The sequence below is a fragment of the Cibotium barometz genome, chromosome 58 (assembly GCF_041138505.1).
Source record: "Cibotium barometz isolate CiBa-2024 chromosome 58, ASM4113850v1, whole genome shotgun sequence".
NCBI lineage: Eukaryota > Viridiplantae > Streptophyta > Polypodiopsida > Cyatheales > Cibotiaceae > Cibotium > Cibotium barometz.
Genome location: NC_141103.1, coordinates 13,549,193 through 13,621,281, shown reverse-complemented (window position 1 = coordinate 13,621,281; position 72,089 = coordinate 13,549,193). Strand labels below are relative to the sequence as shown.

The following is a 72,089-nucleotide window of genomic DNA, read 5'->3' as shown; positions in this document are numbered from 1 at the left end:
GTAATATTAAAAATATGAGATATTTTGGGTATCCAAAAATCAGTAAATGCTCACATAAGATGAAGAGTTGAAAATGTACAAGGTTTATTAGTAAAAAAACTATGAGCAATATTAAAAATATGAGATATTTTGGGTATAATGATTCCATTTTGACACATATGTAAGGAAGGAGAGTCCATTAAAGGAGGTGCATATTTCACATGCTTGAATGAGTTTTAAACTCATAAATAATGTGATATTTTATCTCTCCTCTCTCCTAATTCAAGTCTAGTTGCAAAAAGTTAGCTCAACTGACCCAAAGATGGTCAAAAATTGACCAAATTGAATTGGAAAATTCTAGAATCAGTTTGTTTGGTTAGGAGCTCAATTTTTCCTATAAATAGAAGCCTCCCCTTTGTTGAAAAACAACAATGTTTAATGCATTGTTACTCTACTCCACCCAAGCCAAGAACTATGAATTTAATTAATAATTCATTAGTACTTGACATTTCCCTCTTCCAAAGATTGGTGGCCACTCTTGTTCAAACAAGAGTTGAACCCTCAAACCATCAAGCCAAAGGAAAGCTATCAAGGTCTTTAGTAAGTTGGTGATTCTCTTTTTATGATTTAAATGATTTTTATGCTTTATGTCTTCTCTAAGAATGTTACGCCTCATTACAAAAAGGCATTCCCCTCTCTTCTCTAACAAAACCAACCATTCTCTATCCTAGGTGGATGGTTAATTGATTAAAGTCAAGTTTTTTTTAATAATGATTATTTTATTATAAAAGTGTTATTTTTAGCATAATTGAATGACATGCATAGAGGTATGCATAAAAGATGATTATTTTATTTTAAAAGTGTTATTTTTAGCATAATTAAAATTCATGCATAGAGGTATGCATAAAAGATGATTATTTTATTATAAAAGTGTTATTTTTAGCATAATTGAATTTCATGCATGGAGGTATGCATAAAAGATGATTATTTTATTATAAAAGTGTTATTTTTAGCATAATTGAAATTCATGCATAGAGGTATGCATAAAAGATGATTATTTTATTATAAAAGTGTTATTTTTAGCATAATTGAATTTCATGCATAGAGGTATGCATAAAAGATGATTATTTTATTATAAAAGTGTTATTTTTAGCATAATTGAATGACATGCATAGAGGTATACATAAAAGATGATTATTTTATTATAAAAGTGTTATTTTTAGCATAATTAAATTTATGCATAGAGGTATGAATAAAAGATGATTATTTTATTATAAAAATGTTACTTTTAGCATAATTGAATTTCATGCATAGAGGTATGCATAAAAGATGAATATTTTATTCTAAAAGTGTAATTCCTACTAAATTGAATTTATGCATAGGAAGATGCATAAAAGATTGATTTTTAATTCAAAAGTATCTTTCTCATCTAAATTGAATTTATGCATAGGAAGATGCATAAAAGATTGAATTTTAATTCAAAGTGTCATTCTCATTTAAAATAAATTTATGCATAGGAAGATGCATAAAATATTTTCATATTCTTTCTCAAATTTCTCAAGTAAAATATATTCAATATTCTTCTTTTCGAGTAAAAGATTCATGGGATTTACAAAAATCAATTCTACCCATATTTTCCAATAAAATTAATAATGCTCAAAATTCCACTTTTGATAAATACTCATGATTTGAATTATTCCAAAAATCCCTCTTTTACCATTTAATTACTTGGATCTCAAATATCATGGGAATTCCTCTTTTTGCATAATTTTTTTAATACCAAAATTTCTCTTTTCTCATAATTAAATATTTATGCATAAATACTAAAAATTTATTTCCCATGAATATGATGAAAATCATTCTTTTTGCATAGGATGTCCAATCCTAGAATATGGTAGGAAGTCCTCTTTTAGCATTATGCATAAAAATAAGATATGTATTATTTTCTAAAAAATTTACCATAGCTTCGCTCTACTATTACTGATAATTCTTAATTTTTTTCTAAAAAATAAAAGCTTGAAATGAAAATATGATAGTAGTTCCTCTTTTATGCTTAAAATCAAACTATGAATTTAAATCATAATTTTAACCATAAAATTAAACATAACTATGATTATCCCACTAGATTGAGCTAATTTCAACATTCCTCTTTTCCCAAATTGTTAGGATAATCCATTTCTCATTTAGAATGAATTAGAGTAGTTTTGAACTACTCATAAACAATCTAAAAGAATTTACCATTATTTAATAGCATAAAATCATGAAAATATCATTTTCTTAATCTCTAGCTTATTAAGCCTAGAGTTTAGCTTTGAAATTAAGAGTATATCATTGATAGTAGGCATCCTTTTTCAAGGGATTTAGCCATAAAGAGTCGATGATTCCTAAGATGTATCGTGGGCTAGATCTTGATGTGAGAATCCTACCCCCTAAAATATACTATTAATTTAGCAAAAGACGTTCTTAGGGCCTCTCCCTATGATATCTTAGGCAAATATTAACCTGGTAGCTTCATGTCCTTGACTAGGAAACACCCTTGTCTAAGAAAAGAGGGGGATTCCTTCGGATTTTCACAAATCCTAGGGTTTTTTGTTTAACCTCTCTAAAGGCAATGGTTCCCCCAGAGGCTTAGCAAGAAGGATCAACCACCAACATAAACATTGAGGAAGAAATCTCTAAGACTCTTTATTAAACTATGGTCATTCTAAGATATTCTCAATTTATCTAAACTAGACAAACCTTTAATTCCCTTATCAAAAACATTTATCAGATCCAATGGCCATGTCTAGCCCCATCCAACCTACCACCCAACCACATAGACATGGGATCTAAATAAGTTTAATGATGGATTGTGCAAACGGGATTTGAATAAGTTTAAAGGTGGATTATGCAAAAGGGTTTCTCACCCTAGCCCTTGCTGGAACTTTATAGACATAGAAAGTAAAGAGAATGTGGGGGAGAGAGAGAGCTTGAGTTCTTTGCAAGCAAACACACACACACAAGAGAGTGCAAGACACAAGAGAGAGATGGATGGTTGAATTTTCTTCTATATTCTTCTCTTCTCTAAAACCATATAACTAAAAGATAAGAGTACATACATAAAGGGAAAGTAATCTCCTCCAACATACAAAATGGTCGGCCTATAGTGTGAACCCGACTATATGAGCTAGCGCTATAACTATGCCATAACTCTAGTACTCCAAAGTGGCTATCATACAACCTGACATCATCCACTGACATCATCCACCACTGGCAGCATATTGACCATAATCTCATTAACCATACCAGTGGCATAAGTGCAGGAGCTATCACCCAGACGGGTCATCAATGTTCGTCGTAGCACTAGTTGAGCTCGATATCTCAACACTCCCCCTTGAGTTCAACTTCACACACTGCACTCCAAGTAAGCTCCTAAACTTGTGGAGCTTCTCTGTGCCTAATGCCTTTGTGAAGATGTCAGCCACTTGATTCTTTGTGCTGACATATACCAGATCTATATCACCTGCTAGAACCTTCTCCCTCAATGTGCTTCGTTGTTCTAGCATGGTAAACTTGGTTCCTAGCCAGCTGTATGCTACTCATGTTGTTACAATAAATGGCAACTTCCCTATCCATGGGCTCAGCCATATCAAAAAGTAGATTTTGAAACCAAGCTACCTCACAAGATGCCATAGCAACACCCATGTACTCTACCTGCCTGCGTGCATGCCTGCCTTCAAGCCATACAAGGATTTGCGTAACCTATATGCAAAATTTGGAGGTGCATCACTCTCATAACCTAGTGGTTGCATCATCATGCAAGAAGGCATTCTTTACATTAATCTGATATAAAGACCAACCCTTTACTATAGCCATAGTGTAATGACAGCTCTCACGGTTGCCGTTCTTGCAACTGGGCTAAATGTCTCTTCATAGTCAATGCCATAAGCTTGTGCATAGCCTTTGGCCACCAATCTTTCCTTATACATGCTCACTGAACCATCAGCATTATGCTTGACTTTATACACCCACTTACATCCAATTGTCTTCTTTTCCTCAAGCAAAGGTACTAACTCCCTTGTTGCATTTGTATATCCAATGTTGCCATCTCCTCATTCATGGCATCTTTCCATTTCTTATTTCCAAGTGCCCGCTCAAAACAAGTGGGCTCTAATTCTTGTATTAGTTCAACCATGTAAGTATAATGATGGGCTGTATATCCATCATATCTCAACCTATCAACAGGGTATCTAATCCTTATAAACCTGCGTACACCTGGATCTTAGTGCCAGGCGTCCTCAAAATAGCCCTTGTTCTCCTTACATCAGGAGTAACCACAAATGGAATGCCAAGATCCTCATCAAGGCTCTGCTCAAAGCTGTTAGAGTCACCATCCACATATAAGTGACCTGCTAACAGATTAGGCACAAAAGGTTGATCTACCTTTTCCTTCCCTCTACATGATACATGTGTACCTACATTTGTCCTCAACTTGCTTGACCATGGGCTAATATTGGATCCACTGCTAGAGGACTCTCCAGGTCCATTAAGCACATGTGATTGCTGCTCTAATGTGGTGTAGCATCAACACTTCTTACATATACATCTTTTATTGCCTTCACTGCTGGTGCATACTAGCTACTCATCTCGTCAAAGACAACATCTCTCCTTACTTGTATCTCACAAGTGGTAGGGTTATAATATCTATAGCCTTTGTGCTCCAAAGCATAACCAATAAAAAGGCATTTCTCTGCCTTTGGATCCAAGTTTGTTCTCACTTCATCAAGAACATGCACATATGCAATACACCCAAACACTTTCAAGAGAGACACATCCGATCTTATGCCTATAAACTTCAGGTGTCATACCATGAACAACTGCAATGGGTTTCCTGTTCATAATGTACACAAAAGTTGCTACTAATTTTGCCCAAAAATAATGTGACATATTCTTTCCAGCCATCAAGGCACATACCACTTCTGCAATGTGCCTATTTTTCCTTTTTGCAACACCATTCTGTTGTACCTACATGTAAATTGCCTCTTGATTCCCTACTTTCTCAAGAAATCGCTCAACTCATTGGAGAAATATTCTCCCTCACCATCTAATCTTAAGCATTTTATTTACATGCCTTTTTCCTTCTCGACCAAGGCTTTAAATCTCTGAAAGTGAGCAAACACCTCACTTATCTCCTTCATGAAGTAAACCCACACTTTCTTAGTGTGGTTAATGAATGTAACATAATACTTGCAAACCTGTAATTGCTGGGGTGCTTTTTTTTGCGAGCAATTATGGGTGAGCAGTCTTGCAAAACTGGCAAGTGGTTGAAATTGTAACAGATGGGTACCTCTTGTTCCCTTCTCTCTTTCACTCTCTTTCACTCTCTCTCTCTCTCTCTCTCACACACACACACACAATTCACATGTAGACTCTCTCTCTCTCTCTCTCTCTCTCTCTCTCTCTCTCTCTCTCTCTCACACACACACACACACACACACACACACACACAATTCACATGTAGACTCTCTTTGCAAAGATATCGATAAAAGTCGCTTCCATATAGGAGACATTGAATAAAAATTCCATGGAAAACACCAATAAGTGTGCTTGGTTGAAATTGTAACACATAGGAAATCTCTCTCTCTCTCTCTCTCTCTCTCTCTCTCTCTCTCTCTCTCTCTCTCTCTCGATATTGACACATTTACACACCAACACATTTCACACTTTTGCAAGATATTTCACATGTAACACATAGGAAATTTTTCTCTCTCTTTCACTCTCTCTCTCTCTCTCTCTCTCTTGATATTGACACATTTCCACACCAAAACATTTCAAACTTCTACAAGATATTGATAAAAGTCACTTCCATACATGAGACAGTGAATATAAAATCCATGGAAAACAACAATAAATGTCTTTGGCAGCCAATGACATGGTCGTCTCTATGACTCATATTCTATGTGGTAAGACACCAGTACTACTTGTAGTTGCATGATCTTGCTGGTTTATGTTGGGTTGTGGAGGTCTTCCCCAGTTCGGATACTAATATAGGTTGGTTATGTTAGGCTCTGGTATACCATAAGGGTATGGCATCATTTCTACTCCTGGTGGTGGTGGATAGTAAGAAAGTTACTGAGATGTAGAAGTAGCACCACGTGGTACATATGAAGTATGCATTGGCAACCATTGGCTTCTCTTCTTCTATTTTGCACTTTATATCAAATAATTTTCTTAGTATTTTTCCTTGAAAACACGTGGAACCTAGGTCAATGGGCACATCATGCATTCAAGCCAACTCTTGATTATGGTACTGTAAATCATTTTCTATGCTTATACAATGTCGGCCTAGCTCCTTGCATACCTTAGCCATGACACCAGCGTATGTAAAGAAATCAAGGACTAGTTCCTCCTCGATTATGAAAGTACCAAAGGATCCACCTGCCAAAATGAAGAAAAACTTAAGATCAACGTCTATGATTGTATCGAATCATTACCAACAAAGAGTGGGTAGTGTTTATTCTTAAACAATAGTGTCTAACCCAACCCAAATCCTAACCTAACCACTCGCATTATACAACCAGATTATATGCAACTAGAACATATGCAAAATGCAACAAGGAATTAGTATCCCGGTGCACAAGCTCATGTACGATTGTAATAAAAATCATATACCCCATGTGGGCATACAAGAATAGCTAGACTTTGGCTGTATTGCTAAATATGAAAAACATCGTAAGTGCTAGAAGAGATGCATTCTAGTTGCTTAGGGGCTCTACTTCTTAGTGGAGAATTAAGATGTTTAACTTTTTGTGGGCTAGAGAGTCAAGCTAATGTAAAAAAATCTTTTTTGTGAACCTTCCTAGATTAAAAATTGGTCCCTATTCGTCCAAATTTTACTCTTTATATAGTTTTTCAATGGATAAAAAATATGTTTCATGCACGCCTTTGGTTGGGAGATGAGTGTGCCTACTGCTTTCCTTTTGTGCTTTATGCATGTATGTGTGTGAGCTCTTGACACAGGACATCATGGGGATGCCACAAATGGTATTAAAGCTTGACTTGCAACATAATCAAAGTTGTGGACCTCTCATTACATAGTTTAGGTATGATTTTTTGATTCTCATAAACGTCAACTTCTCTCCTTCTTTTTTGGGACCAATATATATATATATATTTATATACCAAAAAAGCATTTACATCTTTAACCCTAGCTTAACATCCATCAAACCCCATTTAACAAGTTACATATCAAAGTCCATCTCTCATCTTCAAATACAAAAGAGGAATTTTCCCATGATATCTAATATCTCAGCTGGATACAGGCTTCAAATACAAAAGAGGAATTTTCCCATGATATCTAATATCTCAGCTGGATACAGGCTTCAATCAAGACCTCTAATGTGCATCCTTTAGGTGACTGCTGCTCCAAGACATCCCCCTTTTTTTACCACACTTTAACCACTGGTCTGGTACCAACTGGGTTCTCATAAAGTCCACAAAAGTGTGATCCACTTGCTTAACTTTTTTATACCATCTTTCTTTCCTTCGACCAAACCTTACAGGTCTGCCCCTTGGCTTAAGCTCTGATAGTACCTGAAAATTGATTAGGCCAGCCTAGTATGCCTAAAAGTATCCCCTTCCAAAGAGGGAGTCAAGAAATGGCTTCCTGCAATGCCTGAATCATCCGCACTATCTCATATTATTCAATTTATGAACATATATAGACCAGCACATATAAACACATTTGTACATCAATTGTGTAGCATCCAGCCCTGTATCAAGTGATTTTTGAAATAAAATACAGTTTCCAGTATCCCAAAGGGAGATTTGAGACATTGCGCTTCAATCAATTATAAATAGAGACTCACCTTCGTGCAGCTTGCGACCTTGCCCATTTTCGCACGAGTGCAACCAAGGCATGGATTAAGGCCCAGTTCACAGTGAAGCGGCGGAAAACACACTAAAAAATGAGCAATTCCAGGTGGAAAAGTTAAAAAATGCACACTTCCGCCACCCGAGTGTTCACACAGAGGGCGGAAGGAAGACTGCACTAATTTTCTTCCGCCGCCCAGTGTGAACCTTTCGGGCGGCAGAAGAAAGAATAAAACAAAAACATGGAAAGTAGAGCCAAGAGTTGATTGGTGCCAACATGGCACTTTTTGCCAAGTTGGAGGGTGGAAGAAGTTTGTTCCAAGGGGGGGGGGGTTGGAACAAAACTCCCTTTTTTCTTCCACGATGTGGCACCTCTCAACCTTCTCTTCCGCCGCTCTATGTGAACACTAATGTCCATATGGCAACTTTTTGTTGGCTTCTACACTTTTTAAATTCCTTCCGCCGCCTTATGTGAACTGGGCCTAACTACCACGTCATATTGCCAAAGTTTGACAAGATGATGTGGCAGTCTCGTCAGCCACCTCAATGCTATCGTCCATCGTCGTCAACGCCACCGTCTGTCGTCCACTGTCAATGTCGTCACTAGCCACGTCAATGCCATTGTGTGTCATCCACTGTCGATGTCGTCATGTGTCATCCACCATCAATGCGGTCGCCAGCCACGTCAATGTCGTCATCACCTGTCGCCCGTCTCATCGTCCACCATCGCCAGTCATGTGCCAATTGTGGCTGCCATGTCAGGTAGCAATATGATGTGGCTGCCACATCATATTGTCGAGCTTCTGCAATATGACATGGCATTCGCTAGCCACATCATCTGCCACATCCAACTCAATATGAGCTTCTGCAATATGACATGGCATTCGCTAGCCACATCATCTGCCACATCCAACTCCACCAGCCGTTATATAGCTCCGCCTCTGGATATCTTCGTATAAGAACTAGATATTTTGCTCACCACCTTTCTGGATTGCATCACCCCTGTGTAAGATTGCACAGTGTCCTCCTCCCTAAGCCCTAGCCCCATATGTGTTTTGGTTTGTGTAGAAAGATCATCTTGTATACATGCATGTGAATTGTGGCTCAAATCCATATTGTTTTTTCTTACATTGTTTTATGAATCTACAATTTTACCTCACTTGTAAAAAAACTCCGGACCAAGGCTTATGTTTTTGAAGCTTTAAAAACATGTTTGGGCCTTTCCTCTATATCTAGATCCTTAAAATGAACAATGTTCTCTTGTCCCTTGTGGAGATAATGGTTTTTTTATTTTACACTAAGTGCATAGGTGTGCATGTGCTCGTGGCATGCACACCCATGCATGCATGTACGTCTACCAAAGGTTCTCTTTATTTGTCATCTTAATGGATGACCATAGTATAGGTATAGGCACACACACACAAATGTGACCATTTTCTCAAAATGTCGATTAACCTCTCTTTTATGTAGATTTAGAACGTTCATAATTGGTAGTTTTCTTCCTTAAAGGGTAGTTTAGATTTAGAAGCTTTAAAAAAAAGTATTTGAACTAGGAAAACCTTCACATTTGTCAACTTAATAATAATGCCTATAATAGTTTGATTCTACCAAAGACCGTGTGTGTGTGAGAGAGAGAGAGAGAGAGAGAGAGAGCTTAATAGAGAGAATGAATGACATGATCATAAAGTGATTAATCACAAGAGCATTGCAAATAAAAATTAAAAGAATAATAAAAAGTAATATTTTTTGGTAAAAATATAAATTTTAAAATTTCTACTTTTTTAACAGTGAAGTAAAACTAGTTAACATTAATCCTAACCCTAATCCTAATACAAACGATAACATAAATGATATTTGGTAATCATTTATTTAAGACCTTCTAATAAGTGATTCTCCCTCTTTAGGGGTGCTAGCAGCAGAAGTAGCACTTCTTGCATGGGGTAGGGTCCCTCACTTGGGGCCTCACCCACGGATATCCGGACAAGAGACTAATCCATCAGTTCTTCCAAAAATCGGAACCCGAGAAAAACGTCCCTCGCCCGGAAAGCACAGGCGATTCCTCTAAGATAAATTTACTCTAACGTAGTCAAGAGGCTTAACTAACTAAATTGATTTGACCGAACCCGAAGTCCCATAGTCAGATCAAGGAAAAGACTTGCACTTCGATCATAGAGACCAACGCTTTTTTCCTCATTGAGAGGCACAACCGTTGATTCTTTTCCATAGAACAATTTTTATCCGGGATTTACTTCATCTATCGTACCATAACAGAATTGAGTTTGATTTTAGGGATCCATTAGTCCAGCCTAACCCCATCCAGTCCCGTGGGTTAGCCAAGCGCTATAGTGATGGGATCCATTTAAGAATTTGGTTAGGTTTTGTCTCGGGTACCAGGGAAAAGAGTTCCTAGGCCCCCTAGCCAGATATTCATACAAACTTAAAACTAGTCACACCACTTACACACCCACTTACACACCCAATATGAAATTGCCTTTTTCACAGATTCAACTGTCTTTAAAATAATCTTTTAATGAAACTATAATATCACTCATCATAATCCTCCAAAATTATCCGCTTGAATCCTAATTTCTAATTTTTCCTTCATCGGTGTACCTATGGCATCATTGGCAACCAGAACGCTCACCACCTGTCCACTTAGGAGCCTTTTCGATAGTTCCTAGCTCATAGTACCCGGCAATATATTCACTTATAAAAATCAAAATGGAATCTCCGTTGAAGATTCAGCAAGATCAGCCAATATATCCATATAAAAGAGCCAGGGACTCATCCGTTGTTGAGGACCAGCAAGGTCAATCAACCAGATCCATGCTCGAATTCAGAAAACAACTCTTACTCCTTGTTCCAATATCTTCCACGACATACATGTGGGTATCTTCGGCCCGAGCACCGTATGGTCAACACCCTCTAGGATCCTTCGTAGGTCACCTAGCGCTTCACTCATAGGCTGCTTCCTTAGTCCCTCATCCACCGTACCGGAAGCTTACCATTTAAATCAAATCGAGGCTGGTCAAAACCTCGGACCTTGCTACGTGAGACGTCCTCTGTTGACTCTCCGTCAGCTGTTCCAACTTTATCAGATATGTCTCCACGACCTCATTCACAAGATGGTCAAAATGCTTCTCCAGCATTTTTGACATAAAATAGTCATTTAAAAACAGGTCATAAATACAGTTTCTATAACGAACTCTCGTCTTTCCACATTGTTCCACATCAATCCTCATTTATTTCATATGTATTCCTATTCTCATCACATCATTTTCTATCTCATCACATCTTTCCTCATTTATTGTATCAAATCTCATCCACTCGCATCTACTCATATCCACATCTCATCTCATCACATCATATTCATTCACATCACATATCATTCATTCACATCACATATCATCCATTCAAATCTATCCCAATTTACATCACATCTTATTCACTCACATCCCGATTCACATGACATCACATCTCATTCATTCATATCCATCGCATTCATTCACTCATATCCATCACATTCATTCTCATCACCCTCCCATCACATACATTCTATCCACATTATATCACATCACTTCTATCCACATCATATCTCATTTATACACATCTTATCTCATTCATCCATATCCATCCAATTGTTCACATGTACGACTACTCACATCTATCCATACATTCAGATTTATCCCTTCACATCCACATATATTCATGTCACATCATCACATTCTTTCACATACACATCCACATCCATTCTTTCACATACATCCACATCCATTCTTTCACATACTCATCCACATTCATTCTTCACATTCACATCCACATCCATTCTTCACATACACATCCACATCCATCCATTTATTCACATCTATCTGATTCACATCTATTCACATCACATCTCATTTCTATACAAGTTTTCAGTTTGATTTTCTTTTGAATACAAGGAGTATTTCTTGAATCAGTATCCCTAAAACTTCTTGATCGGAATTCTGAATTTCATACCAAATTCCTCGAATTCTATAACCTTGATCCACAGATCAATTCGAAGGGTCTCAAACTTAGTTTCAGATTTAGCGGGAGTTTTGAGTGTATTTTTTTAATTTGGTCACTCCTTTCCTCGAAAGTGATGAAAGAGTTTGGTCTTGGTCTCATAGACTCATTCAAGGTTCGAGTCGGATAAGATTTTTCCTGAACTATCTTTCTCGAAAAGGTTTGATAATTCAGTTACTATTTTACTGAATTTCTTTCTTTGAATATTCACTTAACTGATTTCTGAATTAGTTATGAATTCCAATGAGGAATAGATTAACCATTTATCTGAATATTTTGATCTCGATAGATTTCCTGAATTCTCTTTTTTTTACAATCCGTGTGAATATAAAACGATAGAAATTTCTCTCTTAGAGTATTTAATTATTCATTTATCAAATACTCATAGAATTTAAGAGAATTCTAATTTTGATATAAAAATTCTTTATGCATGTATTTATGCATAAAAATCAACTTCAGTGGGAATAACACTTTTATAAAAAATCCTTCTATGCATCTATTTATGCATAAAATCAAATTTAATAGGAATAACACTTTTAAAATAAAAAGAATTTCTTTATGCATCTATTTATGCATAAAAATTAATTTTTATAAGAATAACGCTTTTATAGTAAAAAATTTCCTTTATGCATCTTTCTATGGATAAAAATCAAATTTACTGAGAATAACACTTTTGTATTAAAAAAAATCCTTTATACATCTTTCCATGCATAAAATCACTTTTGAAATAAAAATAATTCCTTTATGCATCTTTCCATGCATAAAAATCAAATTTAATGAGAATAACACTTTTGAAATAAAAACAATTCCTTTATGCATCTTTTCATGCATAAAAATCAAATTTAATGAGAATAAAACTTTTGAAATAAAAATAATTCCTTTATGCATCTTTCCATGCATAAAAATCAAATTTAATGAGAATAACACTTTTGAAATAAAAATAATTCTTTTATGCATCTTTCCATGCATAAAAATCAAATTTAATAATTAATATCAGTGATATCCATGCATATTCATAGGAAAATATGTACATGGAGTAATTAGAATATTTCTTTTAGATGCAAAAATGGTGGGAATTGCTCTTTTGGAATAACATAAAAACAACTTGCTTTTTCACAAAATTCTGGAAATTTTTACCATAACCTCCTTTGTATGGCTCACCATTTCTCATTTTTATCATTCAATTTTTAACTTAAATTAACCCAAATTAGATTCATAGAACTCTAATCTACACATTTTTCTAAATTCAAGAGTAAACAATAAGAAGAGTTTAATTAATCTCTTAGTTAATCTTTCTAGGATTAAGAAAGGCTGGAATGTAAAGAAGAGAAGGGGATGGCCTTTTCCTCAAAGGCATAGCATTTGAATTTAATTCAATCAACTATAAAACATGAAAATCAAGAAACCCATAGATTTAAAATTAAACAAGTAAGAAAATTATCTTACATAGAGCTTGTAATCTCTCCTTTGGCTTGAGGGATTGAGGGTTCTACTCTTGTTTGAAGCAAGAGTGGCCACCAATTCACTTTGGAGAGGATTAGGCCAAAAACAATTAAATTATTAAAAAATTCAATGTAAATGGCTCAAGACAGGAGCAAAGTAACATTGCATAAACACCATTAAGCTTTTACAAAGGGAGAGGCTTCTATTTATAGGAAAAAGTGAGCCTCTAACCAAGCAAAATGATTCTAGAAATTTCCAGATCAGTTGGTCAATTTTTGACCATTTTTGGGTCAGTTCAGCTTACTTTTTGGATCTAGTTTTGAAATAGGAGAGAGGAGAGATGAAATATCTCATTTTATTGATTAAAAATTGGGAGTAATGATGAGAAAAAAGACGCCTCCTTCATGAGGGGAGATCCCCACTCTGAGGTGTCAAAATTCAGTTTTCTAATTCTTTTCTTTGATCCTTCGTCCACTCTTCATCTTATGTGAGCATTTACTCATTTTTGCGGGGTCTTCTTTCATGACTTCAATTTATCTCCTCCCTACATTTGGATTAATCTTATTGGTCCATAGGAACCTTAATTGGACTATAATCCAAAAATTTCTTAAAATATAGACCCTTAGGCTAAGGTCCTTTATACCTATTTTTGATTAATTCCAATTGCACATTGGAATGTTCTTTTTGAATTTCTGTTTCAGGGGAAACCATTTTAGACACTAGGAAGATTTTTATATCCAAAAATATCTCAATTTTGAATTACCTCCCTCTAGACATTTTCTCTCTCCGGGCCAAAATAGAGTAAAACAGGACTTTCTTTTATTGAGAGAGGGGAATAATTATAAGATCAGAAGGGGAGGTTCTTACACCTGCACACGTCAAAAGCTGGAGGGAGGAATCTTACATCCTACCCCACTTAAAAAACGCGAGATGTCCTCATCTCGCAACCTAGAGGACAACTCTTTCCTTTAAGAACCAACTGATTCTAGGGTTCCTTATAGTCTGGTGAACCCAACAGAATCCTGGGATAAAGATCCCTTATATAGAACTCATCATCGGATAACAATTCATTCAAATCATATCATTCATATCCTTAACACAATAATGGTCCATTAGACCGAAATTTCCATATGAACATTCCTCCATGGGAATTTCAATTATACAGATTTTTAATTTGTCATCCCTAAACTTGATCCACTGGGTCAAGTGTTAGCAGCGGTAGCAATTTTTCAGCACAATCCACTAATCTCATAGTGATTTGCTGAAGTCATTAATGTCATTCTAGTTATTATGAACATCATCACAAGGACTCGTCCCATTCATCCTCATTGTGGTTTTGCTCAGCTTATCGCTTTTCAACCAAAATGCAGGAATCATCATTTTTCAATCAAAATCCAAATTAACTCATCAGTTCTCAACCAGAATTTTAAAATCATATCAACCACATTCGAATTCATCATCTGGATAGCATTTTTGCTTATAATTTCAAGGTGTTGGATTTACTCATATATACTACCAGTGTAAAGAGTTGCAGTTATACCCTCGGTATATATGGGTAGTCACGGTCCTTATAATTTTAAGGTAAATATCATCATGTCTAGGCCTCAAGCAAGTCAAGGATTCCATACAATTACGGTACTTCCATTTGAAGACCCAATTATCTATTTATGAATCTTCATTCTGAATATCAATTTGTATGAATTTCATCACACAATTACAACCTTTTACAGCTACATCATAAATTTTTGACATTTATGGCTTCTCGGTTGATTCACTTTAGCCAATTTGCTCTGATACCAGCTGAAAGATCCCTGTCCCCTCCGCGCAACGAATTCAGGGATGCTAGCAGCGGAACTAGTACTTCTTATGCAAGGCAAGGTCCCTCACTCGGGGCCTCGCCCACGGATATCCGTACAAGAGACTAATCCATCAGTTCTTCCAAAATCGAACGAGAAAAACTTCCCTCGCCCGAAAAGCACGGGTGATTCCTCCAGGATAAATTTACTCTAACGTAGTCAAGAGCCTTAACTAACTGAACTGATCTGACCGAGCCCAAAGTCCTATAGTCAGATCAAGGAAAATACTTGCACTTAGGTCATAGAGACCAACGCTTTTTTCCTCATTGAGAGGCACAGCCATTGATTCTTTTCCACAGAAGAATTTTTATCCGGGATTTACTTCATCTATCGTACCATAACAGAATTGAATCTGATTTTAGGTATCAGCCTAACCCCATCTAGTCCCATGGGTTAGCCAACTGCCCAACCACTGTAGTGATGGGATCCATTTAAAAAATTTGGTTAGGTTTTGTCCCGGGTACCAAGGAAAAGAGTTCCCAGCCCCCCTAGCCGGATATTCATGCAAACTTAAAACTAGTCACACCACTTACACACCTAATATGAAATTGCCTTTTTCACAGATTCAACTCTTTAAAATAATCTTTTAATGAAACTATAGTATCACTCATCATAATCCTCCAAAGTTATTCGGTTGAATCCTAATTTTCAATTTTTCCATCATCGGTGTACCTATGGCATCATTGGCAACCAGAACGCTCACTACCTCTCCACTTAGGGGCCTTTTCGATAGTTCCTAGCTCATAGTACCCGGCAATATATTCACTTATAAAAATCAAAATGGAATCTCCGTTGAAGATCAGCAAGATCAACCAATAGATCCATATAAAAGAGCCATGGACTTATCCGTTGAGGACCAGCAAGGTCAACCAACCAGATCCATGCCCGAATTCAGAAAACAACTCTTACTCCTTGTTCCAATATCTTCCACGATGTACGTGTGGGTATCTTCGGTGACCTAGAGCCCGAGCACCGTATGGTTAGCACCCTCTAGAATCCTTCGTAGGTCACCTAGCGCTTCACTTATAGGCAGCTTCCTTAGTCCCTGTGCCTCATCCACCATACCGGAAGCTCACCATTTAAATCGAACCGAGGCTGGTCAAGACCTCGACTGACCTTGCTACGCGAGACGTCCTCCGTTGACTCTCCATCAGCTATTGCAACTTTATTAGATAGGTCTCCACCATGACCTCATTCACAAGACGGTCAAATTGCTTCTCCAATATTTTTGACATAAAACAGTCATTTAAAAATAGGTCATAAATATAGTTTCTATAACGAACTCTCGTCTTTCCACATTGTTCCACATCAATCCTCATTTATTTCATATGTATTCCTATTCTCATCATATCATTTTGCATCTCATCACATCTTTCCTCATTTATCACATTAGATCTCATCCACTTGCATCTACTCATATCCACATTTACATCACATCTCATTCACTCACATCCCGATTCACATGACATCACATCTCATTCATTCATATCCATCGCATTCATTCATTCATATCCATCACATTTATTCTCATCACCATCCCATCACATACATTCTATCCACATTATATCACATCACTTTTATCCACATCATATCTCATTCATACACATCTCATCTCATTCATCCACATCCATCCAATTGTTCACATGTACGACTACTCACATCTATCCATACATTCATATTTATCACTTCATATTCACATATATTCATGTCACATCACGTTCACATATATTCATTTCACATCAGATTCTTTCACATACACATCCACATCCATTCTTTCACATACATCCACATCCATTCTTTCCCATACTCATCCAGATCCATTCTTCACATACACATACACATCCACATCCATTCTTCACATACACATCCACATCCATCCATTCATTCACATCTATCTGATTCACATCGCATCTCATCACATCTATTCACATCGCATCTCATAACATCTATTCACATCTCATTTCTATACAAGTTTTTAGTTTGATTTTCTTTTGAATACAAGGAGTATTTCTTGAATCAGTATCCCCAAAACTTCTTGATCGAAATTCTGAATTTCATAACAGAATTCCTCGAATTCTATAACCTTGATCCATAGATCCATTCGAAGGGTCTCAAACTTAGTTTCAAATTTAGTGAGAGTTTTGAGTGTATTTTTCTAAACTGATCACTCCTTCTTTCCTCGAAAGTGATGAAAGAGTTTGGTCTTGGTCTCATAGACTCATTCAAGGTTCGAGTTGGATAAGATTTTTCCTGAACTATCTTTCTCAAAAAGGTTTGATAATTCAGTTACTATTTTACTGAATTTCTTTCTTTGAGTATTCACTTAACTGATTTCTGAATTAGTTACGAATTCCAATGAGGAATAGATTAACCATTTATCTGAATATTTTGATCTCGATAGATTTCCTGAATTCTCTTTTTTACAATCCGTGTGAATATAAAATGATAGAAATTTCTCTCTTAGAGTATTTAATTATTCATTTATCAAATACTCATAGAATTTAAGAGAATTCTAATTTTGATATAAAAATTCTTTATGCATGTATTTATGCATAAAAATCAACTTCAGTGGGAATAACACTTTTATAAAAAATCCTTCTATGCATCTATTTATGCATAAAATCAAATTTAATAGGAATAACACTTTTAAAATAAAAAGAATTTCTTTATGCATCTATTTATTCATAAAAATCAATTTTTATAAGAATAACGCTTTTATGATAAAAAATTTCCTTTATGCATCTTTCTATGCACAAAAATCAAATTTAATGAGAATAACACTTTTGTAATAAAAAACATTTCGTTATGCATCTTTGCATAAAAATCAAATTTAATGAGAATAAATTTTTTAAAATAAAAATAATTCCTTTATGCATCTTTCTATGCATAAAAATCAAATTTAATGAGAATAACACTTTTGTAATAAAAAACATTCCTTTATGCATCTTTCTATGCATAAAAATCAAATTTAATGAGAATAACACTTTTTAAATAAAAATAATTTCTTTATGCATCTTTCTATGCATAAAAATCAAATTTAATAAGAATAACACTTTTGAAATAAAAATAATTCCTTTATGCATCTTTCTATGCATAAAAATTAAATTTAATATTTAATAAGGATATCCATGCATATTTATGGTTGAATATGTACATGGAGTAATTAGAATATTTCTTTTAGATGCAAAAATGGAGGGAATTACTCTTTTGGAATAATATAAAAACAACTTTCTTTTCCACAAAAGTCTGGAAAATTTTGCCATAACCTCCTTTGTATGGCTCACCATTTCTCATTTTTATCATTCTATTTTTAACTTAAATTAACCCAAATTAGATTCATAGAACTCTAATCTACATAATTTTTTAAATTCAAGAGTAAATAATAAGAAGAGTTTAATTAATCCCTTAGTTAATTTTTCTAGGATTAAGAAAGGCTGGAGTGTAAAGAAGAGAAGGGGGTGGCCTTTTCCTCAAAGGCATAGCATTTGAATTTAATTCAATCAACTGTAAAACATGAAAATCAAGAAAACCATAGATTTAAAATTAAACAAGTAAGAAAATTAACTTACATAGAGCTTGTAAGCTCTCCTTTGGCTTGAGGGATTGAGGGTTCTACTCTTGTTTGAAGCAAGAGTGGCCACCAATTCACTTTGGAGAGGATTAGGCTAAAAATAATTGAATTATTAAAAAATTCAATGTAAATTGCTCAGGAGACGACAGGAGCAGAGTAACAGTGCATAAACACCATTAAGCTTTTACAAAGGTGGAGGCTTCTATTTATAGGAAAAAGTGAGCAAACTAATTCTAGAAGTTTTCAGATCAGTTTGGTCAATTTTTGACCATTTTTGGGTTAGTTCAGCTTACTTTTTGGATCTACTTTTGAAATAGGAGAGAGGAGAGATAAAATATCTCATTTTATTGATGAAAAATTGGGGGTAATGATGAGAAAAAAGGCATCTCCTTCATGAGGGGTAATGATGAGAAAAAAGGTGCCTCCTTCATGAGGGGAGATCCACTCTGAGGTGTCAAAATTCAGTTTTTTAATTCTTTTCTTTGGTCCTTAGTCCACTCTTCATCTTATGTGAGAATTTACTCATTTTTGGGGGTTTTTCTTTTATTCTTTAATTTATCTCCTCCCTACATTTGGATTAATCTTATTGGTCCATAGAAACCTTAATTGGACCATAATTCAAAAAATTCTGAAAATCTGGACCCTTAGGCTAAGGTCCTTTATACCTATTTTCCAATTGCACATTGGAAAGTTCTTTTTGAATTTTTGTTTGAGGGGAAACCATTTTAGACACTAGGAGGATTTTTATATCCAAAAATATCTCAATTTTGAATTATCTCCCTCTAGACATTTTCTCTCTCCAGGCCAAAACAGGGAAAAACAGGATCTTTCTTTTATTTCAGAGAGGGGAATAATTATAAGATCAGAAGAGGAGGTTCTTACACCTACACACCTCAAAAGTTGGAGGGAGGAATCTTACATGTAGTATCATCACCTATTTCTACATAACTTGGTTTTTCCATTTTTTACATGTCTCTAAACCACTCAGCATGACTGGTCATATGATTTGAGACACCAAAATTCACATACCATGTATCTTGAGATCCTGATGGAACTCAGCATGTGCTGCATCATAAATAGATGTTCACTTCTATCTCATCACCTCCCTCTTTACTAGATGATGCATAGTTCCCTTGCTGAGCAACTTTATGCTATTTGCATTCTGATTTCTTTGCCAACCACCTCAGCCTCTTTGGCTCCCCTGCCTCTAGACTAGCTTCTTCCACTTGTGTATGATTGTGCTGCTATTGCGAATCATTGGACTATTGTTGTCTAGAATTCTAATTTCCTTATCGTTCGTGCTAGACATAGAAATCTAGCACACCATTAATAAACATATTATTTTACTTGTGTCAAAGATGTTTATGACACCGCGGTCGACCACCACATATGTCAACATTCATTGACCTAGGCACTAGAGAATTCATATTTCTCTTTGTAATGGATTATTTTGCATGTGCAATCGCTGCTTGTATATGAAAGATGCACCATGGGATAATAAAGTTAGAGTTACTAGCTAGGACAAGGTGTTTGTACTAGTGTAGGTACCCTTGGATGTAGTAGGACCTCATTTTTAACATTGGCCTGCCAAGTGTGAACACTATGAGAGCCAAGTATAAAGGTCAAATTGTAACTATAAATCCTCATTCTTGTACGCACTCTTGTATGCTCTCAAGTGAAGATAGTGCTCTATTCTTCTCTTAAACCTTGACTATCTCTTGTCTTCAATGCTTGTGTGAGTGTGTGTGAGGAAGGGAGTGAGAGAGAGGCTACACTTGAGACATGGTGGTGGCGGCTTTGTTTAGCTACTTTGGCGTGCTTCCATTGATGTAGCTACGAGGAGTCCCTGATTCAAGCAAACGAGATAGAGGTAATTGAGAGTGGCCACACTAATACTTTGCATGTTTCCCATGGCATATTGGTTTGGGTTGGAGTTTAGGCTCCCCGAGGCATGAGAGAAGAGTCCTAGTGTGAGTGGCCGAAAGGCTTGACATAAATGGTTTCGTTGCCCTAACACCAATCTCTTGTCAATCGTCTTGCATAACTTGCTTTTTTGACGTGGGTTTCACTAATGAGGAAAGGAATGATTCAATTAACAAAAAACTCCCAAAATCATGTGTTCTTGTTGTTTTTTGCATCAATTTCATGTGTCTAATCACTTGTTGTTACTCTTAATCCTTGTAGTTTCAAGGTTGTTTAGTCAATTTTGTTTAATTTTGCACTCTTTTTTCAAGAAAATTGAAAAACAAATTTCTCAATTGAGCACAAAATCATGGGATTTTGATGAAACAAACCCCACCATTGCATCCATAGCATGCCAATTAGTTTATTTACATGTGTGTACACATGAATCGACAAAATTTGAGCTTTAATTTGATATATGTAGAGCAAAGGGGTTTGTTGCATTAAAATGTATGGTTTTTTTTTAAAGAGAGCTAAAACTCTCCTTTAGCTCTCAAATTGTCAAAATTGGGAAAAATGAATGTTGCCATCATGTCCAGAGCATGTTATTTCTAATTGGCTATGTGTGCACATGATTTGGTAAGATTTCTGCTTGATTTTAATGCTTGGATTGAAGAGGATTGTGCTTAACATTTTTTGGTTTCCCTCTTTGAAAATCACCAATTAGACATAAAATTGGAACAGTTTGGGAAAATAGATTCTGAAATTGAATTCCTGGCCATGGGTTTACCCTAATAACGATTATCTACGTGGCCAATTCGGGTGGAAAATAACAAACCCGATAGAGTTGCCAAAATTAATGGGAGGATTAGATTAAGATTAATTTTTGCCTATACTTTGTTTTTTTATTAGTGCTAATCTAAAAATTAATTAAGCTAATCCATGGTGGTCCATGTAGAGTACCCCTTTAGCAAGCTGCATTAAAAAGAAAAAATCACCCCCAATTGCTTCCCTCTAGCATTTTTTTAAAAAAGCCCCCAACTATTGTTTTTTATAGCATTAAAAAAAATCCCCCCAACTTGCTTCTCTCTATAGCATTTACATATTTTTTAAAAATAAAAAAAATAAAAAATGCAATACAATGTTGGCTCTACCAACTAGCTCTATGCTCGTGCCCAGCTCCACCACCCCCCCTGCGTGCTATACCCCCTGCCAACCGTCGCTTGGGCCCTGTTTTGCAACTTTGTCGGGTCCACCATGGTCCACATAACAAGCTGCCACCAGGATTGTGCGGCTACAAAACTAGCTAGAGCATCCCCTCCGTTTACACTGCATCGCTCTGTTGATGAGGGGCTGCTATTGATGTTCGCTCGTCTTGATCAGTGCAGAGTTCTCTCTCTCTCTCTCACTCCCTCCCTCACACAAAGAGTGACTTCGACTCTCTCTCTCTCTCTCTCTCTTAATAGAAGGTATATTACCAAATTTACTTTACAAATGGCCACATAGCTACCACGTGTGATGTACTAGCTTTCCCTCACTAATTACTCCGAACCACAAGTGTAGCTTGGAGTACCCTCATCCAATATACAGTCATGTTGTTCTCCACCAAATGAGCTGACCACAAGGAAGAGACTAGCCACAATAGTAGCCCTTTTATACGACCTATGCGAGCTGTAATACCCACTTTTGCATCAAATATGAAGGCATTCCCAGTTAACAAGATATGCCACAAACTTGTCCACTTGAAAAATGAAAGAAACTGAATGTTATGGGTTATCCAATCACAATCTTGCCAAAAATCTAGTCTGTAACCTTTACGAGCCTATTTGTCAAGGGAATCCATATGTGAGAAAGGAAATCCCACACCTTCTTTGCCACCAGACATGAAATGAAAATATGCGGGCATGTTTCCAAGCATGTAGTATAAAACACATAATTACCAGAAGCAATCCATCACTTTCGTAATGGTCCCCCAATGGTAGGCCTCCAACTAGCACATGCGCCATAGGAACACCTTCCCTTGATATGGAATCTTAGTCCACCAGCCCTATAAGATTACTTCCTTCCACCCGGCCCTACTTTTCCTGATGTTACATACCCTATAAGCCTTCTCAGTGATCCAGCTCTTATCTTCCACCATCATATGGTACACTTGATTCGTTGTACATTGGACAATGTCCTGAGGCTCTCTCTCTCTCTCTCTCTCTCTCTCTCTCTCTCTCTCTCTGTGGTCCCACACCCTTGCCTTACACACACTAAGTCTGACTTTGACTCTCAACCTCTCCAACTCTCAGGCCCACTTTCTCTACAGGCTACAACCATTAAAGGCTTATCTCACCCTGTGTGCTACTGTGTAAAAATGAATAGTGGAACACACAAAGTCTGAACTCTGGCACATAGATGTGGCATTGACAAGTCACAATAACTCCATCTACACTAGACGAACATACTGCTTAGCTGTCAGCTTGTCCCGCATGATGTGTTGCACTCTGATGCACACGTTAAGCTCCACATATCCTTAAAGATTTTTGAAAAAATAGATGGCACTTATTCCAATGACTAAGTCATTTTGGATTAAATAGGGTAAGGTCAAGTACACGCTTTCCTTCAATTTCAATTGACCATTTGAAATTTTTGACCCCAAGCAAGGATAAGGTGGGAAACACATTTCTTGCACAATCCATCTTGAGTCTCCTTTGAGATTGAGATCTCTAGATGCATACATCAACAGTATACATATACTGAATGACAAGCCATAAATTTACCAAACATAATTAGCTTCACATGGAAGATTGAAACAATGCATAGGGCTTTGCCCAAGGGAAACACAATCGTTCAAGATGATATATCAGTCATTCCTAAGTGACCATGTCATCGGCCAAGAAATGTCTAAGTAAATCGTCGATGCTCACTTTGTTAGATCTGGCCTTGATTTTCCCAAGGAAATGTCCTAGCCATTGTTTCTTTCCTCATCTCAATCATCTTTATGTTCATTGACTAACAAAGACTTTGACCATCCTAAGGTTAGAATTCAAACAAGCTCTCAAAATCCTTGACTTGCATGAATTTATTCCATAATCAATCAAGATGTGGGCAATGAATTTGGCATTGGGTGACCTAACGCAAGCCAAAATTCCTCATAGCCAAGTGTCTTTCTGCTACCAAAAGACTTACGCTCTTGACGTTGTGGACAAGTGCATAAACACTCAATTCGTAATATTTTTGTTGTCACTCTAAATCTTTGGTAATCACCTAGTAGCCGACAAGCCCCACGTAAATGCTCCTGCGTGGTAGGTGCAATTTAAAAGAAGCCTAAGAAGGTGAGGCTAGGTGGTCTAAAACCAAGAGCCAAGGAGGGAGAATAGATTTAAGGCCAATCCCAATATGGAAAACAAAACCATGCAAACAAAGAATGCAACAGCCAGATGACCACATGAGCAGATGCACCTTTAGTTGCTCAAGCCTTTAAGCAAGGGGACAATCCATTAGCCAATTCTCAAATTGCATCTAGCATGACATCCTTGGGATTTTCGACAATGCCCTCAACTACTCCACAAAAGCAAGCAAAGTTCCAAGAACCATCTAACACAAGCATGAATAGAGCTCCAAAGGAAATCCTAGCTAGTGACCCATATGTTCCTCTAGCTAGTGAAACCATGGCCATGACCACAAAAAAAATACTACAATGTTGCCACATCTTGGCACTCAAATCACATGGGTGAGATTATTCCAAAAGCTTCCACATGTGTTAAAGCACCTGTGGTTTCAGCTGCAATAGCTCTAGAACCAACAAAAAGAAAATGCATTGAACTGGGAAAGTGTTACTTAGTGCTTTAATTGATGGGGAAGCCATGCACAACTTGATCTCCTTTGCTACTTGGTGCCAACTAGGAAAACCCAAGCTTGAACCAAGTGAAGCTAGAGTGAGGGGTAGTAAGAAGAAAAATACAAAAGTGCTTGGTTTGTTAAAAATTGACACCTATTGTGATAATGAGCACCTTGTTGATGACTTCCTAGTCTTACCTAAAGGTAATTTCAAAGGGCCAATCATGCTTGGTAGAACATCCTAAATGCAAACCTTTGGTCTTTATGCAACCTTCAGTAAAGTTGCTAGCTCTGAAGGATGATCATAAGGAGGGAGCTTTGCCATCAAATGAATTCAAAGCTTGTCGCTCAAACCCCTCTACACCATTGTCAATGGAAGATTCTACAACCTCAACTTCTCCATCGACTACTCCAAAAAAGAATAATCAAAGATCTCATAAACAAAAATCAAAACATGCTATAGAGTCTACATAGGAATTTACTAGGGAGCATACTTCCTGAGAAGTTCCAATAGTTTGTCCAATCCTCTCCACCATAACCAAAGCTTACAAGAAGTATGAGAAACAACAACAACAAATGGAGTAGATCAAAGCTACAAACTACTCCTCGGTGGATCCAAAAGGAGCTTTTACAAGCACAAGGCTTTTATAAAGGAAATTCTTGGATTTGGGGCCCCAAGCAAAAGCAAACTACCATCTTACCCCAGCCCAATTACATAAAGGTTTCTTCATCAATGACCATGACCGACCAATGTGCCCAGTGTCGAAATCATGATTGTAAGAGGAAACATATCCAAACAGAGACTCTGACAACTCCACCACTAGTAGCAATTGCTTCATTGAGAGTAGACAAGGGCAAGGCACTTATGGATGTGTCTACAACATTCCCCACCTCTCCAAACTTGGCTACCTAAAAATATTTTGAGGGTACAACATAGCTTAAGAAGGGGGGAGTCAAACCATGCTTCAACATCAAAAATCCATAAACTTCCTTGCCAAGAGGCTTCTTCACCCATCAAAGTATCAACTCATGCTACTAAACTCCAACTCTTCAATGCAACACCCCCTCAAGAGGAAATAGGCATGCCAATACATCATGAAGAGTATCTAAGAGAAATTCACTCTTATAAAAGCACATTGCCACCTCTTCAGTTGGATGTAAGGACTTCTTAAACACTCACATGTGTACCATCACCTAAGCCTTCTCAACATAGCATCTGGAAAGGATGGTTTCATCAAGCTTACACCAAAGTGAGTAAAGGAAACTCTTAAGGTGGTGACCCAAGGAGATAGTCTCATCTTTCTTCAAACCCTCCTAGACATTTGTTGGAAAATTTAATACCATAAAAATTGGTATTGACCCAACATGACATATAGCATTAATACTTTGTACATAGCTTAAACATTATTTATTTCTTTCATAGTCACAAAAATACCCAAAAAAACACAAAAAAAAAGCAAGAGAAGAGAGTACTAATAAATGACAAGCAAGCACGTACTTCATAGTCTTGGCTAATCAACATGTGCAGAGATTTCCTTTAGGATTTTTACAAGTTTATCATGATGTAACAACAAAGTCTTCTACAATAGAGATACATATACAAAAATCTTCATTCTTGACAAGTAGCTACAATGTCTTTCACCAAGATCAAGAGCAAAAGGATAAGCAATGACTTCACAAACTTCAAATTAAACAGGTGTATTCGAAACTGGCTCTTCATGCATCTCTCTTTTGCAATTCTATACTTAAATTGTTCCCTTGAAGAGCATAATTGCATTGCACTTGACTGGTTTGCTTTTCTCTTAGTAGCTTCCAAAAATGAACATTAATTCTAAGATCTTTTCTTTTAAATTATCCTAGTCTTACAATTCTATATCTAAAAAATAAAGTATGCCAAGTACTCCATTTTACATTTTTAAAGACCATCTTTAGCTATATTTTAGCTCTCTATGTAATGTGAGTGAAAAATCTGGTTGTTACAATATAAAAAAGCACAAAAAATCCAAAAAAAAAAACAAAAAAACATGACCAAGAAGATAGCCACCATCGCCATGTGGAATCATGGTAGGTCTTTAGAAAACTAGCAATGGTACCATAAGACCGATGCCTTGATTTCTCATAGGGTGGAACCTTGTGTCTTTACTTCACTAATAAACCATCGTCATTGGAGGCTCTTAGCGGTTCTTAATATCCTTGGTGGGTTCATTGGGCCATTGCTTTGGTCTCCATGGTGTGGCAGTTTATCACTCTTTATTTCACAAAAGAAGCAAAAAAAAACACACTTTTGTTATGTAAGTAATCGTCTAATCACATGCAGTTTTACTGCCAGAGCTAACATATGGCTTTATATGGTTTGTATGTGTGTCATTGTGTTTGAGACTATGGTCATAGCCATAGGCATATTTTTTGAACTCAGTTCATGAATCGTAGACTCGCACCTATTTCTAAGTTAGATCTATAATAATCATCATCTTTGTAGCATTTTTGGGAAGCTTAACCAATCTTGTGTTAATGTGATGAGCTATGGTGGATCAAATGCTAGAATCAACATCATTAAAAAAGATATTAGATGATAATTAAGACGTGATTAGTGAGCATATAACTAATAGCTTAATGTAGGCATGGATAATCAAGAACCAGTAAAATCTCATTAGGCCAATGCCTCAATTTATAGAGTTTACATCCAAGCATCTAATCCCACTGATTTCTCCTTGATTCACTCCACCTCTTTTTCTTGATTCTCTCCACCTCTCCCAGAATATCTCCACACCTCCTAAATCTCCTCATGCTACCCTTTATTCTCTCCCAGTAGATTCTCACCTTTTAATAGGTTCTCTCACATTTACAAATGCTCTTTTATAGCCTCTAACCAAGGGCTTGTTCCCGCACACACCCTATTCACTTGTATATTTCAACACCTCCCCTCAAGTGAATACTTCTAGCACACCTGGACCCTATACCAAGTTTCCCTCTTACTTGATAGTCCGCGACCAGTGCCTCAAGTCCCTAAACTCATAGTCCTTGACACACTCTCTCTCTCTATGTGTCCAAGGCTACTATAAGTGCCCGTGACCTTGACTAAAGTGCTCACACATACATCTACCACATGGCCTACATCATCGGTGGCTCAGAGGTGGTTTTACTCTGTTGGGGTAGGTTACATTGGGTTGTGGGGTTTCTCTCTCTCTCTCTCTCTCTCTCTCTCAGAAAAGATGATCCGACTCCTCTTCCTTAGGAGCCTCCATGAAGTTTGCCGATGTCGTTCCTTCTCCACTGGGTTTGCTGTAGCAGTCTCTTGCCATGTGTTTTTCTTCTCCTGCTGTTGTTGAGTCGAGCCATTTCTTCTCTTTGCCTCTACTTTCTTGCTCTAGTAGAGCTCCTTCTATCTCGTGTAGCTTCAATTCAGGTACATTCTTTAGTGTTGCTACAATGTTTTCATATTCACCTTTGTCCACACTCTTCAAAAGCACTGCTAGTGCCTCATCATCTTCTACCTTTTTGCTAACCTTTTTGCCAATAGCTGCCAGTTATTGCTTAATGCTTTTATATCTGTTCAAGTGTGTGATTAAAGGTTCACTTTCCTTAATATCCAATTTGTAGAATTGCATTAACAGATTTATCTTTGAATTTTTAGCTTGTGTGCCAAATAATTTATTGTGTTCATCCCATGCATCCCTGTGATGTGATGAATGATTTCATCATTTAAACTGAGTGTAATAAGTCCCAATGCTTTTTCATCCCATGCATCTTTTGCCCATTGTATCCCTGTGATGTGATGAATGATTTCATCATTTAAACTGAGTGCAATAAGTGCCAATGCTTTTTCATTCCTGCTCTTCCACTCATTTTTCCCTTTCACCTCTGGGCATTCATCTCTTCCCTCAACTAGCCCCCACAGATTTTTGAGCAGATACATGGTTTTTGTCTACCATGTGTTGGCTATCTCTTGTGCTGTACTCATGATGATGTGAAGGGGGTCTTACCTCGATCCAATTTCAAGATTCAAGGGTAGTGTCTACTCTTTTACAACTCAATCTGGTGTTTAAGAGATGATTACAACAGATTTATCAGCATAAAATCACCAGAAATTACATATTAAATCAAGGGTAACCAATTTGTACGGAATGGTTGGAGTATCAAACCATCTCCGAATTGCAATCTGAAGTTATAGGGATCTATATCAGATACCTAATGGTTAATTTGAACCCTCAATTGCACCAAAATACAATGATTAGTACTGATTAATCACTGATTAGAAAACTAATCCTCTGTTTTGTGTGCAGAAAACAGAGTATGCGGGGAGCCCAGGTCTGAGGCCTTAGAGTTCAAATGAGCTCAAATGCTTTCAAGGCCATCAATAGAAATTAGTCTAGTAGAGGATTAAGCCAAGAAACACAAGATTTGACCAAACATTGAATGCTTAATCTCTGTTTTACCAAAGTCACCTGCAGATTTGATGAAGAGCTTGGATCTCACTGTAGACTTGATCAAATCAAATTGTGACTTCACCATCTTGTAGAACATGCTTGAAAACCCCTGGGCTAAGAGGAATTAGACCCATTGCAACTCGAGAAGAAGATATGTCAATTTTTCTCAGAAAAAAAGGCGCTTGCAAATCAGCAAAAATCGTGAGCTGTGGTCTTGCTGTGCTGATTCGCTTGGCTGGAGCATCAATGAATTAGCTAGCTTTGCCTAGAAGGGCTTGCCCTAATGTTGCTCCTGGAGGGAGATCAAGCCCCTCCACTGGCTAGGGGTGCAGAGGTTAGTTAAAAAAAGAGGTGAAAATATTAATTTTCTATTAATCCTAATTAGCCAGGTGATTAGCAAGATAATGGGCTCATAAATTGATGGATTCTAGACTAGGCTCTGATACCATGTTAAAATTACAGCAATGTGAGGAGCTATGGTGGATCAAATGCTAGAATCAACATCATTAACAAAGAGATTAGATGATAATTAAGACGTGATTAGTGAGAAATTAACTAATAGCTTAATGTAGGCATGGATAATCAAGAACTAGCAAATTCTCATTAGGCCAATGCCTCAATTTATAGAGTTTCCATCCAAGTATCTAATCCCATTGATTTCTCCTTGATTCACTCCACCTCTTTTGCTTGATTCTCTCCACCTCTCCCAGAATATCTCCACACCTCCTAAATCTCCTCATGCTACCCTTTATTCTCTCCCAGTAGATTCTTCTCACCTTTTCACACGTTCTCTCACATTTATAGATTCTCTTTTACAGCCTCTAACCAAGGGCTTGTTCCCGTACACACCCTATTCACTTGTATATTTCAACATCTTGCACTTGATTTCTTGACTGGTTGTTCTTCTATTTCCTTGTTAACTTCTGATGTTTCTTCAAATACATATTACTTGTTATTATTGTTGCCATGTAGATCATCCCAAGCATTACACTGCTTTCATCCTATAACCTTAAATCTTCTTCAACCACATCTTTTGAGGACAGAATCTGCATCAGGAAGGGGGGCCTGTTAAGTGCTATCGAAGACTTCTATGACACCACGGTCGGCCACCACATATGTCGACATTCATTGGCCTAGGCACTAGAGAATTCATATTTCTCTTTGATGGATTATTTTACATGTGCAATCATTGTTGCTTGTATATGAAAGGCGTGCCATGAGATAATAAGCTTAGAGTTACTAGCTAGGACAAGGTGTTTGCACTAGTGTAGGTAGACGTGGATGCTCTAGGACCTCATTTTTAACATTGGCCGGCCAAGTGTAAACACTATGAGACAAGTATAAAGGTCAAATTGTAACTCTAAATCCTCATTCTTGTATGCTCTCAAGTGAAGATAGTGCTCTATTCTTCTCTCAAACCTTGCCTATCTCTTGCCTTGAATGCTTGTGTGATTGTGTGTGTGAGGAAAGGATTGAAAGAGAGCAGTGGCTACACTTGAGACATGGTGGTGGGGGCTTTGTTAAGCTACTTTGGCATGCTTCCATTGACGTAGCTACCACAAGGAGTCCCCTATTCAAGCAAATGAGATAGAGGTAAGTGAGAGTTGCCTCACTACTACATTGCATTGATGTAGCTACCACAAGGAGTCCCCTATTCAAGCAAATGAGATAGAGGTAAGTGAGAGTTGCCTCACTACTACATTGCATGTTTCCCATGGCATATTGGGTTCAAGTTAAGAGAAGAGTCCCAGTGTTGAGTGGCCAAAAGGCCCGACATTACTCACACACACATAATCACAATATCCAATATTAAGAATTAAGAAACACAATCCACATAAAAACCATAAAGACATATTCCTATTACATAAAATGTTAATATAAATTGTTCCTCTTTCAATCCCTTAGTGATTATGGTTGGCCTACCATCTCATCTCGTCAACCCCCTTGGTAAACCACCATTAGCCTACAATGGATTTGATTCCCTTGGCTACCACCAATATCCCACCACCATGATCATATCTTCCCCATATGCCCTAGGTTCCCCAATAGCCTATCATCTCTGAGGTCGGTCAGGAGTAAAGGGTTGGCTAGAAATTGTACCACTCCCTTGCTTATGGCTAGATTCACCTACCAAAATAGATTTCTCCCTTGACACTACCTGCCTTTTCTATAGAGACTGCTTATCATGTCCTTCCCCTAGAATACCGCAAGCTCACCTACATTTCACCATGAGGGGTCAAGGTCCCAATCGAGACCACTATCACATGAGCCACCCACGCGTGTGACTCACATGGAATAACAACCCATGTGGTACCTCCATAGGCTCCACATTCTCTAGTGTGAGGCTCACCCCGTACCACAAGTCAATCCAAATAATACAATCATTTTAGAAAATAATTACAAGAAAATAATACATTCATTTTAGAAAAAAATCTAAATAATACAATCATTTTAGAAAATAATTATAAGACAATGATAAGACATGTGAAAATAGCAATGCATCACATAATATCTCTAGCATGGTAATCCCTTCTACTTTTGAACTTCCACTAAATTCAAATCTCAAATTCATTTCCCAAGAATTAGACCCTTAATCTTGACCTTAGGTAAGAAGTCCAATTATTCTCAACATCCATCACATAATTTATCCAATTCTCTAGGGTTCTTATTTGCTCAATATGGTTTTAACCAATGCAATCTAGCAACTCGATATCCTCAAGTTATCTTTCATAGGCATACCTTTAGTCCTAAGTAATCAGCTAAATTTATAACGTTATACTTCTACAACCCTACTTGGTCTCAAAGGTACATAATGGTTATGTGATGACCTTAAGAATTATTAGCAACTAACTCAACTAGTCTATAAATGAATCATTTATTCTAAAGAGCATAAGATCTCAATTTTTCCTAGTCATTATGGTACCAAAAAACATAAAAATTCCTCCAATTTTCCTACTCTCTCTCTAGATTTTATATCAATTTTCTTTCCAAATATCTAATTTTCCTCTTCTTTATGCTTAGCATTATCTTAATCTTAATCCTTCTCATAATCAATTCTTATGCAAGTATTGATGCGCACAATCTACACATAAGCTATTCTCTCTCTAGATGTATACTCTCTATCTAGAAGTTGGGTCTCAATTCGATTCCTTCTAATTGGAAAACCCTAATTTTTTAATTTCTTACTTTAAATACAATATTAATTTACTCTATGTACAACTAGGTCATATTATGACACATTCTCTCTCTGATTTGGCATAATTTACTCACGCTCTCTCTAAAAATAACCTTATCTACATCTACAATCAAATTTTTAGCAAATTTGGACCCTCAATGTCTAAGCCTATTAAAAACTTAAGTCTTTATTTGCTATCTATACCGTTTTATGTCAAGAATGCTGGGGAAGCATTTTGACACCGATGAAGGAATGCTTGAAAATTGGACTTCAAGCTAAATATTTTGGAGGATTATGATCAGTGATACTATGGTTTCATTAAAAGTTTGCTTTAAAGATAGCCGGATCTATGAAAGGCAATTTCATATTGGGTGCATAAGTGGTATGTTTGAAATGTATTTTGCATGAATCCGGCTAGGGGGCTTGGGAACTCTTTTCCCTGGTACCCGCGACAAAACGTAGCCAAATTTTCATAATGGATCCTATCAATACAATGGTTGCTAACCCATGGGACTAGATGGGGTTAGGCTGGACTGATGGATTCTTAAAATAATATTCAATTCTGTTTAAGTTACGATAGTTAAAGTAAATTACGGATAATCCTTGTTCTATGAAAAAGAATCATCGCGGCTGTGTCTTTTGTGACGGGGAAAAAAGCGTTGGTCTCTATGATCCAAGTGCAAGTTCCTCCCTTGTTCCGGTCATGTGACCTGTGTTGAGACTTCAAGCTTAACTGCTCATATGTATGTGTGTGTGACCGACATCACCTACAGCTATGTCCAGTTGTAGTCATGTGTGGGACATTAAATAAGTCGGTGTTGACCTAACCACAGTTAGTCATGGTTAGTGGTAACCTAGTTGTACTATCTCTTTCATGTTAGTAGAGGTTGAATAATGAAGATGAATGAGATGAGCTGAGTGCTCACTCTTTGGCTCCACTCTGTCTCTCTTATCTTTCAACATGGTATCAGAGCCAACATGAATGGGCACTCTGGAGCTTGAAGATAAGAGTCTCTGCTGAAGAAGAAAGGCTGCCATTGTTTCTGACAAGGTATGCATCAGGGTTTATGCTTCGTGCTTGTGCAAGAGCTTGCTGTGGCTTGTTTGGGAGCTTCATAAGGCTTCATTAAGCACCTGTGAGTGTCCATTTGACATCAAAGACATCAGATCTGAAAAAACGTCATCAAAGGAGACTGTGCTTACAGCCCCGTTTTTTTGCAAAAGCCATATCTTGCTACAAAAATGGATTTTGGAGAAACGGCCCTCAATTCCTGACCATTTCGACGTGGTCTACAACTTTTCAGAAGAAAGGTTTTTCAAATTCTTCACAGATTTTGAGATATTTAGCACAGACCTGTGCTTACTGCAGTAAACAGCAGGTGGTTCCAGGGCACTGGAACCACCTGCAGTAAACAGCAGGTGGTTCCAAGGCACTGGTGGCTTTCATCCTAACAATGTATATGCCCTTATTCTCATGCATTTGAGCATGGTTCTGGAGTGTCAAATGCTCAGCTTTGGAAGGTTTTAACAGGCTGGAAATCTGTCCTGAACTACTGTGGACAGCAAGCATCTATTACTTCTTGAAGTAATCTATGACATTGGATAGTATCTATGGACCTTGATTATGGGCACAGTGTATGTTGGATGTTGTATGAACTGAAAAGAGCATTGAATGCTGACTTTTGGAGAGCTAAAAATCAACTGCATTAACATGATTATTTGCTATACATGAACAGTACAAGAGTTATATGACATTGGTTCTTAAAGATAGGGCATGTATGAATGTCGGTATGATCATGTCTTGGTCTCTACATGTGTTGGCATATGTATGCTATGATTCGGGAAGCTTTTGAGCTTGGATTGCCCTTGTTTTGGCTGCGTATTGGCTGACTGTTATCAGCCGGGAAGATATTTGGCATTTGTACTTGCTGTACATGTACTACAGTGTGCCGAAAGGTTATCTATGGACTCCCGCATATAGTGGCAAATGTCTAGGATGTTTTGGGGCATGTTTGACACATAAATATCTCAGTTTTGACTGAGAAAAGGCTGCTGGTCATTTACTTGCTGATTGCAGACTGTATGTTTCTCTACTGTCAGTAAGATTGAATGTACACAGGGTATGCAGCAACTACATGCTCTATGAACTGGTTGATGTACCTACATGCTGTGCCACTTGATTGTGGATGTATCTGACATGTTTGTGGGCTGAAATACTGTGATTTCAGCAAGGATTTTGTTGTAGAAAACTATCATAAAAGTTGAAGGCTGAAATTGGTCAGTAAGGCATTAATTAAAAACTGTCTGCCACAATAGGGCACTGATAACATCACCCAAATTGTCGGTGATAAGCTTGATAACAAGAACTTCGCACTATGGAAGTTCAGGATGCAGATTTTTTTGATTGGCAGAGGATACTGGGATTTATGCATGGGGACTGAAGCTGAACCCGAATTACCTAAACGGAATCCAACACAAGATCAGCGAAGAGCTCACCGACTGTGGTCGGAAAGAGCTAGCAAAGTACTACATTCGTTCTCTTTGTGCATTTTTGATTCAATGGCTATGCAGATTACCAGTTGTCGTTCCCCAAAAGATGCTTGGGATACACTCATGAAAAATTATGGTAATGTCACGCATGCAAGGAAGATACAGCTTAAGCAGCAATTTAATAATATGTCCAGAAATGGCAAGAGCATTCAAGATTACACGACGGAGATAAAGACCATAGCCGACCAGCTGGCAACTATTGGGTCTAGTGTTTTAGAGGATGATATGATTGCAGTGACATTGAATGGGCTTGGCAAGGAGTACAAGGCATTTGATACTTCTATTTCGTAAGAGCAGAACCGCCTGATTGGGATGAACTGCTTGCATTATTGCTGCATGAAGAAGTAAAGCTTGGTCTTAACACAGGTTCTAGTTTGTCTCAAGGTAGAGACACTGCTCTCTACTCTAGCCAACGTGGCAGAGGTGTGGCAGAGGCCATGGTTCTTTTCGAGGTCGAGGAGACACTCGAAATACCTATGGACAGCAGCAGCAGAATGCATGGAATAGCTCGAATATGCAGCAGTAGAATGCATGGAATAGCTCGAATATGCAGGGCCAGCAAGGATCTAGCGGCTTTAGAGGCAGGGAGAGATAACCTAGAGGTAGAGGTGGTGGATCCTGGCAGTCAAATGAGCAGTCTAACAGGGACAAAGACTGTCATTATTGTGGCAGATATGGACATATTGCCAAAGATTGTCATAAGAAGCAAGCAGACATGAAAGCAAAAGGCAGACAACATGGAAATTATGCATCTTCCAGTGGTGCTCAGGATGATCAGGGAGACAGGTTGTTTGCTATGCAGCATGTATCAACAAACAATTTGCCTAAGCAAGGCAGAGATGAGAAATGGTACATAGATTCAGGGGCCTCTAATCATATGACACCCCACGGAGAATGGTTTGATGAGTTGGTTGTAGGTTCTCATGGATATGTCTGCACTGGGGATGATACCCAGGATGATATTCAGCATACAGGTGTGGTCCCATTGCTTATGCTTGACGGCAAGAAAAAGAGTCTACATGATGTGCTTCATGTACCATCGATCACTAAAAATCTTTTGTCGATTGGACAGATGGCAGAGAGCAGAATCTGCAAGTCAGATTCAATAAGGATGGATGCTTTATCGAGGAATATGATAATGGCTGCAAATTGATTGCTAAAGGCAGAAGGGATGGCAGAATGTTTACGTTGGATGCATCTATTCCGGAATTGAAGGCAGCCATGTTTGCCCATGATGATGGAGTTGTACGGGATGTTGAAATTTGGCATAAACGTATTGGCCATGTAAATGTTCAGAAGCTGAAATCTATGTAGCAAAAAGAGGTTGTACTTGGGTTACCTAAGTTCAAATACAATGATCTTGGACATGTATGCTCTGCTTGTCAGTTCGCGAAACAAGCAAGGTTTCCTTTTATGAGACATGTCAAGAATAGTTCTCGTCCATTGCAGTTAGTACACTCAGATGTATGGGGTCCGTCTCATAATGCTTCTTTCGGTGGTGCTCGATATTATGTCTCTTTCATTGATGATTTCAGCAGATACACATGGCTATACATTATGAAACACAAAGATGAGGTGTTTGATGCTTTTAAAGACTTCAAAAAGCATGTTGAAAATGAACTGGGCTATTATATCTCATGTTTAAGATCAGATGGAGGCGGAGAATATGTATCCAGAGAGTTTGACAGGTATCTTGCCAAATATGGTATAAAAAGATGGCTTACTTGCAGTTATACACCAGTAGAGAGGAAAAATCGTGTGCTTATGGAATCGGCAAGGGCAATGCTTAATGAAAAGAGTTTGCCAAATGCTTATTGGGCTGAAGCAGTGGTTACTGCTGTTTATGTGCTGAATAGAACTCCTACAACCGGGATTCATGATGTAACTCTCTATGAGAAGCTGTATGGGCACAAGCCTGACATTCGGCATCTTAAGGTGTTTGACTATATTGCTTACGTGCATGTTCCTGATGAAAAGAGGAAGAAATTGGATCCAAAAGCTATCAAGAGTGTTTTTCTGGGTTATGCACAAGACAGGAAGGCTTACAAATGTTATGTAGATGGATCAGCCAGCACTACTAATGCTGAAAATTCTTCTTCAGCGAGTACTTCTATAAGTGGTCCTACAGGTGATGCTTCATCTACAGTTAGTCCTTGGACAGGACGACTGCGTAATCGTACTCCTACATCCACTAACACGGATATGTCAGTGAGGGGGAGATTGGATAAAGGAAAGGAAAAGATGTTTGATGATGTGACTAGTCCGCTTATAGCAGGATATGAATACCTTCAGTTGTGACGCCTGGTGTAAGGCATAGCAGGTATGTGCCGCCTCATGAGAGGCAAGCTCAGAGTGATCCGCAGTTAAGAAGGTCTGAAAGAGTCAGAAAACCAGTTGACAGGTTGATGTATAGTGGATATTCAGCCCGTCATTATGCTTACATGACTAGGGTAACAGGTTTCAAAGAACCTACGAAGTTTGATGATGCAGTTGCAGATGAGAATTGGTGTGCTGCCATGGATGAAGAATATGCAGGTTTCAAAGAACCTACGAAGTTTGATGATGCAGTTGGCAGATGAGAATTGGTGTGCTGCCATGGATGAAGAATGTGTGGGACATTAAATAAGTCGGTGTTGACCTAACCACAGTTAGTCATGGTTAGTGGTAACCCAGTTGTACTATCTCTTTCATGTTAGTAGAGGTGGAAGTTTTTTTTTCGAGTTTGGTTTTGGGAGAACCGAGGGATTAGTCTCTTGTCCGGACATCTGTGGGCGAGGCCTCAAGTGGGAGTCTCTGCCATGCGCATGAAGTTGCTACTTCTGTTGCTAGCCCCCCTGAATTCGATGTGCCAAAAGGGGGCAGGGATCTTTCATGCTCACATTAATTATGGGAAGATAAGGAAAGTGTTGGCCAATATCAAGGATCGTCACCACCCAAGTCAAATACTTTTTGAGATTTGTGAACTTCTTCTAGACATTTCTTTAGAATTATGCAAAGATTGCATTCTCTCTTTTGAATCTTTCGAAAGGGGTCGAGAAAGGCAAGTACAACACGCACAAGCCTATGGAATGGATGGAGTCGGATAGATGTTGCAAAATGAGTTGAAACATGAAGCTACTAAAGCTCCTATGCTGAAAATCGTGGATCCAAGTAAGCTTTTCATGGTCAAAGAAGATTTTAGTGATTATGTCATTGGAGCCATTAGAGAAGCATTGTTCCAAGATGGTAGGGCAATTACTTTTTGGAGAGTAAAAAGCTAACTATCCCTGTCCATTCCTCATGGGTCAAGGAGATCTCCTTAATTCTAATGCTTGTCAAAAACACGGGTTTCTGTGAATATTCCCTTATGTGTGAGTACCTAAGTCAAATTGGCACACACCCTGATGTGTAAGTACTCTAAGTCAAATTGGCACACGCACCGTCAAACTTTACACACGTGTGCACATGCATTTGCACACATTAACGGTCCTGTAAGTACCCTAAGGGCCTTTACAGACCAAAGCATACGCCTGCCAAGCTAAACTTTTTTGCTTTTGGCAAGCATGAGAGCTTTACACACCAAATGTGTTCGTCATAGCCCATCGGTTAGAATGGATGGTTACATGTTGTGAGGTGTTGGGTTCAAGTCCCACCATCTACCTTTTCATTAAAGGCTGCAAAGGGAAAAGAGCCCGCTCTGCCGGCCGACGGCCTTGGGCAGGGGATCTTGGCTGCCTCTAGCGTTGTCCACCCCACGAAAAAGGTGGGCGCAATGTCTTTTTGTCGCATGGCACATTGCCCCTGTAGAAGAAGGCTGGCGGACGGGAAGCCTCCGGTCTGTAATAAAGACCCTAAGTCAAACTGGCACACGCACCGTTGAACTTTACACACGTGTGCACATGCGTCTACACCAGTGTGCGAAAAAACAGGGTACAATGTAATTGCACCTTCAAAATTAAAATTTAAAGGTATAAATACCTTGGTCTACACACATTAACGATGGACTTCAAATGCGTGGCCTGTTTAGCTGTAGACTTGTAGAGATGGTTGTAGAGATGTTGATTGCGGCCTCGCGTGCGACTACTACTATTACATGTGTTACCATACTTCGTGTCATGCGGACTCATCACAGCCAGCTTTCGGAGGTATGCAGCTTCAAGGAAATGCCTGAGCAGGGAAAGCCACCCACATCGATGATGAAGGGGATGATGGAGGGGATCGATGATGCCTACCAAATAGAGGCACTGTGCAATCGAGGAGAGCTAGACAAAAAGTCAAAGTGAAGAACACCTATCAATACAAAACATAGCCAAATTTTCATAATGGATCCTATCTATACAGTGGTTGCTAACCCATAGGACTAGATGGGGTTAGGCTGGACTGATGGATTCCTAAAATAATATTCAATTTTGTTTAAGTTATGATAGTTAAAGTAAATTACGAATAATCCTTGTTCTATGGAAAAGAATCATCAGCTGTGTCTTTTGACGGGGGAAAAAGCGTTGGTCTCTATGATCCAAGTGCAAGTTCCTCCCTTGTTCCGGTCATGTGACCTGCGGGTTGAGTCGGAATGAAAAAGGGTAAATTAAGGCTCTTGACTACGTTAGAATAAAATTCTCCTGGAGGAATCGCCTATGCTTTCTGGCGAGGAAAGTTTTTTTTTTGAGTTTGGTTTTGGGAGAATTGAGGGATTAGTCTCTTATCCGCACATCCATGGGCGAGGCCTCAAGTGGGAGTCTCTACCATGCGCATGAAGTTGCTACTTCCGTTGCTAGCACCCCTGAATTCGATGTGCCAAAAGGGGCAGGGATCTTTCATGCTCACATTAATTATGGGAAGATAAGGAAAGTGTTGGCCAATATCAAGGATCGTCACCACCCAAGTCAAATACTTTTTGAGATTTGTGAACTTCTTCTAGACATTTCTTTAGAATTATGCAAAGATTGCATTGTCTCTTTTTTCGAAAGGGGTGGAGAAAGGCAAGCACAACATGCACAAGCCTATGGAATGGATGGAGTCGGATAGATGTTGCAAAATGAGTTGAAACATGAAGCTACTAAAGCTCCTATGTTGAAAATCGTGGATCCAAGTAAGCTTTCCATGGTCAAAGAAGATTTTAGTGATTATGTCATTGGAGCCATTAGAGAAGCATTGTTCCAAGATGGTAGGGCAATTGCTTTTTTGAGAGTAAAAAGCTGACTGTCCCTGTCCATTCCTCATGGGTCAGGGAGATCTCCTAAATTCTAATGCTTGTCACAAAACACAGGTTTCTGAATATTCCCTTATGCGTGAGTGCCCCAGTCAAATTGGCACACACCCTGATGTGTAAGTACTCTAAGTCAAATTGGCACACGCACCGTCAAACTTTACACACGTGTGCACATGCATCTGCACACATTAACGGTCATGTAAGTACTCTAAGGGCCTTTACAGACCAAAGCGTACGCCCACGCCAAGCTAAACTTTTTTGCTTTTGGCGGGCATGAGAGCTTTACACACCAAATGTGTCCACCATAGCCCATCGGCTAGAATGGATGGCTACGAGTTGTGGGGTTTAAGTCCCACCATCTACCTTTTCATTAAAGACTGCAAAGGGAAAAGAGCCCACCCACGGCCTTGGGAAGGGGATCTTGGCTGCCCAGCATTGTCCACCCCATGAAAAAGGCGGGCGCAATGTCTTTTTGTCGCATGGCACATTGCCCTTGTAGAAGAAGGCTGGCGGGCGGGGAAGCCTCCGGTCTGTAAAGACCCTAAGTCAAACTGGCACACGCACCGTCGAACTTTACACACGTGTGCACATGAGTCCGAAAAAACAGGGTACAATGTAATTGCACCTTCAAAATTAAAATTTAAAGGTATAAATACCTTGGTCTACACACATTAACGATGGACTTCAAATGCGTGGCCTGTTTAGCTGTAGACTTGTAGAGATGGTTGCAGAGAGGCCGCTAGATGTTGATTGCGGCCTCGCCTGCGACTACTACTACTACTGCATGTGTTACCATACTTCGTGTCATGCGGACTCGTCACAGCCAGCTTTCGGAGGTATGCAGCTTCAAGGAAATGCCTGAGCAGGAAAAGCCACCCACATCGATGATGAAGGGGATGATGGAGGGGATCGATGATGCCTACCAAATAGAGGCACTGTGCAATCGAGGAGAGCTAGACATGGCGCTAGATATTGTCCTGTCTCACATGGGCATGGGTATGCCCTCCGATAGAGTGTATGTGTGTCTGCTCAAGGCATGCCACAGAGCGAAGGCCCTCCCCCAGACCAGGCGTCTCCATTCCCATCTTGCCCTTCACAGACAACCAAGCCTTACAGGTCTCCTTGGCAATTACCTGGTCATTGCCCTTGCCAAATGCGGTGCCCTTCACGATGCCGGTCAATTACTTCAAAGCTTATCCCACCGCACTGTCCACTCCTGGACAGCCTTGATATCTGGTTATGCTGAGCTTAACAGAGGTCAGGATGCCCTTACAGCATACTCCCTCATGCAAGCCGATGGTCTGGAACCCGACCACTACACCTATGTTGCCCTTTTCAAAGCTTGTGGTACCATACCCGACCTCGAAAAGGGCATACATTTACATGCCCTTGCTAGGAAGAAGGGCTGCACTTCAATCTCTTTTGTTGGGAACACCCTCGTGCGTATGTATGGAAAATGTGGAAGCATTTTAGAAGCGGAGAACGTGTTTAAAGAGCTGGCTGAGCACAATGTTGTGTCATGGAATGCAATGCTGTCTGCCTATGTGGAGCATGGCCATGAAGACAAGGCTATGCAGCTGTACAGGCAGTTGCTAGAGGAAAGGTTTAGCCCTGACCTGATAACATTTGTGAGTGCTCTTCAAGCATGTGGCAGTCTTGCAAAGAAGGATGAAGCTAATCGTATGGTTTTCATTGAAATTGGCCAAGCGTTACATGCCAATGCCTGGAGGAAGGGCTTTGCTTCTGATGTCTATATTGGTAGCACACTTGAGAGCATGTATGGAAAGTGTGGGATCATCATTGAAGCAGAGAATGTTTTCAACAGGTTGTCCCACCACACTGTCGTGACATGGAATGCAATGCTCTCTGCATACGTGGAGCAGGGTGAAGGCAGAAAAGCTTTACAGTTGTACAGGCATATGCAAGAGGAAGGCGAGAGTCCAAACCAGCAGACTATTGTGATTGCTCTTCAAGCATGTGGTGTTCTTGCAGAGAAGGAAGAAGCGCTTGAAGTGGAGGCACAATCAACTAAAGTGGTGTCTCTGAAGATTGGTCAGGCATTGCATGCAGATGCCGCCTGGAGAAAGGGTTTTGTTTCAAACCCTTTTGTTCATAATACCCTTGTGAGTATGTATGGTAGGTGTGGGAGTCTTGTTAAAGCAGAGATTGTATTTGGTGGGTCATCCAAATGTGAGGTTGTGTCATGGAATGCGATGATCTCAGTGTATGTTGAGCAGGGCCAAGGGGACAAGGCTTTGAAGTTGTACAGACAGTTGCAGGAGGAATGCGATCATCCAAACCTCCTTACATTTGTGATTGCGCTCCGAGCATGTGGCACCCTTGCAGAGAAAGGAGCAGCAGTTTTTGCTAAAGGGGAATCAAATAAAGTAGTGTCTTTGGAGATTGGCCGAGCACTACATGCTGATGCACAGAGAAAAGGCTTTGCTTCACACATTTTTGTCGGTAACACCCTTGTCAGCATGTATGGAAAGTGTGGAAGCATTGCAGAAGCCGAGCATGCATTTTCTGGGTTGCCAGAGCGCAACATTGTGTCATGGAATGCAATGCTCTCAGCATATGTTGATCACAGTGCAGGTAACAAGGCCTTACAGTTGTACACACAGATGCAGGAGGAAAGTGAGAGTCCAAACAAGCTTACGTTTGTGCTTGTGCTTCAAGCATGCGGCATCCTAGCAGAGGAGGAAGAAGCTTTTGTTCCAGAGGCACCTCTGGAAATCGGTCAGTCATTGCATGCCCTTCTTAAGCAGAAGGGTTTGACTTCAGATGTCTGTGTTGGTTGCACCCTTATGAGTATGTACGGTAAATGTGGGATAGTAGAAGCAGCAAAGATTGTGTTCAATGAGATGCCGCTCTACAATGTTGTGCCATGGAATGCAATGCTTTCAGCATACGTTGAACAGGACCAAGGAGACAAGGTCTTAGAGTTGTACAGAAATATGCAAAAGCTTAATATTACTGTGACTGATATTACTCTTGTCTGTGTACTGCAAGCGTGTGGTGGAACAGGTTGCCTGGAGATATGTGGACAGCTGCATTTCAGTATTGTCTCCACTGGTTGTGATCTGAGTCCTGTAATGGCTAACACTCTCATATATGCATATCGAAGTTGTGCGAGCATTATAGATGCCCTGGTGGTCTTTGATGGACTGCCCCAGCATCCTGTTGTGTCATGGAATGCATGCATTGCAGGCCATGCACATGAAGGCAACTGTGTAGCAAGTGTGCATATGTTTGAGAAAATGCAACTGGCAGGTAAGAAGCCCGATGAGATCACATTCCTTTCACTTCTCACTGCTTACAGTCATGCTGGCCTTGTTGACAAAGGTGTGGAGTACTTCAAATCTTTAAGCAGAGACTACGGGGTGACTCCAGACTTGAAACACTATGCCATTGTAATAGATCTCTTTGGCCGGGCAGGAGACTTAAAGGGGGTTGAAAACATCATATGCAGAATGCCGATGCAAGCAAATCTATCCATTTGGTTGTGCATACTGGGTGCTTGTCGTACACATGGCAATGTGGAGTTGGGAAAACATGCATTTGATCATGCAGTAAAACTACACCCCACAGACACTGCCCCATATGTTCTGATGTCAAACATCTATACTGATGCTGGCCTGCAGGAGTGTGCAAATGAGGTGAAAAACTTGAGCTACATAGAAAATTCAGGGAAGAAGCCTGATCAGAGCTGGGTTGAGAATGAGGAAGTACACACACTTAACATTGGAGATTACAAGCATTGGCAAGAAAGCACTCTTATGAACTGCTAGTAACATGATGCAGACGAAGTAGAAGCATGGTTCTTGTGTGCAGTCACTCAGCACAATGGCTCTAGCATTTGGACTGCTTAGGATAGTCACAGAAAAACTAATGTGAGCGGGAAACTTGCATGTGGTTGAGCCTTGAGATAGTGATCTCACAGAACCTTGATGATCAGGAAAGAAAGTCAGTCACAATGAAAAAGGCCTGTCACGTTTTGCGAGTGCTCCCAATGTCCTCGCTTTTTCCCAGTTGCGCAGCGCTGGTAAGTGTTCGGAGTGAGAAAAAACGTTGATTTTTTTTATATAAATATTAAGCCTTGTTAAATTTAAAAGATTAATATTATAGACTTTATAGAGAGAGAGAGAGAGAGAGAGAGAGAGAGAGAGCTAGCTAAATATTCGCTTCTCTTCTCCACGTCCACGACTAATTCTAGCTTCTCTCAGATCAGTGGCCAACAGTGGGCAGAATCGTTAAATTCCCTTCTTCTCTACTGTGCGCAGCCGGTGGGTTCTTACTATGAAAGCCTCATTTCGTTTTTTAAAGCTTAATAACATTTGCTTAGAAAGCTTATAATTATAAGCTTTATAGTAAGCTTTATGGTATAAAAGCTTATAAAAGCTTTAAAATTCTATCTTTAAAAGGTTTCAAAAAGGGGATTCAAAGAGAAAGAGCTCAAATTTCATAAATAAAAACAAATTCAGATTGAAAAATATTCACAGAAAAATTTCAGAAAAAGATTTCACCTCTTCTTACAAAAAATTGAGAGAGCCTTTTGCAATAGATTTTTAGACATCCAAGAGCATCAAAGAAAACTTCAGCAAAAATTATTATCCTAGTTAACTTCTTTGATAAATTTTCAACTCTTTTTACGACTTCTTTAACGAGTTATTATTTGAAATTATTGTCGACATCAAGGCGTTATTGGATTATTATTCTTCATTGGATGCCATCAACTTCGAGTGCGTCAACAAGGCTTCTTTCGAATATATGGGACTCAGATAAGTTTGTTACTTTTTTTATTTTATTTCTGCACTTTCATATTATTTTGCTTCATTCTTCTATAATGGCAACCTATCCTCTATCCCCAACCATTTAAGAATAACTTCAGTCACTTCAAAATCAGATTCTTGTTGAGAAGAAGTCACGAGAATGGATTTAGAAGACAGGTTATTCTGCAAAAAGAGGCATAGACATATCAGTGCTACATCTTCAAATTTTGATGGTGATCAAATTCACAGAACTGTACAAGCTACTCTCACAACTCAAGAGTCTACAAAAGAAAAGAAGATTAGCCGCAAAGCTTTTACTAAGAATTTTGATGTGGTAAGGACGCTCGCCCCATACTTGCTTGGCTGAGTCAATTAGATGATTATTTTTCAGAGGGGAGAAATTCTCTGAGAAAGACAAAATCAAATGTGCTACTAATCACTTGGTGGATAATACAACATTAAGGTGGAATGTCATTACAACTAGAGCACAAACCAAAATCTTGAAAGAGATTTTAGAAACTCATCATCAAGAAAGATTTCTTACCTTCAAAATATAAAGTTAAAGCTCGACAACGATGGTCTATATTCAGACTTTTTGACAAAGATAATATATCGGCTTATGTGGATAGGTTTTGGCAAACTTTATTTCAAATGCAGGTAATCGAGAAGGTTTGCACACCAAGGATCAAAGAAGAAAGTTCATAGTAGGTTTGAAACCTACAATTCGATCAAAGGTAAATATGTTTTAACCGTATTCTCTTAGCTTAGCTATTTCATTAGCCTTAAATTGTGAAAAGAAAAATGGTTTTTCTAAGAAACCAATGCAACACCAAACCTTGACATCAATATTTTTAAAGCTTAAAACCCTCTTCGAAATCAATTGATACATCTCTTAATAACCATAACACAAGTATTGTCACTAAGATAGATAAGTCACAAAAAGCTAATAAACATGATTCAAAGAAGTATTATAGGTGTAACGAGATTGGACATATCACATCAAATTGTCCGCGCGGAAGTCAAAGTTTATTTCACTTAGACTCAATATGATCAATGATGATGATGAAGAAGAATGCCACGACGACTACTCTAACTCTTGAGGTAATATATTTATTTTATTTGATTATTTAACACTTTTTGGTAAATTTCAAGGAGATTTTTTATGCATCAAAAGTATAACTTCTTGAAGGAACTGGCTCCTTCATCTTGAACTATACTTTATGAATTTTTCACTATGTATTAGTCTTGTGGTATGGGACACGAGATTAATCATGTGTGAAGGATTCCAATGCATTCTTATCTTTGGATCTGTGTGGGATAATTTTTGGTGGTATGGGATACTAGAATTTATTACACATAGAAGTCTTTGATACAATGTTTTTTGTTATAATTACAATAGATACTTGATTTTCTGTAGTATACGACAATTGATCTCTTTTGCTCGCAACAATAAGAAAACACTCATCTGAGGTTAGTTGCTTATCCAAGCAGGATGAATGTTACATAATGTTCACCCTTTAGTTGTACGGGAATGCTCGGACGCTAGTGTGCCATCCTAGTGAATTGGTATCATGGGGGTGACTCCACATTAAATATTGATTACAGTGGTATTGGCATAGGTTGAGACCATGCTTGATGGGTGTATGCTATTGAGATGTAACAACCAAGTAGTGTCATGCTTCACAACTGTATTGTGGTCAAAGTGAAACAAGTGGACTATGCTAGACAAAAAAACAAATGGTTAATGCAATTGATGTGCCATGCTCATTGGAGTGTAACAAGTGGTAACTCACACCATGCTAGATGATGTGTATAATGTGTTAACCACTCTGGTTAACATTATCTTATGCGTAGCTACACCTTTGTAATTTATCTTTTTGTGACTGTACAAAACACTGATTGTAAAAGAGACATGGGATGACCGAGCTTATGGCTTGTGTAACGCCGGTCATGATGAGAAATAGATGTAAATAGAGATAGAGAAACTAGAAAGACTAGTTTTGGGCCCCTAATTGTAATTGGGTGGCCGGGCATTATAATTATGAGCTCATGTATATAAACCATTTTATGGAATATGAAAAGGGATAATCCCATTTGTCTCACTTGAGTTTGCCTTCTCTCTCTCTTTCTCCTTTGAGCTTGTGGTTGCATGTTAGCTTGTGTTCTTGCTTGCTTGCATATTGGATCATTGGTGTATGTGAGTATGTGAGTATGTGGTTGCATGTTAGCTTGTGTTCTTGCTTGCTTGCATGTTGGGATGGTAGTGCTCTCCTTTCTCCTCTTCTCTATCTTCTCTTTGCTATCTACCATGTCCCTTTTGCATGCTAGTTGTATAAAGTAGAGGTTAAGCTCTCTATAGATCTCTCCTTTTTTCTCTCTACCTAGCGTTTGGATCTCTTCTTGGGTGACACAAGAAGAGATGGAGTGAGCCCCTTGCGGCTTCACATCGAGGAGTTAACCCTCTTAGGGTTGGCCAAGTGCAACTCTCCGGACTCGACTCTTGCACGCATCTTTCTTCTCTTCTTTCCCTCTTGTGTGCAAGGTAGTATGTTATTCTTAAGATCTTTGGCACCGCTTTTAGGGAATGCTTTTGGCTTACGATCCTCCACTCTATTCATTTGTTTGCTAATGCCTTTGATTAGCTCGGTTGGAATACAAATCCACTGGTTGGTTGTTTAATCTTGTTTTGTTTTGTTTTTAATGGTGATTACCCGGAGCATTAGAGGTTAATTGAGCATTGGAGCGTTCAAGTCTTCACCGAGAGAGCAGGAGAAGCAAGTGAGTGCTGTCACATTTGCCCTTTACATTCATGCAAAACCTTAATTTTCTCTGAATTTTCATTCTAGCTTAATCTAAAAATTAATCTCAATTTGTTAGTTTTAATCACGCATTATAGGTACCAATAGATAGTTAGAGATTAGCTCTAGATCCCTATTGAAACAAAAACACAAAAAAACACTGGGAAATACGTGAATCAGTAGGCGATTAAGAAAAAACCAGGTGAAACTGTACTTTGCTTGGCTGTTCTGAGAAGTGAACACCCGTTTACTTATCAAGCCACGGCCGTGGCACATGTGCAACCCTTGTTCCATGCAATTGACCAAATCTAGCAAGATTTTCTTTCTAAATGTGACAAATGCATTAAAATAGAAATAATTACATTAAATTGCGGCATAAATTGCATTCAATCTAGGAGGTGTAACTATACTGTCAGAGAATATTATGGAGGGCAGTTAGACCTGCACTTATAAATTCCCAGAAAAATCTTAAAAAATTTCGAGAGCTAATAGTGTCACCGTCGTTCTTGAAGTGCTGCGGTCGTTTCGAGATCGTGCCACACCCATTCCCTTCTCATTGAGAATCGAACGCCCGTTCCTGAGCTCTATTGAAAGTGCTAAGATCGTGCCAAAACCTCTGTCTCATAATCCCGAAAGCGAACACCCGTTCCTTTCTTTTTTTGAAAGCAAACGTCCGTTCCTTTTTGCCTTCAAGAAGTGAACGCCCGCTCGCTTCTCACCTTGAAGAAGTGAATGCCCGTTCCACTCTGGACTTAACTTGGAATGCTCGTTCCATTCTGCTTTTGGAAGTAAACATTTGTGGTATCTACACCACCACGCCCGTTCCACTCTGGACCCAATTGGAGTGCCCGTTCCCTTCTTCTCCTAAGTGAACATCTGTTCCTTCTCTCCTTGAGAAGCATATGCCCGTTCGTTTCACATTTTGAAAGCATACGCTCGTTCCAAAGTTCGTTCCAAAGCGTACGACCGTTTCATTCCCAAAAAAAACACAAAAAATAAACCTTTTTCCAGAGAGGGGTTCAGCACAGCAGTTCCATATTTCCATGCACCTACAATCAGGTAGATTGGTGCGAAATAACCCTCTTTTCAACGAATCAAACTCTCAAGAAGCTCCTTCGCTTGTAAGGTTTGACCCATCGGTCAATATCGAGTGGAGTCAAATGGTGCTTATCTTTGACTGTACCAATGAAAGCGAAGACCACCTAATCACGGGGCGAGGGACTCTAGACCTTGAAACAGGAGAGTCAGAACTTCATTGCATAGACATACCATATGTCCAAGAGCAAGCTCCTACCTCTCCCACACATTCTCAGAGAACCCTTGCTTCGAGGCTTCGTGATTTTATCCTGGGAAATACACAGTGCATGGACATACCATATGTCCAAGAGCAAGATCCTACCTCTCCCACGCATTCTCAGAGAACCCTTGCTTCGAGGCTTCGTGATTTTATCCTGGGAAATACACAGTCAGAAGAACCGCAACCCAGGGCAAGGGGCATGAACCAACCATAAGTAAGTGAGCCCACTATCTCTAGATCCTAGAGTGGAAGTAGGGCAAAGTGGAAGCCAACAAACCCAGACGACCATCAGTTATGGAGAGCCGTGCCTGTGTCAGGTATAGCTGATCAGTATAGGGCCCAAGGACCAGTGCAAAACCCAGGGCCAAGTCCATCTCAAGGACCAAAAACATCCACCAAGCCCTTCAAATTAGTCCGATCTACCCAAGCCCTTCAAATTAGTCCGATCTACCCAAGCCCTTCAAATTAGTCCGATCTACCTGTACCCAAGCCCTTCAAATTAGTCCAATCTACCTGTATATCAGCAATACCCACCACAAGGAGTCTATCCTGGGTACCACATGGGACCACAAGGGACACATTTAAACCCACCTATCAGACATGGGCCTCCTATGGTTTATTATCATCCTAGCCCTGCTCCTTCACCTACCCTTCCACAAACTACTTGTGTTCCAGCCATGGCAGGGCTAACACCAGAAATGTTGAGATTGGCCATGGAAATAGGGAGGGGGTGCCTGCAGAAAGCAGGTATCACACCTCTGCAGCACAAGTGCAACCTGCACCTACACTAAGATTAGAATGGAATAAGCCTAATAACATCTCAAAACTTATTACAAAATTTGATGGGACTGGAGACCCGATCCCACATTTAGAGATGTTTAATCAAATCTGTGATGCCTTCGGCCATGTAGAAGATCAAGTCAAGGTAAGCGCCTTTGGTCTCACCCTTGATGGCAAAGCACACCGATGGTTCAGGTCCTTGAAGACTGAGGACAAGGCCACCTTTGAAGCTTTGAAAGAGGCTTTCAAGGTTGGATATTCTCGCCCCAAGGTACCAGATGGAGCCCAATTGAGCAGCTGCATAACGTAAGGTAGAAGGAAGGAGAAACCATCAGAGACTACATCAATAGAGTTAGATATCTCCACTCGCGTTGCAGTGCCAGAGACAAGTTCTCTAACGAAAGTTTAATAGGGAGATTTCTAGAGGGTCTTGATGGCGTGCCATGACATAACTCATTGTATACCTTGGGCCATACCTTCTTTGAGCAATGCTGCAAGAGTGCTATGGATTTTGAGGACAATTTCAAGGAAACACATTCTCGAGAACTCCATGAAGGCACATCAGAAGCTTCCTTCAAGACTACCAGCACAAATCTTGATAGGAAAAGAAAGGAGTCCACATTAGGAAAAAATGTAGAGCAATTGGCCGCTACTTTAATGCAGCAAATGACCCAACAATGCAGCAAATGACCCAACAATGGAGAACTGGTCAAGGTCGAGATCGGGAGGCCAACCCCATCTTTATCCAAAGATGGATCTTGTATGGTGCTCGGTTTGTCGAGGTAACCATACTAAAACATAGTGTCCACATCTTAGACCCCGCCCTAGCCTCTACTATACATATTGCGTGAAATGGGAAAATCATGAGGTCTCCAACTGCTATCATTAAAAAGCTGCCTTAGCTAGAGCTCTACCCTAGGTGTTGCCCACCAACCCTAGGCAACTATTGGCCTTGCTAGCACCTGCGTTTCATAACGCACCTCAACATGGCCAAGAAGTGGCCCATAGAGGAATCCTAAGGGTGCTTGAAATGCCCTTACCACCGGTTCTTCCACCTCAGCCCTTGGTGCCAAGAGTTGCACCAGTTCGTTAGCTAATCTTGACATAAATCTTTGAGGATGGGAATGAGGGGGAAATTTTGGAAGTCCCTATCTATGAAACCCAAGAGCTGAAAAGCCCACTCTCACAAACCTTCAGTCATTACGTTATGGAAGGAGATCCAATGTACCTCGTATACTTATTTAGCAACCCCAACACCGTGGGCCAGAGACATGAATCGGATGACAAAGCAACCACCCATACAATGCTATGATTGTGTGGGACCTCACCGAGTGGCTAATTGCCCTAACAGGAAGGGAATGGCGAGTACCTCTGTAGGTGCTCCTGCCATGACCCCATTGTATGTAGGGTGTCATATTGATCACATGTATAAGGATAGTCCGCTAAGATCGGGAATGATGGGAAAGGCTCACAAAGGTAATCCCAACACCAACATTAACTTGCTAAGTGTTAGAGATGGTTTCATCCGACTAGTCCCTCTCAATATTGTAACAAGACTGCAAAATCGGCAAAGACTTGCAACACATGCTGCTGGAGAGGCATCAACCTCCCAAAACGAGGGCCAAGCAAGAGCCCTTGAACAAGCACGAGCGACCAGGTGCTCAAGAAAGAAAGCCACAAAGATCGGCAAGGGTGAAAGCCGGGTGTTTATCAAAAGCGGTTTAGAAGACAGCACTACAACTCACGTATCAACTTCTTCATCTAAAGAGGAAGATTTACTACGTGCTGCCGCCCGAGCTAGGGAACCTATTAACACACACCAATTACCAAAAAAGCTCACTGAATATCCTATTAACCCCATTGAGGAAAAGGAGAGACTTTTTACAGCCCAAGAACTGGTCCAAGAATGCCAAGTGCAGATAGAAGATGCGCCTCCTACCACCTACCTTGAGCCATGTCCATCGGTCTAAAACTTGAGACCTGTTGAAGAAGCTCAGGTATATCCTGGAGACCTTCTAGACCAACCACCCCCACAAAGGCTAACAAAAGCAGTAGCTTCCATTGCAGTAGCTATCCCCCCAGTAGGGAAACACGGTGGCCGAATATCTTAGAAACTTGGGAGATGAACATTTTAGAGAAATGAGCACAAAAGTTCATGTTCCTATCCCTTACACTCAAAAGAGCTTAAGACTAAAGCCAAACCAACCTTCCTCTCTCGAGAAACAACCCCCGTTCCAAGAGACATTGTAGGTCTCTCTTCCTTCCTCTCTTCTCAGGTCCAAATCCCTATCGGCCAAAGTAGCCCAAGTCTATGGAACGATCTGAAGGATTGGAAGGATGCCTCAGGGCAGGAATTCACGAAACCATAGAGCAGCATTAAAGCTCTAATGAATCTGAGGAAGAAGAATTTCATATACCCCATAAGGTATCTGGGACCCCTACGGTTTGAGTAAATAAGCTTGGACAGTACTTTGAAGGTGATGAACTCAATGCAACCTTAGACTCCACCCTAGCCTCTACTATACATATTGCATGAAATGAGAAAATCATGAGGTCTCCAACCGCTATCACTAAAAAGCTGCCTTAGCTAGAGCTCTACCCTAGGTGTTACCCACCAACCCTAGGCAACCATTGGGCTTGCCAGCACCTGCACTTCATAACGCACCTCAACATGGCCAAGAAGTGGCCCATAGAGGAATCCTAAGGGTGCTTGAAATGCCCTTACCACCCTCGGTTCTTCCACCTCAGCCCCTGCTGCCAAGAGTTGCACTAGTTCGTCAGCTAATCCTGACATAAATCTTTAAAGATGGGAATCAGAGGGAAATTCTGGAAGTCCCTATCTATGAAACCCAAGAGCCGACAAGCCCACCCTCACAAACCTTCAGTCATTACGTTATGGAAGGAGATCTAATGTACCCCGTATACTTAGCAGCCCCAACACCGTGGGCGAGAGACATGAATTGGATGACAAAGCAACCACCCATACAATGCTATGATTGTGTGGGACCTCACCATGTGGCCAATTGTCATAACAAGAAGGGAATGGCGAGTACCTCTGCACAGGTGCTCCTGCCATGACCCCATTGTGTTGTGTAGGGTGTCGTATTGATCACATGTATAAGGATTGTCTATAAGACCGAGAATGATGGGAAAGGCTCACAAAGGTGTAATAAAGTAGGAACTTTATTCAATAGGGTTAATAATGGGACAAGTCCATGCATAAAAGAGGGGACTTGGACCATGGTTGTAACTTTTGATGATCATTTTTAGAAATGGAAATTTATGTTTCTTGGAGCTCATGGCTTCTCTCTTGGCTTGTGGAAGGCTATTTCCATTCTCTTGGTGAGAGACTAAACACACTTAGGCATCATGTTTACATGGTGATTACTCATATTTTTCATGCATTACATCCCTTCATTCCAATTGGTATCAGAGCTCTTGATTTTGATCATGGGCATGCATGGGTTGTTGGAAAAATTTGCTTGAAAATTTGAGTTTCTTTCATTTTTTCTCTCATTTTCTTGTAATCCTTGAGTGATTCTTGACAAATCTTCTCTAATCTTGCTTAATCTCATGGAGATGGTGAGCATTTCATGGAAATTGCTTGAATTTTGAGTGATTTTGGCCAATTTTGCCAATTTTGGACCAAATTTTGGGCCTCTGGACCAAAAATTTGGGGCAGTAGGGCCAAAACTTAGGGCAAGCGACTAATTGCAATTAACTTTTCTGCTAATCACGTTTAGTGATCATCTTCTTCTTCTTCCTCAAGCTTTCCATAGCCATGGGATGCTCTTCCTCTACCCGTTTTGATGCCAAACCTTAGGGCTTTTGTAGAGCTTCTTGAGATCTTTCATTTGAGCCTCTTTCTTGCAAATTTTTTCTCAAGATTTGGGAGCTTGTGAACCTTTCTCCATGGCTGAAAGTTGAGCTTTCATTGCCAAGTTCTACTCAACATAGATGGCTGCAAGCATCATATTATGGTGATTTCTTCTCTCAATGAGCATGGAGACTAGCAATGGGGCTGATTTTTCACTTCCACGCTGAATTTCGTGGCTGAATTTCGTTGATTTCGTCGCCTCTTCCATGCCTCCTCCAAGCTATGAAGCTTAGCCATTGTTTGAAGCTTATTTCAAGCCGTCTTCTTTGCACATGGGAGGTCTTTAATGGCTGCAAATCAGGGAGCAAAAAGGGGCCACATTTTTCTTCAACAAGAGGCTTCTTCAACATTTTCTACCATTGAAGCTTTCCGGATGACATTGGTGAGTGGTTTGATCAATCCCTTGCAAGTTTGAAGCATGTGGTGGAGCTTGGGAATGGATTAGGGTTGGACACATTCAAACTCCCCTAATTTTCAGAAATTAACCATTAAAGCTTGACCATTCACATGCCAATATTGCTTCTCCATGCATTATTGATGGCAATGGTGAAAGGAATTGATTCCACATGAGCTTGGCCAATTCATAGATCACATTTTGGGGGATTTTCTTCATTATGTCTCATTTGGCATGCCATTGATGGAATAGCAAGCTTATGCAATGTTTTTGGAGTCCCTCATGCTCATCTTGATGCCATATGGACACTATGGATGCTATACATAGCCATGCCAATGCTATGTTTTACACATGGGCATAAGAGAGCATAAGTTTTGGAAGCATGCATTTGTCAATATGATGTGAAAGGGATTGTGGGAATGCAATTACAAATGCCTTGATTGTGGTTAACAAATGCTTATGCAAATGCCATGGTGAGGGCATTGTGAATTGTTGGTTTGTGTTGGAGCTTTTGGATGATGGATTGAGGCATGAGTCCATGCTTTATTGATGAGTTCTAAATTGTAAAAGGGCATGAGTCATGCTCAATACTTGTAAGCCAACAAACTTGTTCTATCATTTGATATTATCCACATCATTTTGTACCTACACTCACCATTGCTACCACTTCAAGTTTCTATAGAATCTAGCAATGCGTGAGGGTACCTTGGCATTGGTTGGAGAGGCCAAGGGGAGAATGGCTTGAACTCTTTGTGCCGTGATTGCTTGGTAAAGCGGTACAAAGGGGGATTAGGTACACCGGTGTGAAGAAATGGCCTCAACCTTCACCTTGGAGGAAAACTCGGTGAAGGGGTGAGAAGAGCTTGGCCGGGAGATCGGCAAGCTTCAACGCGCGTCCTCAACAATCCTCACCATCGACTTTGTGGATGCATTTGAGCAATGGGGCCAGGGCCACTTTTCCGTCATATTGTGTGGATATTGCAAATGCTTTGATGGACAAAGAGTGCATATGATCTTTCATGACATTGTGGGATACAAAGAGTATTGCATTGTGATTTGAGAAGTTGCATTTTCATTTGAGATTTGGTTCCAATTACAAAGGAGACTCTGGCGGAATTTTTCCAACAAGGGAGCCAAACAAGCTTATTGATTGGAGATTTACCCCATGGATACACTTGAAGAGTTATTCACAACTACCAAGGGGAGAAACACCAATCATTTGTAGCCGGATTGAGCTTTGGGACCGAATTTTGGGAATTTCTGGGATTTTACAAAACCCTAATTCAGTCCCAAGGTTTTTGGGATTAGGTCCGAGTGATTACACGACTCTATTCTACTCCTTGAGAGTTTTCAAATGAGCCATAGAACCCCTTAATCGGATATCACAATCTCGGTCAAAGTAGTCATGTTGACTTTCTGGTCAAAGTCAAACAGAATATACTTCCACTTTGACTGAATCAAAATGCTTTTAGGGGTAGGTTCTATCTTCCGTTAGCTTTCTATAGAGCCGTCAAAATCCTTATTCCGACATATATTTTGCGTTTTAGAGCCAAATTACTACTTTCAGCTGTCCCGCACAAACCCTAAAACAGAGAGTACTTGCCCACACCTAATTCTTACTGTGTTCATTTGGGAGGATAGTAGACACCATTACCTATCCATAGAACCTTCTTTTGTCCAATTCCGACATCATTTGGGCATTCTACCAACATCTTGCATTTCTTCACTATGCCGAAGGGAAGACCACGCAAGGGTGGGGATGTTATGCAAGAAATGATCATTGGTGATGAGGACATGGAAGGTAATATGGATGCAAGGGATGCATTCATCAATGAAGACAATGGGGGCAATGTACATAATCAAATTTCTCAAGGGACACAAGCGGCGGTTAACCATGACACCCTCATGCAAATGCTTGTACAACGGTTGGAGACCTTAGACTCCAAGCTTGATTCTCATTTTGAAACATTATCCTCACGGATTGGTGTGATGGAGGACAAGTTTGGGAAGTCTCAAGCACAAGAAAAGCATGGGAATTATGGTGACTATGAGCAAAGAAAAGGCAAGGGCATCTTGAATGAGGATTCCATGAAGGCCGTACAAGAGGATCCATTGGGAGCATCCACTCGGGGATTCATGGCGGATGCACGGAGACCTCTTGTCATCAAGGACATGTTTCCTCCTTCTTTTCATTCGGGTTTGTCTCACCTCAATGCATCAAAGGGTCCTACCTTTTCTAGGGCAATGCATTCAAGGGAAGAGGATGAGGTGTTTGTGAATGATGAGGAGATTGCACTCGATTGGAATCAAATGTCCTTTGCCCAAAGACAAAGGGATGCTCACGAGAAGTGGATGGAATTGTCGAATATCATCGAGAGGGATTACAAAGACTTTGCACAATTTATGGAGTCATACTCGAAGATGCAAAGATTCAAGCCCTCTACCCAACATGATAATCCATCCCACATATCTTCCAAGGATGTCAAAGACAAAATCTCACTATCAAAGTTCAAAGGTGACGGGTCATCTCCGCAAGAGTTGGAAGAGTGGGCTACCAAGCTTGACACCTATTTCCAACTTTACCCAAAAAGTGAGCGTGATATGGTACAATTTTCCTCCTTACATCTTGAAGATTATGCTCATCAATGGTGGAGGCACTTGGTCAAACAAGGGAACACGCCATCAACTTGGGAAGGATTGAAGCGGGAGATGAACTTGGCCTTTATTTCACCCTTAGTGCTCGACCGATACCATGAAGAATGGTATGAGCTTTCTCAAAAGGGGATGATGGTGAGAGGTTACATCAAGAGATTTTTGAAGCTTTCAATGTACGTGGAAGGCTTGAGTGAAGACATGAAGATGAAAAAGTTTGTGCATGGGCTTGAACACTTCATCAAGGCGGATGTGTCGGCTCAAAGGCCTAGCTCTCTCAAAGAAGCTATGAGGTTAGCCGAACTCTATGAGCCAAAGTACAAGAGGTCTCAGCCCATGACCTTCACCAAAGACACACTCAAACCAACCACTACTTCTTACAATTTTGGGAAAGGTCCTACCTCTACATTACCATCCTCTAATCCAAGAACTCCTACATCATTTGGGGGTGGACAGCCAAAGAATGGGATACATCAATTTGATGCCAAAAAGAGTAGTGACTTCATGAAGAAGAAGCCCTTTCAACCCTTCAAGAAGACTCAAAGAATGGATGATCCAAAGATTGAGGAGTTGAGAAGCAAAGGGCTATGTTTCAAGTGCAAAGAGAGGTGGTCACCCGGGCATGTGTGCAAATCAAAGAAGATTGTGGCCACTATGATCCTCATGGATGAGGAAGAGAACAAGGATGACTCTCATGACATTGAGGAATGGGAGGATTGCAATGAAGAAGCACATGAGGAGTCACTTGAAGACCATTCTTTCATCACGGAGGATGGTGAGTTTCCGTTTGATCCGGGAGGTGGAGTTAAGGAAAGCCTTGTGGACGGAGACATGCCTACCAATGCAGAAATTTCAGCTTGCATATGCTCTATCTCACAAGAGTTGTTGGCGGGTTGCAAGAACCCAAGCACACTAAGGTTGGTGGGGACCATCAATGGGAGGGTTGCACATATTCTTGTGGATTCCGGGAGCACTCATAGCTTCATCAACTCTAAATCCATCAACTCTCTCAAACTCAACACAAAGAAGACACCTACAACGTTCCAAGTGCAAGTGGCAAATGGGGAAAGTGAGAAGACCGTTGTACAAGCATTTGCATGAGGGTGTCATGGTTAACCGCCGCTTGTGTCCCTTGAGAAATTTGATTATGTACATTGCCCCCATTGTCTTCATTGATGAATGCATCCCTTGCATCCATATTACCTTCCATGTCCTCATCACCAATGATCATTTCTTGCACAACATCCCCACCCTTGCGTGGTCTTCCCTTCGGCATAGTGAAGAAATGCAAGATGTTGGTAGAATGCCCAAATGATGTCGGAATTGGACAAAAGAAGGTTCTATGGGTAGGTAATGGTGTCTACTATCCTCCCAAATGAACACAGTAAGAATTAGGTGTGGGCAAGTACTCTCTGTTTTAGGGTTTGTGCGGGACAGCTGAAAGTAGTAATTTGGCTCTAAAACGCAAAATATATGTCGGAATTAGGATTTTGACGGCTCTATAGAAAGCTAACGGAAGATAGAACCTACCCCTAAAAGCATTTTGATTTAGTCAAAGTGGAAGTATATTCTATTTGACTTTGACCAAAAAGTCAACATGACTACTTTGACCGAGATTGTGATATCCGATTAAGGGGTTCTATGGCTCATTTGAAAACTCTCAAGGAGTAGAATAGAGTCGTGTAATCACTCGGACCTAATCCCAAAAACCCTGGGACTGAATTAGGGTTTTGTAAAATCCCAGAAATTTCCAAAATTCGGTCCCAAAGCTCAATCCGGCTACAAATGATTGGTGTTTCTCCCCTTGGTAGTTGTGAATAACTCTTCAAGTGTATCCATGGGGTAAATCTCCAATCAATAAGCTTGTTTGGCTCCCTTGTTGGAAAAATTCCGCCAGAGTCTCCTTTGTAATTGGAACCAAATCTCAAATGAAAATGCAACTTCTCAAATCACAATGCAATACTCTTTGTATCCCACAATGTCATGAAAGATCATATGCACTCTTTGTCCATCAAAGCATTTGCAATATCCACACAATATGACGGAAAAGGGGCCCCATTGCCCAAATGCATCCACAAAGTCGATAGTGAGGATTGTTGAGGACGCGCGTTGAAGCTTGCCGATCTCCCGGCCAAGCTCTTCTCACCCCTTCACCGAGTTTTCCTCCAAGGTGAAGGTTGAGGCCATTTCTTCACACCGGTGTACCTAATCCCCCTTTGTACCGCTTTACCAAGCAATCACGGCACAAAGAGTTCAAGCCATTCTCCCCTTGGCCTCTCCAACCAATGCCAAGGTACCCTCACGCATTGCTAGATTCTATAGAAACTTGAAGTGGTAGCAATGGTGAGTGTAACTTTTGATGATCATTTTTTAGAAATGGAAATTTATGTTTCTTGGAGCTCATGGCTTCTCTCTTGGCTTGTGGAAGGCTATTTCCATTCTCTTGGTGAGAGACTAAACACACTTAGGCATCATGTTTACATGGTGATTACTCATATTTTTCATGCATTACATCCCTTCATTCCAATTGGTATCAGAGCTCTTGATTTTGATCATGGGCATGCATGGGTTGTTGGGAAAATTTGCTTGAAAATTTGAGTTTCTTTCATTTTTTTTTCTCTCATTTTCTTGTAATCCTTGAGTGATTCTTGACAAATCTTCTCTAATCTTGCTTAATCTCATGGAGATGGTGAGCATTTCATGGAAATTGCTTGAATTTTGAGTGATTTTGGCCAATTTTGCCATTTTTGGACCAAATTTTGGGCCTCTGGACCAAAAATTTGGGACAGTAGGGCCAAAACTTAGGGCAAGTGACTAATTGCAATTAACTTTTCTGCTAATCATGTTTAGTAATCATCTTCTTCTTCCTCAAGCTTTCCATAGCCATGGGATGCTCTTCCTCTACCCGTTTTGATGCCAAACCTTAGGGCTTTTGTAGAGCTTCTTGAGATCTTTCATTTGAGCCTCTTTCTTGCAAATTTTTTCTCAAGATTTGGGAGCTTGTGAACCTTTCTCCATGGCTGAAAGTTGAGCTTTCATTGCCAAGTTCTACTCAACATAGATGGCTGCAAGCATCATATTATGGTGATTTCTTCTCTCAATGAGCATGGAGACTAGCAATGGGGCTGATTTTTCACTTCCACGCTGAATTTCGTGGCTGAATTTTGCTGATTTCGTCGCCTCTTCCATGCCTCCTCCAAGCTATGAAGCTTAGCCATTGTTTGAAGCTTATTTCAAGCCATCTTCTTTGCACATGGGAGGTCTTTAATGGCTGCAAATCAGGGAGCAAAAAGGGGCCACGTTTTTCTTCAACAAGAGGCTTCTTCAACATTTTCTACCATTGAAGCTTTCCGGATGACATTGGTGAGTACACTTTTATAATAAAAACATTTCCATTATGCATCTTTCTATGTATAGAAATCAAATTTAATGAGAATAACACTTTTATAGTAAAAAAATTCCATTATGCATCTTTTTATGCATAAAAATCAAATTTAATGAGAATAACACTTTTATAATAAAAAAAATTCCATTATACATCTTTCTATCCATAGAAATTAAATTTAGTGAGAATACCACTTTTTTAATAAAAACATTTTCATTATGCATCTTTCTATGCATAGAAATCAAATTTAATGAGAATAACACTTTTATAATAGAAATTTCTCTCTTAGAGTATTTAATTATTCATTTATCAAATACTCATAGAATTTAAGAGAATTCCAACTTTGATATAAAAATTCTTTATGCATCTATTTATGCATAAAAATCAACTTCAATGGGAATAACACTTTTATAAAAAAATCCTTTAATGCATCTATTTATGCATAAAATCAAATTTAATAAGAATAACACTTTTAAAATAAAATGAATTTCTTTATGCATCTATTTATGCATAAAAATCAAATTTAATAAGAATAACACTTTTATAATAAAAAAATTCCTTTATGCATCTTTCTATGCATAAAAATCAAATTTAATGAGAATAACACTTTTATAATAAAAAAATTTCCATTATGCATCTTTCTATGCATAAATATCAAATTTAATGAGAATAACACTTTTATAATAAAAAATTTCCATTATGCATCTTTCTATGCATAAAAATCAAATTTAATGAGAATAAATCTTTTATAATAAAAAAATTCCATTATGCATCTTTCTATATGCATAGAAATCAAATTCAATGAGAATAACACTTTTATAATAAATTTTTTTTCATTATGCATCTTTCTATGCATAAAAATCAAATTTAATGAGAATAACACTTTTATAATAAAAACATTTCCATTATGCATCTTTCTATGTATAGAAATCAAATTTAATGAGAATAACACTTTTATAATAAAAAAATTCCATTATGCATCTTTTTATGCATAAAAATCAAATTTAATGAGGATAACACTTTTATAATTAAAAAAATTCCATTATGCATCTTTCTATCCATAGAAATTAAATTTAGTGAGAATACCACTTTTTTAATAAAAACATTTTCATTATGCATCTTTCTATGCATAGAAATCAAATTTAATGAGAATAACACTTTTATAATAAAAAATTTCCTTTATGCATCTTTCTATGCATAAAAATCAAATTTAATAATTAATATCAGTGATATCCATGCATATTTATAGGTGAATATGTACATGGAGTAATTAGAATATTTCTTTTAGATGCATGTAAGATCCCTCCCAAGCCATGTATGTATGTGTCTCTTTTAATATAGATTTCAATAAGGAAAGAGAGTGTAATTAGAGAAGAGTGAGACAACAAGGCTAGAAACATTAGGAAAGTGTTAGAATAAAAATATTAGCTCCAAAAATCCTAAAAGAAATAAGAACATAAGAATAGTTCTATTGAGAGATAAGTATCCCCAAAAATAAAATTTTGAATTTAGGTGATAAGAGGTCATATTTAGAGTACTTTTACACATTTAGAGTCCATGCATACTAAAAATGTGAAAAAACAATGCATTTCTAAAGATGGCGCGTTTGTGGCTATATACAGACGTTTTTGCCTATTCTGCTCGCTCTAGCTTGTAGACCAGATATCTTCCCATTCTTTTGATTGGTATGACCATATTCTGAGTTTTTATTAGAGAGTTATGGCCAAAATAATTTGCTGTTTTTGTCAGGGTCTCTACACAGAGAAAACTGTGAGAAGACAGAAGTAGCCTCAAGGTAATCCTAGAGTTTGAGATGTATAAATCCCTTCATTCTTATCTAATATCTTAGAAAAGAAGCTTAGATTGCTATGGTCTTTCGGAGAAAAAGACCGAAACTCCATAGCTTTTCTTTTAGAGAAAGAATAGTAGTATGCCGTAGTCCTGTAAGAGAAGGCTATTTTGCCATAGACCTTAGAAAGAGAGAAGAGTCACAGTACGAGTAAGAAGAGATAAAGCTTGGAGATTATTGGATAATTTCAATCAAAAGACAAGGTATTAGAAGACTCTATTCTCATATGTCAAGTTCTAAAGCTCTTGTTAACGAGCAAAGGCAACGATAAACGACAAATTTCTATAAGGTATATATATATTTTGTTTTTCAATTATATATCATTCTTAGGGGTTGAGGTATGGCCCCGGCTTCTCTATTGATTGTTAATAGTGATCTATTTGATTGATTTATTATTTAAAGTTTGTATTCTTTTAAACAACAGCATATGCCTTAATAAAGAATGTCTTATTGCAATCTCAAGTTGAAATACTAAAATCTTTGTAAAAAGGATTGTTTTCTTAAGAAGGTGACATGGATCCTAGTCCTATGGTTTAGTGAGTAAATGGATTGTTATCTTGGTTAAATTAAGGTATAGATACAACTTCTCCCTGCCTTGACGTTGCCCCGTTCTTGTGCTTGTGTAGCCGGACGACGGAGACGTTAGTAAGGCCCGGAGTTGGCCCATGGTATCCCTCATACCATTGGGAGAATGAGGTTCGCTGATTGAGACGAGCGATTGTGATGCTGCCTAGTTCTGAGGGCCCATGCTAGTGCGGTGAATCGGCTCACCCTAGTGCGCAGACATCCCTCTGAGGGGCGGGAGGATCGAGCGATGGAGCCTGAGAGGGCGACAGGCCGGCTTGAGTCCTCGCCAGCCACGATGAGGTGTATGGTCCCGTAGGGTTTTACCCAGCATATAGAGGTTGGAAGGCCGAATTCTAGATCATCGGCGGTATAAAGGAAAAGAATAAGAGAGCCGGTTTGGCTTGTATGAAATTGATTCATGTTTAAACTTTGTTTTTATAAATCTTGTCTTTGGCATTATTGTATTGTGAAAAAAGACTGTTTTAACAAACCTTGTGAAAAGGGCCTTAATTAAGAAACATGTTTATTTATGTCAAACAGTGTGGTAGGATTAATTAGAAAACAAATTGACACGTGAGTAGGGTGGAAAGTGGGAGGATGGAATGCCCCGACGGCACCATCCTACGGACGGGTGGACCCGATTAGTCGGGTAGCTTTCCAACATATTAAGTGAAAGCCCTACGTTAGATAAATAGGTTCTCGAGCGATTCTATTCTAGAAGACTAGGCCAGCGGCTGTGCCTTGCATGGATGAGGAAAAAAGTGTTGTCTCTAGGAATCAAGACTAGTAGTTGCTCAAATTATGATCAATTACCCTATGGGTGATTTGATTTTTAGAAGACCACGCTCCCCCTGCGGGATAGAACTAGGTCTTACCTATGAATCGTATCCTTGAATCTCTGTATGGTCAAGGTGTCGATGAGTAGGAAATTTTCTCTAAGATAAGACTTAGTGGACTATCTTATGCGTTTCCCCTATTTGTAGAAGGGGGGAACCTTACAAGTGGTATCAGAGCTGATCTTAGTTCCTAGGATTTGTTTTTCAAAGGTTAAGTGTCAACAAGGGATTAAAACAAGTGATTGTTTATCATATAAGGATGAATCAATCATCTCTACTGCCATAGAAGTGATTTGAATATCCTCACATGTTGAGACAATCATCCTATGAAATTGTACTTGTATCTTGGGGGTGCACACGCAAGATATTTGTACAATAAATTTGAGAAATAATATTGGAGAAAAAAACCTTTTGAGAAAAAACATAGGGTGATCGAATTAAGAAATTAGTGAACTGAATGACTAGAAGGATAGACCGAAACTTTGTTTAGAGAAATTTTCAAGATATATCTCATTAAATTGCGTATTCTAAATTATTAAGATTATAACTCCATTAAGGTTTGAATAGTTGACGTGTGAATGCCATCCATTGGATGCTTTACACTAGGACAATCATCCAAGATTTTAAACCCATCTCAGACAAACATGGGTCTCGAATATGTAATTCCTAGAGGATCATGCTCTTAGATGTGTTAATCCCAAGATACTAGATGTGTAATTTTCAGAAAACTAATCATCTTAGATGTGTCAATCCTGATAATCTTTGGATGTGTCAATCCCAAGGCACCAGATGTGTAATTCTCAAAAAAATGAAGATCTCACATATATTAATCCAGAGTGCCTTTAGATGTGGTGCTATGATAAGTATTTGATAGTTTTGAGCTTTTCATGGATACAATGAAAGAAGCAAGTTCACCCTTGCTCGTCTAAAAATGAAAGAAGCAAGTTCACCCTTGCTCGTCTAAAAATCGTAAGAAATGCAAAATTAGTTGGAAGCACTGTTGTCAATCTAACCACTAGAGCTAGAATCAATTATAAGATGCCATGAAAGTACACCTTCGAGAAAGGTTTTGTTCTCCAAGATTTCAAGAGGATAAAATGAATGAATTTTTGGAGCTAACCCAAGAAAGGAAGACCCTAAAAGAATACCACCAAAGTTTTGTTAAACTTCTCCAAGTTACTCTAGAGATGGATGAGGTAACTCTTCTCCATCGATTCATTTGGAAGCTTAATCTACCATTGAATAACCTCGTAAAAAATACAAAACCATCCTCTATTTCAGAAGCCATAATTATAGCCAAAGACTATGATAAAGTTTTTTTTAAATAGAAAGTATCGAGAAGGACATGAGTCCTTTCATGTTAATCAAGAAGAGGTCTCCTAATTCAAGAGGAACGTCAAGCCCATCCCTGGCTACAAGGAATCGTGAGCTAGAGCAAAAATTAGGTCAACAAATAGGGATAGCTGAGTTAAAGATAACCGAATTCAACAAGTATTTCTATGAGTAAATCGAAGAGGATTGGTGCAAGATTCATGTGAAGTAATGTGCGTGATGAATAGAGGTATTCTACAAGACGATTTTAAGATTATGAAATTGCTATCATAGGTTAGATTGCGTAAAGGATTGATTCCCTTACATTTTTCCATGACAATTTGTTAAGTACCATATTACATGGGAGTATAGAATAAGGAATTCGAAGGTTCATATCATATGAGAGGTATATGGATGCATGAAATTAGGATAATAAGGCCAATTAACTTTAGAATAATAGACATTTTAGAGGCACAATCAAACAAATCAAACAAATCAAACACATGAAATAAGGAAGTCGGAACAATGTTTAGATAAAAGAAGATTTCTACCTAGTGGAGACACCACTTTGAAAGAGATAGGAGGATTTATTTTGATACTACCCTAGCTCGCGAGATGAGGACATCTCGAATCTTTTAAGTGGGGGAGATTGTAAGGTCCCTCCCAAGCCATGTATGTATGTGTCTCTTTTAAGTGGGGGAGAGTGTAATTAGAGAAGAGTGAGACAACAAGGCTAGAAACATTAGGAAAGTGTTAGAATAAAAATATTAGCTCCAAAAATCCTAAAAGAAATAAGAACATAAGAATAGTTCTATTAAGAGATAAGTATTCCCAAAAATAGAATTTCGAATTGAGGTTATAAGAGGTCATATTTAGAGTACTTTTATATATTTAGAGTCCATGCATACTAAAAATGTGGAAAAACAACGCGTTTCAGAGTTTAATTAATCCCTTAGTTAATATTTCTAGGATTAAGAAAGAGTGGAATGTAAAGAAGAGTAGGGGGTGGCCTTTTCATCAAGGCATAGCATTTGAATTTAATTCAATTAACCGCAAAACATAAAAATCAAGAAAACTATAGATTTAAAATTTATAAATAAGTAAGAAAATTAGCTTACATGAAGCTTGTAAGCTCTCCTTTGGCTTGAGGGATTTAGGGTTCTACTCTTGTTTGAAGCAAGAGTGGCCACCAAATCACTTTGGAGAAGATTAGGCCAAAAACAATTGAATTATTAAGAATTTCAATGTAGATGGCTTAGGACAGGAGTAGAGTAACAATACATAAACACCATTAAGTTTTTACAAAGGGGGAGGCTTCTATTTTTAGAAAAAAGTGAGCCTCTAACCAAGCAAACTGATTCTAGAATTTTCCAGATCAGTTTGGTCAATTTTTGACCATTTTTGGGTCAGTTCAGCTTACTTTTTGGATCTAGTTTTGAAATAGGAGAGAGGAGAGATGAAATATCTCATTTTATTGATTTAAAATTGGGGGTAATGATGAGAAAAAGGTGCCTCCTTCATGAGGGGAGATCCCCACTCTAAGGTGTCAAAATTCAGTTTTTTAAATGTTTTCTTTGGTCCTTAGTCCACTCTTCATCTTATGTGAGCATTTACTCATTTTTGGGGAGGTTTTTCTTTTATTCTTCAATTTATCTCCTCCCTACATTTGGATTAATCTTATTGGTCCATAAGAACCTTAATCCAAAATTTTCAAAAAATCTGGACTCTTAGGTTAAGGTCTTTTGTGCACATTATAATTTATTTCTAATGCACCTTAGGATTTTTTTTAAACTTCTGTTTCGGAGGAATTTATTTTAATAAGAAGGGATATTTTTCTATCCAAAGATATCTAAAAACTGAATTACCTCTCTCTAGAATATTTTCTCTCTCTAGGTCAAAACAGGTAGAAACAAGATCTTTTATTATTCTATAATAAAAAAATTTCCATTATGCATCTTTCTATGCATAGAAATCAAATTTAATGAGAATCACACTTTTCTAATAAAAAAATTTCCATTATGCATCTTTCTATGCATAGAAATCAAATTTAATGAGAATAACACTTTTATAATAAAAAAATTTCCATTATGCATCTTTCTATGCATAGAAATCAAATTTAATGAGAATAACACTTTAATAATTAAAAAAATTTCCGTTATGCATCTTTCTATGCATAGAAATTAAATTTAGTGAGAATAACACTTTTATAATAAAAAAAATTCCATTATGCATCTTTCCATCCACATCAATCCACATTCATTTCATAAGTATTCCCATACATCTTTTTCTATCTCATCATCACTGATTTATCCTCATCAGATCTCATCCACTTGCATCTACCCATACATCTCATCACTTCACATACATTAACATCTATCCAGTTTACATCGCATCTTATCACTTCCATTTCACATCACATCTCATTCGTTCACATCCCGATTCACATGCTAACACATTCATTCATGTCCCTTATCGTTCATTCACATCCTGATTCACATCACATCACATCCATTTACATCCCTTATCATTCATTCACATCCCGATTCACATGCTAACACATTCATTCATGTCCCTTATCGTTCATTCACATCCCGATTCATTCATGTCTCTTATCGTTCATTCACATCCCGATTCACATCACATCACATCCATTCACATCCCTTATCATTCATTCACATCCCGATTCACATGCTATCACATTCATTCACATCCTATATCATTCATTCACATCCCGATTCACATGCTAACACATTCATCAGATCTCATCCACTTGCATCTACCCATACATCTCATCACTTCACATACATTAACATCTATCCAGTTTACATCGCATCTTATCACTTCCATTTCACATCACATCTCATTCATTCACATCCCGATTCACATGCTAACACATTCATTCATGTCCCTTATCGTTCATTCACATCCCGATTCACATCACATCACATCCATTCACATCCCTTATCATTCATTCACATCCTGATTCACATGCTATCACATTCATTCACATCCTATATCATTCATTCACATCCCAATTCACATGCTAACACATTCATTCACATCCTATATCATTCATTCACATCCTGATTCACATTCTAACACATTCATTCACATCCTATATCATTCATTCACATCCCGATTCACATGCTAACACATTCATTTACATCTTGATTCACATGACATCATATCTCATCTATTCATTCACATTTATCTGATTCACATCACATCTCATCACATCTATTTACCTCTCATTCTTATCGCTTTTATTCTCATCACATCCATCCATTCATTCTTTCCCATCTATTCATTCACATTTATTTGATTCACATCTCATCTATTCATTCACATTTATCTGATTCACATCACATCTCATCACATCTATTTAACTCTCATTCTCATAGCTTCTATTCTCATCACATCCATCCATCCATTCTTTCCCATCTATTCGATTCACATCACATCTATTTACCTCTCATTCTCATCACATCCATCCATCCATTCATTCCCATCTATCTCATTCGCATCCCATCTCATCACATCTATTTACCTCTCATTCTCATCACATCTATTCTTATCACATCCATCCATCCATTCATTCCCATCTATCTGATTCGCATTTCATCTCATCACATCTATTCACCTCACATTCTCGTCACTCCTATTCTCATCGCATCCATTCATTCCCATCTATCTAATTCACATCACATCTATTTACCTCACATTCTCGTCACTCTCCTATTCTCATCGCATCCATCCATTCATTCCCATCTATCTGATTCGCATCACATATCATCACATCTATTTACCTCTCATTCTCATCACTTCTATTCTCATCACATCCATTCTCTATTCATTCTCATCTATCTAATTCATATCACATCTATTTATAGAAGGTAAGAGAATTCTTATTTTTGATATAAAGATTCTTTACGCATCTATTTATGCATAAGAACAACTTCAGTGGGAAATAACACTTTTATAAAAATCCGTTTATGCATCTATTTATGCATAAATCAATTTTAAGGAGAATAACACTTTCGAAATAAAAATAAATCTTTTATGCATCTTTCTATGCATAAATTCAATTTTAATGAGAATAACTCTTTTGAAATAAAAATAAATTTCTTTATGCATCTTTCTATGCATAAAATCAAAATTAATGAGAATAACTCTTTTGAAATAAAAATAAATTTCTTCATGCATCTTTCTAAGCATAAAATCAAAATTAATGAGAATAACACTTTTGAATTAAAAATAAATTTCTTCATGCATCTTTCTATGCATAAAATCAAAATTGATTAGAATAACTCTTTTGAAATAAAAATAAATTTCTTTATGCATCTTTCTATGCATAAAATCAAAATTGATGAGAATAACTCTTTTGAAATAAAAATAAATTTCTTTATGCATCTTTCTATGCATAAAATCAAAATTGATGAGAATAACTTTTGAAATAAAAATAAATTCTTTATGCATCTTTCTATGCATAAAATTAAAATTTGATAAAAGTAATGCTTTTATAATAAAAAAATTCTTTTACGCATCTATTTATGCATAAATTCAATTTTAATGAAAGTAACACTTTTATGATTAAAAAAATTCTTTTATGCATCTATTTATGCATAAAAATCAATTTTGATGAAAGTAACACTTTTATAATCAAAACATTCCCAATATGCATCTTTCTATGCATAGAAATTAATTCTAATGAAAATAACACTTTTATAATAAAAATGTTTCTAATATGCATTTTTCTATGCATAGAATAAAAATAACACTTTTAGAATACACAAGCGGTGGGGATTACTCTTTTTAAATAATAAAAAGATAAAACTTATTTCACCAAATTTAAGAAAATTTTGCCATAACCTCCTTTGTATGGCTGACCATTTTTCAATTTTCTTCACTCTAAAATTTACTAGAAGTTATCCAAGATGATTTAAATCATATCTAATCAATTTCCACTTTAAGAGTAAACAATATGAAAAGTTTAATTCCATCAATTTGATTACACATCTAGGATAAAGAAAGGCTGAATTCAATAATGAAGAGAAGGGGGAAAGCCTTTCCAGCAAGGCATAACATCCATTTTCATTTTAAAGAAAACAAAAATCAGAAAACCATAAAATAGAAAAAGAAAAATTAGAATTTCTAACTTACTAGGAGTTTTGTGAGCTTTCCTTTGGCTTGATGGTTTGAGGGATCTACTCTTGTTTGCAACAAGAGTGGCCACCAATTCTTTTAAAGAGGAAATGGTCAAAAACAAATGAATTATCAATGAATTCATTGTTTTTGGCTCTAGAGAGGAGTAGAGTAACAGTGCATAAAACACTATTAACCATTTACAAAGGGGAAGGCTTCATAGGAAAAAGTGAGCCTCTAACCAAACAAACTGATTCTAGAATTTTCCAGATGAGTTTGGTCAATTTTTGACCATTTTTGGGTCAGTTTAGCTTACTTTTTGGATCTAGTTGAAGCAGGAGAGAGGAGAGATGAAAATATCTCATTATTTGTGAGTTTAAAACTCAACCACACATGTGAAATAGGCGCCTCCTTCATGAGGAGAATTTCCCACACTGAGGTATCATTTCTTCTAAATATCTATTCTTTTTTAACTAATAACCTTGTCCTTAGTCAACTCTTCATCTTATTATGTGAGCATTTACTCATTTTTGAGGGATTTTCTTTTATTCTTCCATTTATCTCCTCCCTACATTTGGATTAATCTAATTGGTCCATAGGAACCTTAATTCAAAAATTTCAAAAAATCTTGACCCTTAGGCTAAGGTCCTTTTTACCTGATTTCAATTTATTCCGATTGCACATTGAAAATTTCTTTTTGAATATCTGTTTCAGGGGAAACCATTTTAGACACTAGGAGGATTTCTATACCAAAAATATCTCAATTTTGAATTATCTCCCTCTAGACATTTTTTCTCTCTAGGCCAAAATAGGGTAAAACAGGATCTTTTTGTTATTTCAGAGAGGGGAATAATTATAAGATCAGAAGGGGAGGTTCTTACACCTGCACACCTCAAAAGCCAGAGGGAGGCACATCATCCACATCAATCCACATCAATCCACACATCAATCCACATCATTTATAGATCCATCCACATCAATCCACATCATCCATACATCCATCCACATCAATCCACATTATCCACACATCCATCCACATCTTCCATACATCCATCCACGTCGATCCACATCATCCATACATCCATCCACATCAATCCACATTCATTTCATAAGTATTCCCATTCTCATCTAATCACATCTTTTTCTATCTCATCACTTATTTCCTCATTTATCCTCATCAGATCTCATCCACTTGCATCTACCCATACATCTCATCACTTCACATACATTCACATCTATCCAGTTTACATCGCATCTTATCACTTCCATTTCACATCACATCTCATTCATTCACATCCCGATTCACATGCTAACACATTTGTTCAGGTCCCTTATCGTTCATTCACATCTCAATTCACATCACATCACATCCATTCACATTCCTTATCATTCATTCACATCTTGATTCACATGCTATCACATTCATTCACATTCTATATCATTCATTCACATCTCGATTCACATGCTAACACATTCATTCACATCTTATATCATTCATTCGCATCTCCTGATTCACATTCTAACACATTCATTCACATCTTATATCATTCATTCACATCCTGATTCACATTCTAACACATTCATTCACATCTTATATCATTCATTCACATCTCGATTCACATGCTAACACATTCATTCACATCTTATATCATTCATTCACATCTCGATTCACATGCTAACACATTCATTCACATCCTATATCATTCATTTACATCCTGATTCACATGACATCACATCTCATCTATTCATTCACATTTATCTAATTCACATCACATCTATTTACCTCTCATTCTCATCTATTCTATTCTCATAACATCCATCCATCCATTCTTTCCCATCTATCTGATTCGCATCCCATCTCATCACCTCTATTTACCTCTCATTCTCATCACAACCATCCATCCATTCATTTCCCATCTATCTGATTCGCATCCCATCTCATCACATCTATTTACCTCTCATTCTCATCACATCTATTCTCATCACATCCATCCATCCATTCATTCCCATCTATCTGATTCGTATTTCATCTCATCACATCTATTCTCATCACATCCATCCATCCATTCATTCCCATCTATCTGATTCGCATTTCATCTCATCACATCTATTCACCTCACATTCTCGTCACTCCTATTCTCATCGTATCCATCCATCCATTCATTCCCATCTATCTGATTCGCATCACATATCATCACATCTATTTACCTCACATTCTCGTCACTCTCCTATTCTCATCGCATCCATCCATCCATTCATTCCCATCTATCTGATTCGCATCACATCTATTTACCTCTCATTCTCATCACTTCTATTCTCATCACATCCATTCTCTATTCATTCTCATCTATCTGATTCATATCACATCTTATCACATCTATTTATAGAATGTAAGAGAATTCTTATTTTTGATATAAAGATTCTTTACGCATCTATTTATGCATAAGAACAACTTCAGTGGGAAATAACACTTTCGAAATAAAAATAAATCTTTTATGCATCGTTCTATGCATAAATTCAATTTTAATGAGAATAACTCTTTTGAAATAAAAATAAATTTCTTTATGCATCTTTCTATGCATAAAATCAAAATAAATGAGAATAACTCTTTTGAA

General features: G+C 38.3%; 1 protein-coding gene across 1 annotated transcript; it reads left to right on the top strand.

Annotated features, from left to right (window-relative positions):
• The first annotated feature begins 40,488 nt into the window (after nt 1–40,488).
• LOC147605925 (pentatricopeptide repeat-containing protein At2g33680-like) lies at nt 40,489–43,928 on the top strand. Its single transcript, XM_086792761.1, has one exon. The coding sequence runs from the start codon at nt 40,558–40,560 to the stop codon at nt 43,603–43,605; it is 3,048 nt and encodes a 1,015-aa protein (XP_086648887.1). The 5' UTR covers nt 40,489–40,557; the 3' UTR covers nt 43,606–43,928.
• Nucleotides 43,929–72,089: the final 28,161 nt, after the last annotated feature.

Excerpts from the sequence above, each read along its gene's own strand:
- LOC147605925 (XM_086792761.1), top strand. The coding sequence starts at position 40,558 with ATGTTGATTGCGGCCTCGCCTGCGACTACTACTACTACTGCATGTGTT.